General features: G+C 33.7%; 4 protein-coding genes across 5 annotated transcripts; 2 read left to right on the forward strand and 2 right to left on the reverse strand.

The window, feature by feature from the left end:
• Positions 1-13,462: 13,462 nt before the first annotated feature.
• Positions 13,463-17,769, forward strand: LOC139839567 (protein ACTIVITY OF BC1 COMPLEX KINASE 3, chloroplastic-like). Its single transcript, XM_071829662.1, has 6 exons — positions 13,463-13,916; positions 14,230-14,457; positions 14,549-14,884; positions 15,433-16,175; positions 16,603-16,966; positions 17,364-17,769. The coding sequence occupies exons 1-6, from the start codon at positions 13,590-13,592 to the stop codon at positions 17,490-17,492; spliced, it is 2,127 nt and encodes a 708-aa protein (XP_071685763.1). The 5' UTR covers positions 13,463-13,589; the 3' UTR covers positions 17,493-17,769.
• A 3,500-nt stretch (positions 17,770-21,269) lies between these two features.
• LOC139840086 (uncharacterized protein At1g76660-like) lies at positions 21,270-24,450 on the forward strand. Of its 2 annotated transcripts, none has more exons than XM_071830305.1 (3): positions 21,270-21,774; positions 22,515-23,550; positions 24,095-24,450. In XM_071830305.1, the coding sequence occupies exons 1-3, from the start codon at positions 21,697-21,699 to the stop codon at positions 24,259-24,261; spliced, it is 1,281 nt and encodes a 426-aa protein (XP_071686406.1). In that variant the 5' UTR covers positions 21,270-21,696; the 3' UTR covers positions 24,262-24,450. The 2 variants fall into 2 exon arrangements, with proteins under 2 accessions (XP_071686406.1, XP_071686407.1); XM_071830306.1 differs by having other exon boundaries at positions 21,272-21,765.
• An 857-nt stretch (positions 24,451-25,307) lies between these two features.
• Positions 25,308-28,743, reverse strand: LOC139839757 (uncharacterized). The gene has a single exon (XM_071829907.1). The coding sequence runs from the start codon at positions 28,576-28,578 to the stop codon at positions 25,513-25,515; it is 3,066 nt and encodes a 1,021-aa protein (XP_071686008.1). The 5' UTR covers positions 28,579-28,743; the 3' UTR covers positions 25,308-25,512.
• Positions 28,744-44,253: 15,510 nt separating this feature from the next.
• Positions 44,254-47,422, reverse strand: LOC139840627 (uncharacterized). The gene is made up of 10 exons (XM_071830883.1): positions 47,348-47,422; positions 46,932-47,004; positions 46,649-46,798; positions 46,097-46,402; positions 45,591-45,982; positions 45,409-45,508; positions 45,200-45,253; positions 45,012-45,098; positions 44,763-44,882; positions 44,254-44,678 (listed from the first exon to the last, which is right to left on the reverse strand). Exons 1-10 carry the CDS (start codon positions 47,386-47,388, stop codon positions 44,361-44,363), a joined length of 1,641 nt encoding a protein of 546 aa, XP_071686984.1. The 5' UTR covers positions 47,389-47,422; the 3' UTR covers positions 44,254-44,360.
• Positions 47,423-72,089: the final 24,667 nt, after the last annotated feature.

A 72,089-nucleotide genomic window follows, 5' to 3' on the forward strand; every position in this document is an offset into this window, starting at 1 on the left:
AATTAATATCTATAATCAATAACAATAACAACAACAACAACAACAACAACAACAACAACAACAACAATAATAATAATAATAATAATAATAATAATAATAATAATAACAAGGAAATAATAAAAATACAATAGCTACCTCAAATGTAAGCCTTTCTAAAAAAATTGTCGCAGGCGGGACTCGAACCCGCGACCTCTCACTCACCCGCACCAACTCTTTACCATCCCTTTGATCCCTCTAATCTGTTTTAAGGTCCTACACTATATTATATAACCCGATATATTTCAGTTCACTTTCTTCTTCATTGAAATTTCCAATCGAAACAAGGACACATCAGAATTCATAACTGGAACTATAATAATAACAGAGTAATATCATTTGATTATTTTTAATTGAAAATGAAAATAAAAAAAAAAAAATTATTACAGCTTATCTGCTGTCGCGAGTTTTTAAAAAAAAAAAATTTATTTTCAATTTTTAGATCGTTTTAGAGGATTGTTATAACATGAATTGTGTTACAAATGGTTCATGAAAACTTTACGAATCCTTAATTTTAACAGAAACGATTTCCACAACTTCAATTTGATTCAAGAACACAGGTTTGACTTTTTGTAAAAAATACTTTGACTTCGAAATTCTCAATCAATAACATGAATTGAAACCTCAAATTTTGCAGATAGTTTACACATCCGATTCCTAACAAAACTGTATTTTTAGTTTTTAAAATGTATTCTGAATTCGAGCTTTTCAAATTTTGAGTTCAAGAACATAAACTCAAATTTTTGATTATGAAATTAAGATTGTTTTAGATAATAATTCCTACATGAAATATGTTCTAAATGATACTTGGAAACTTTCTGGATCATTAATTAAACTTAAAACATAAAGAGAAGTTCGAATTTTACCATGAACGATTTGGTTGACTTTTTAAATATGAACTTTGACTCGAAAATTCTTGATTGTTTCTTTGAATTAGCTTTTGTAACTTTGAAGAAAGTTTCAAGCAATGAATTAGAACGTTTCTGCATTTCCACTTTCCTTCAATTCGTTTCGAATCAAATCAGAGGTTTAATGGGTTTGAAGAATAAAATAAAAAAAAAATGTCTGATGTTATTTCCAAGTTTCTGTTTTTTTGATTTCATATATTGACAGATGATTCATATTCATTGAATGGTTTATACGAAATTAATAATTGAACAAGTTGGTTGTGGGGTTACTAAAAGACTAATGGTTCCTTGATCAAAAGAAGAAAAGGCAGAAAAAATAAAAATGGTAGGGATGTATATAATCACGGGTATCTATATATTTACTTTATATTGTATATTAATAATTTAATATTAATAAATAATAATAATAATTATAATTATATTAATAATATTACTAATGATATTAATAATAGAATTAATAATAATATCAAATAATAACCATCTTTAAGATAATACTAATACTAATAATAATAAAAATGTTAATAATGTTAAACAAAACAAAAAAATGTATTAGTTTCTAATAATAAGGATGATCATATTTGAACTTATAAAATATATAAAAAAAAATACTAATACTATTAATAGAATTAATTATATCATTAATGATATAATATCAAATGATAAAGTGTGATGGAAAATATTAATATGATAATACTAATAATAAAGATAATGGAAATTTTAGTAAGAAAACAAGTTTAAGTAATATTAATGATAATAAAAAAAATGATACTAATCATATTGATACTAATAATAATGCTAATTATAATATTATTAATAGCTCTTCCCAATAACAATATTAATATTAATCAATATGATTTTACTACTAGTTATAATAGTATTAATATTATTAATGTTAATAATAATATTAATAACAATAATATATATCAATTCTCATTTCTTTTTATATAATAATAATATTAATACTGATATTAGTATTTATTTTACATAATTAATTTTAAATGTTTTAAATTTTAAAATTTCAAATTATTATAGATACTTACGTTATATATATATATATATATATATATATATATATATATATATATATATATATATATATATATATATATATATGTTATTTACTAATAATTGTTCGTGAATCATTGGGCATAGTCAAAGGTCAAATGATTTCATAAAAATAGTTTAAAATTTCTAGAGACTCAACTTTACAAACTTTGCTTATCGTGTCGGCAACATATTAAGATTAAGTTTAAATTTGGTCAAAAATCCTCGGGTCATCACAGTACCTACCCGTTAAAGAAATTTCGTCCCGAAATTTGAGTGAGGTCGTCATGGCTAATAATAAATATGTTTTCCTGACGAATATGAGCTGATAAATAGAGGTTTATCATTATTGAATAATACAGATAAAATAATTCGATTATTCGAGAAGCACGAATGAAGCTATCACAAAAGAGTGAAATGAATAAACGAAGTTTCATTTTAATTTTTGACGTTGTCTTGGTTGAATTCCGGAATTCAAGGGATATAAAGAAAATCTTCGAAATCTAAAAGATTTGATTCTTCGATAAATGAGGAAGTTAGGATCTCTTTAATTAAATGCGATGATCTGCCTTAATTGCTCTGTCTGATATTTCCACTATAAATTTAAATTTTCCATTCCATTAGTTTCCACCACTTCTATACCTTCTTTCTCAGTTCATATATTTAAAAGATTATAATAATGCTTAATCCGGTTCTAATCCTTGTTCTTATTCTGACTATCGCAATGATCATTCTTCTTTTCCAACTCCCACCGGAAGAATCTGTTTATTTCTACTATGGTCTAGGGATTATTGTATTTATAATTCTCCCGTGTCTTTATATTGCTATACGCACTGATATCCACAGTTTGTAATTTCGGTGGTGTTGTTGGGCTTTATATTTTTCTTATATATCGGAGCTTCATGCTCTTGTTTTCTCTTCCCGATTTTAAATCAAGCGAATAATGGTCCAGAATTTGTAGATATAGAGTTCTAAATGATTATAATGTTCTAAGCAGGGTGGAACGTGATAGCACGATTTGATTTTTAAATTTATCAAAAATACAGATGATAGAACTATCAAGAATATATTCTTCTTGATATGTTCGGAGGTTATGTAGAATGAAAGAGTTAGGTAACATGACACATGATGATGGTATAATCTACTGTGAACCATCATCAGGTTTCATTAGGAACTCAGCATGACTTATTGTAATATAATCACGTTGATCAAGTGTCATTATATTATACTAACTCATGCATCAGTTCCCAACACTACTTCCAAAAACATTCATATTTTAAGCTCGAAAGTTTACAGAATATAGAAACTAACAGTTTCTATATGATGTAACATTGATAGCACGAATAGATTATTGATTTCAGATAAGAATAATTATGAAAATATCTTCAGAAATATGGAGGATATTTATAATGAAAGATACGATGATATCTTGGAATTTCTAATATCGATGGATGATGAAGCAGATTTATCCGTAAGGGTTTAGATTCGGAAGCGAGGTATTCGCTAAATATTTCATCAGAAACGGAATCATTTGGATTCTTTGAAGTCAAACTTATTCTTTGTGATTTGTTCACGGCTTCCTTCATAGTTTCGCATAATCCGCTTTTTGATACTAAATTTTCCATTGAATGTTTTCAACATAATGATACACAGGACGCACGAAGAGGTATATAATTTCGGACGAGAATATTTATGAAATTATCCTCAGAAATATCGAAGATATTGATGATGATATTTTGGAATTTCTAAGTTCGATGGTTGATGGAGAAAGATTTTTCCGCAAGATTTTAACATGACTTCGGAGCAAGATATTCTCTAAAGATTTCAACGGATCTAGATTTATCTGGGTTCTATGAATTTAGGGTATGTTACTTGTATTTCTCCTTGGTTTCCTTTACGGTTAGCTCATCCGTTTTCCAGTTCCAACTTTTCTGAGCTTTTCCAACATACTAATCTTTATCATCAAACTTTCGATGATTATGGTCGTTTACGGTTATCTATGGTTTCTGCTGCTTCATTCAGCTTTTTCAACATTCAGAGTATTGATTTGTGACCGAGTGCTTTTCAGAATTTTAGAATGGGAGACCATAGTTCTAAGAGATAAATGTTATATGGATACATATAACTGTTGATGTGAAAACGTTGCGAGACTCACAATACAGATTTGCTGATTTCCGGTAATTGGTATGGCAATTCTTGTTACAAGATGCGGATGAGTATGATGAGACTTCAATGGATAAATATAGGAATTTGTCGGAGAGATTTAAACCAAGGAGCGACGAGGTTGCTGGTACGTCTGCTGGTAATATGGTGGAATATAAAAGAATTCTCCGGTATCAAAAGGGTAATCGTATAAATCAGGATTTATAGTAAGGCTACTTCGAATGAAAAGTCGAAGTTGACCTGCTGGAGCTGTGACAAAATTGGCTACTTTGAAAAGGGATCGCAAAGTTATTTTTGTTAATAAATGCCAAAGGATCTGACGCGGCTACGTGTTAAACTTTTACTCAATTGCCGAGAGTTTCTTAGGTGCATAACTATATGCATAAATCTTTTCTTCCGTAGATGAAGTGCGGTTGATTCATCTTATCGATTGAGGTGTTTTCAAGAATCATGAAAGGTTTGAACGCAGATTGTAATCGTCAAGATACTAATGAAGTTTAGAATGAAATCAAGTGGCAAACTTGAAGATTTTTTTTTTTTTTAGTTTCATATATTATAATCAATATTTTAATTCATTTTAATTGTCCAATGTTGATAGTCCTCAGTTGATAGTCCACAATTAGCAGTGTACAAATAATAATTCATATATAGTTTACTATATAATATTCGAATTAATTAATACGTATCGTGACCCGTATTTGTCTCAGACTCGATCACAACTCAAAGTATATATATTATTGTAGAATCAACCTCAACCCTGTATAGAGAACTCGATCATTACTGCATATAGAGTGTCTATGGTGATTCCAAATAATATATATAGATGCGTCGATATGATATGTCAAAACCTTGTATACGTGTCCCGACATTTAAAGTGTGTAAAATAAATAACAGGAATTAAATAACGATAAATAAAGTGCGTAAACTAAATAACAGAAATTAAATGACAATAAATAAATTTGCGAGAATATAAATTGCGATAAAATAAATTGCGATGATTAAATTGCGATAAATAAAATGTAATACGGAATTAACAGTTAGCTAGGAACAGTTAGTTAGGATTTTGTTAGCGTGGTTTCTTAATAAAATTTAATATTGTTAATTAGTCTGTTTCTAATCAATTTTTATTGTGTACATTATTTCTTCATTATGCCACTTGTTGGATTCTGATAGGTTAAAATCCAAATATGAAATTGAATTTGAATGAAAATAGTTATTCCTTGGTGAACGGATACGTATCTCGGTGGTTGTAAATAGGATAGTGAATAACTGTTGAATCAGATTCGAAGAATATACAGTGTAACTTATTAATGTGAAATTTAAATATTCCTCGGGTATTACCTACCCGTTAAAATATTTTCACCATTAACAGTTTGTACAAAAGAATTTTTAATTACAATCTTTTTGAAAACATATATACATATATATTTTCTTCAGATGAAATTAAGGATTTAATGAGTCAATATGATATTAAACTCATTTGATTTATCGTTAGAACAAGAATATATAATCTCTAAAACATTTAGAGATTACTTAATCGTCATGAAGAACGAAGATAATCGATGTAGAACGATACTTAGAACGATGATTATACTCGAGGTACATAATGAGATGTTGAGGCATGGATTGTTGATGGTACTGGTGCTGTTACTGATGGTACTGTTGGTGCCGGTGATGTTGCTGAAGCTGGTACATTTTGTACCATATTCTCCAGATTGATTACTCGAGAGCGAAGTTCGTTGACTTCTCCTATTATTCCAAGATGATTGTTGGTCGGAACGAGCAGATGAATAAGGTTTAGAATTTTAGATAGTATATAATCGTGACGAGCTACCCTAGAAATGAGGCTGAAGATGGTGTTTCGAATAGGTTCGCCGGTAAGTGTTTCAGGTTCTTCGTCAAGAGGTGGATTCGGTTGACGGAAGGGATCACCTTCTTCTTGTCCCCAATGATTAAGTAGACTACGAACCCATCAAATGATTTGGTTGATTCATTCTGGTGACTCTGCTTTCGGAGCTTAGTTGAAACTCCATATCGGAATAGTTATCGGAACCCTAAGAATTCGAATTGGTTGAGGGATTCATCTCGTACGATCAGATGAAGGATTTTCGATAAGAAATAGATTATATGATGTAGATTAGTACTCTGCAATACATAATTTACATATGCATATATAATACTAAAATCCCATAAGTTACGGAGGAATCTACAGAAAATGTCAGGCAAAGTTTACAATAACAGATACGCTAAGATATGAATTTTGTCTATACACTATTCATGCAGTCAATGCAGTAAAACGTGTCTAAACTAAGAATGATAAGCAAGTGATTTTTCTAAGAATGATAAGCAGGTAATTTTTGACACAAAATGATAAGCAAAACTTTTGACATGCAGACACGGTCGAAGTCCAAACTCACTAATGCATCCTAACGACTTATCAGTTAGACACACTAATGCAGACATGGTTCGCTAAGACCACCGCTCTGATACCAACTGAAAGGACCCGTCCTAATCCATCCGGATGAAGTCTGTATCGATTATAAACGATTCACAATAGTTGATTACATCGCGAGGTACTTGACCTCTATATGATACATTTTACAAACATTGTATTCGTTTTTGAAAAGACAATATTTCATTACATCAAAATTTGACGGCATGCATACCATTTCGTAATATATATAACTATAATTGACTTAATAATAATCTTGATAAACTCAATGACTCGAATGCAACGTCTTTTGAAATATATCATGAATGACTTCAAGTAATATCTCTAAAATGAGCAAATGCACAGCGGAAGATTTCTTTCGTACCTGAGAATAAACATGCTTTAAAGTATCAACCAAAAGGTTGGTGAGTTCATTAGTTTATCATAAATAATCATTTCATAATTTTAATAGACCACAAGATTTCATATTTCCATTTCTCATAAACATACGTCCCATACATAGAGACAAAAATCATTCATATGGATTGAACACCTGGTAACCGACATTCACAATTTGTATATAAGAATATCCCCATCATTCCGGGATCCTCCTTCGGACATGATATAAATTTCGAAGTACTAAAGCATCCGGTACTTTGGATGGGACTTGTTGGGCCCGATAGATCTATCTTTAGAGTTCGCATCAATTAGGGTGTCTGTTCCCTAATTCTTAGATTACCAGACTTAATAAAAAGGGCATATTCGATTAGATAATCCAACCATAGAATGTAGTTTCGATTACTTGTGTCTATTTCGTAAAACATTTATAAAAGCAGCGCATGTATTCTCAGTCCCAAAAATATATATTGCAAAAGCATTTAAAAAGGGAGTAAATGAAACTCACGATACTGTATTTTGTAGTAAAAATACATATGACGACTTTGAACAACTGAACAATGCAGGGTTGGCCTCGAATTCACGAACCTATATCATTTGTATATATATTAATACACAAATCATAATCGAACAATTTTATATTTTATCTTTAATTATATATTATACTTAATTAGTTTGTGCATATATTCAGATTGTTTAATATTATATATATTTAGTTATATTAATATATCTATATATATATTGGTTAGCATTATATAAAAAGATATCATTAGTTTGTTATATATAAGTATTTATATAACTATTGTTATTATGTTAGCTAAGTAGATATATAAACTATTAATATAATTATAATATATGTATTAAGTATATTTAAGATACAAAATAGTTATTTGTAACAAAATGATAGTTTTGATAATAATGATTTACTGATAATAATAACTTTTTTAATATTGATAATACTAATAATAATAATGATATTGTTAAATTTGATACTAATACTAACATTAATGATAATAATATTTATATCCACGATTTCTACGTTTATAATATTGACAATATTTTTAAAACTTGTATATTGGTAGTCATAATACTCATAACCCTCGTGTTTAATTTACAAACTAATGACTATGATTTCTTTTACATTAATTTTGTAATCCTAATCCTAATTTTCATGTATTCATATAATTATTAACATAGTAATAATACTGATAATAATATTATTAATTACAAAATGATACAAGTGTTAATTTTTAATGAAACTAATAATTAATTTTTCCTTTTTATTGTTTTCATAGAAATAATAGTAATCATATTCATAGTAACAATAATAATACTAATACTAATAACAATCAAGTTCATAATGATAATAATTAATATCTATAATCAATAACAATAACAACAAGAACAACAACAACAACAACAACAACAACAACAACAACAATAATAATAATAATAATAATAATAATAATAATAATAATAATAATAATAATAATAATAATAATAATAACAAGGAAATAATAAAAATACAATAGCTACCTCAAATGTAAGCCTTTCTAAAAAAATTGTCGCAGGCGGGACTCGAACCCGCGACCTCTCGCTCACCCGCACCAACTCTTTACCATCCCTTTGATCCCTCTAATCTGTTTTAAGGTCCTACACTATATTATATAACCCGGTATATTTCAGTTCACTTTCTTCTTCATTGAAATTTCCAATCGAAACAAGGACACATCAGAATTCAAAACTGGAACTATAATAATAACAGAGTAATATCATTTGATTATTTTTAATTGAAAATGAAAAAGAAAATAAAAAAAATAAAAAAAAAATTTTTTATTACAGCCTATCTGCTGTCGCGAGTTTTTTTTTAAAAAAAAAAATTATTTTCAATTTTTAGATCGTTTTAGAGGATTGTTATAACATGAATTGTGTTACAAATGGTTCATGAAAACTTTACGAATCCTTAATTTTAACAGAAACGATTTCCACAACTTCAATTTGATTCAAGAACACAGGTTTGACTTTTTGTAAAAAATACTTTGACTTCGAAATTCTCAATCAATAACATGAATTGAAACCTCAAATTTTGCAGATAGTTTACACATCCGATTCCTAACAAAACTGTATTTTTAGTTTTTAAAATTTATTCTGAATTCGAGCTTTTCAAATTTTGAGTTCAAGAACATAAACTCAAATTTTTGATTATGAAATTAAGATTGTTTTAGATAATAATTCCTACATGAAATATGTTCTAAATGATACTTGGAAACTTTCTGGATCATTAATTAAACTTAAAACATAAAGAGAAGTTCGAATTTTACCATGAACGATTTGGTTGACTTTTTAAATATGAACTTTGACTCGAAAATTCTTGATTGTTTCTTTGAATTAGCTTTTGTAACTTTGAAGAAAGTTTCAAGCAATGAATTAGAACGTTTCTGCATTTCCACTTTCCTTCAATTCGTTTCGAATCAAATCAGAGGTTTAATGGGTTTGAAGAATAAAATAAAATAAAAAAAAATGTCTGATGTTATTTCCAAGTTTTTGTTTTTTTTTGATTTCATATATTGACAGATGATTCATATTCATTGAATGGTTTATACGAAATTAATAATTGAACAAGTTGGTTGTGGGGTTACTAAAAGACTAATGGTTCCTTGATCAAAAGAAGAAAAGGCAGAAAAAAATAAAAATGGTAGGGATGTATATAATCACGAGTATCTATATATTTACTTTATATTGTATATTAATAATTTAATATTAATAAATAATAATAATAATTATAATTATATTAATAATATTACTAATGATATTAATAATAGAATTAATAATAATATCAAATAATAACCATCTTTAAGATAATACTAATACTAATAATAATAAAAATGTTAATAATGTTAAACAAAACAAAAAAATGTATTAGTTTCTAATAATAAGGATGATCATATTTGAACTTATAAAATATAAAAAAAAAATACTAATACTATTAATAGAATTAATTATATCATTAATGATATAATATCAAATAATAAAGTGTGATGGAAAATATTAATATGATAATACTAATAATAAAGATAATGGAAATTTTAGTAAGAAAACAAGTTTAAGTAATATTAATGATAATAAAAAAAAATGATACTAATCATATTGATACTAATAATAATGCTAATTATAATATTATTAATAGCTCTTCCCAATAACAATATTAATATTAATCAATATGATTTTACTACTAGTTATAATAGTATTAATATTATTAATGTTAATAATAATATTAATAACAATAATATATATCAATTCTCATTTCTTTTTATATAATAATAATATTAATACTGATATTAGTATTTATTTTACATAATTAATTTTAAATGTTTTAAATTTTAAAATTTCAAATTATTATAGATACTTACGTTTATATATATATATATATATATATATATATATATATATATATATATATATATATATATATATATATATATATATATATATATATATATATATATATATATATATATATATATATATATATATAATTGTTATTTACTAATAATTGTTCGTGAATCATCGGGCATAGTCAAAGGTCAAATGATTTCATAAAAATAGTTTAAAATTTCTAGAGACTCAACTTTACAAACTTTGCTTATCGTGTCGGCAACATATTAAGATTAAGTTTAAATTTGGTCAAAAATCCTCGGGTCATCACAAATTAAGCTTAAATGAAGGTTCCTTAGAAGAGGGCTATATAAGGAACCTAAGTAGTCCTAATTAGATAGCCATTGCATTGTAACCGAGTTCTAGAAGCTGTGGAATGTAATTTTACCGATTCTCTCTCATACCGAGTCTTCTTCCTATATATCGAATCTCACTCTATCTTATCTTTTCTCTTAATCTCAACATGATCTGACCTATCATGGAACATGCAACTTCGACACCCGTTAAAAACATATTTAGACTTGAAATACTAAACATATTATACACCGTTTAAAATTTTGTCGCGAATACTTTCAATCCCCATTATTAGTTTTCATCCAAACTTAACTGTTTTTAACTTACGGGCCCACAAAGTAGGCCCGAGAGTCATTTTGACACTTTACCTAAAATGACACTAAATTTAGTTAATGACCCAAATTCTTATCCGCTGTACCCGGGTGACCCACAATCATTCCGCAACTTTAAAATGACTTTATAAACCTGTTGGCAATTTCAAATTACAAAAACAATGTAAACGGGTCGAAATGGACAATTATGACCCAAATGGATTATAATCTTCCACTTTAACCAATATAAGTTACAAGGCTCGTTTCCAAAAACAAACAAAACCTGCCGATATACTTTACATAACATGGTACACGTAATACAATCTTTAAGAGGATTCTATAAACTAGAAACATAAAAGAAATTCGATGACATATACCTGGAAAACCCATTGTTAGGCATTTTATCGAACGGCTGTTCTTCCACTTTAAATTGTTCTACTTTAAATTGTTCTGCTTATATATGAACAAATAAAGCCATAGACATCAGAAAATAAATGTGCAATAAGTTGAAGACAAAATAAGCATATGCTAAAGTATACAACAGTTTTTCCTTCCAAATACTCGGATAACCTAAATGTCTTGGCTTCAACGTGTGCTATTAGTTGACAATCCTTGTCAAAACATATTGATTGGCACAATTGGTTGCACCTCTCCACAATCATTTGTATATGATCAAAATTAACTAGCCTCATTAGGTTACTACCTTAGCATCCTAGTTTGGTTAGTATTGTGTTTTCATATTATGGTGATGTAATATTTTCGTGAATAGACAATGGGGTGTGAATGTTTTTGCATGCCCTTGTTTTGTACAGTGAGTTTTAAAGTTTAGTAAATATACTTATTTGACTTTTTTAAAAAAAATGATTCTAGTAATTCTTTCTGGAAAATGATTTTTTAGCCTACCTTTTTGGCCTACCTTTTAACCTACCCAATCAAAAACAAGACAAATGTCATATTCCTTTTAAATACTCTATTAATTTAATACCATTTACACCACTTGTATTGTTTATAACTAGAAAAAGTACGGACCGCGCGTTGCTGCGGTTGTATTTGGGTACCTGTTTGTAGTATCACACGATTTATGTACAAAATGTGTACGTATGTTTACTACTTATTACATACATAATGTTGTACATTTAAAGATTTTAAAAACACGATATTTTAAAAAATGATATTTCTGAAAGTAACATTCTTTTCGCTCATTTTCTCTTTTCTATTTCTATCAAATCATATATTATCATCATGTGTATTTTGGTGTTTTCTTTAACTCTCTCCACAGAAAACATATATACCTAATGGCATGCGCGTTGCGTTCTTTACAAACTCATAAACTTACCGCTTGCTTTAGATATCCACTTGATATAATTAGTTGAATACAAAATGTTTCCCTTTAAAAAAAAAAGAAGCTCCGTTTTGAATGTAGTTAGTTGCGTTTTGTTCGTAAAATTATTTCGAGTTAAACGGTGATGACGGAAAAACGCAACTCGCGGAGGGGGAAAAGATAAATCCCATTAAAAAATTGGGTGAATTTTATTTGTTGATTATTATATTAAATTATAAAGTTATATTTTAACCCCTTAAATTACTCTTCATACGTATGTGTAATCCCTAAATAATTACAACATATACCCCTTAAGTCTGTATGATTTGACATTTTCTTCCCTTGGTCAAAACGGGTTACACATGTGTGTGATACGACCAAAATTTTCATTTCCCTTGGTCAAAACGGGTTACACATGTGTGTGATACGACCAAAATTTTCATTGCTGTTAGTAAATATTGAAATTGGGTATGCTAAAAAGGTGGTAAAAAAATCATTTTCCATTCTTTATACTATATTTTTCTTGTTATAGTTCTAACCTTTTTGACTACCACAATATTTCGTTATCTTAGTAAGTGAAACATTTAACCAACCCATGTGACATAGTATAGTTAATGGGAAACGATTTTGTAGATTACTTAAATTCATATGTTGATTAATATATGTCTAATTCGCATAAAAATTTATTCGTAAATAGACACAAATGTTAACACATTTTTTGTTATTTAATTTTTCTCCAAATGTAAGAGTATTTACATTTTTATATGTTTTTACGATGATTTTTTTAGCAACATTTAAAATATATGTATGATGTATGATATGTATGTATGATGTATGATGTATGAAACAAAATATAAATTTACGTGACTTATAAGAACATTTTCAAACATGATTAGTTTACAAGCACAAAATGATATATTTGAGCAAACTATTACTTTAAAATGTATGTATATCGTAGGATCTCTTTCCAATTGTATCTCTATTTTTATACAAAAGAATGCGACTATCGGGTAAACACGTATACCATATGAAACCACGAAACACCCCCTTCCATTTATATCCAATTATTAAAATTATTTAAATTTAAATTATTATATGTTTCATTTTCATACGACGATACTAGTCTGCAATTTCAACCAATTAAATCAGACACACACACCAAATTTGATTTCCGATTACTACCACCAAACAAACCATCACCAGTCCACCACCACCACCGTGAATAATACTAGTAACATTTAACAGTAATAATGAGTACAGTAACCCTAAATCCAGCTTCAACTACATCTCCCTACGTTCTCTACCGTAACAAACCACCGTCAACCACCACCGGACGTAAATGTCGGAACAGATTCAGACCGAAACCCTTATTCGCTGCCTTGGTTGAGGAAACTAGACCACGTGTTTTACCTCCGATTAATCAGCAATCAATTTCTTCTTCTTCTATAGTTCCGTCGTCTATGAGAAACAGAGCTGATGATTTACAAGCTGAATCTAAAGCATTGGCCCGCGCTATTAATGTCTCTGCTTATAGTCCAGAATTACTTAAATATAAATATGCAAATCGTCCGTTTAAGGTACTGTTAACATATTTGATGCTTAATTAAATTATTGTGCAAGTTGTGATTACAATTTTAATAATTGATTTGTAAATATAGACGGTTATTGATTGATGCTGATGAAGTTAGTGTGCAATTTATTGTTGTCTATGCTGTACCTAGAAAAACAGTGGTAATTAGACTAATATATAAGTTTGTTGATAAGATATATTACGGAGTATTAATGCTATAGATACTAATTTTGGTTTGTATGCGAGAAATTTAGCTATTAATGCATCTGTTTTTTTTTTTTTTACTTCTGATTGAGGTGTTGTTGTGGAGTGAAACATAGGTATTACAGAGGACTTTGCAAATTCTTGTTGGATTGGGCTCATTCGGATTGAAATTATGGATAGACCAGTTGCAAGGACAACTGGAACAGAATCAGAGATCAAGAGCTATTGAGTTGAGGGAGACTTTCACTAGGTTAGGTCCTACTTTTGTTAAAATTGGTCAGGGACTATCTACTAGACCCGATCTTTGTCCACCTGCATTCCTTGAAGAACTCACTGAACTCCAGGTAATAATATATCATTTGATTTTTATCTCAAACATGAAATGCAGAGGCATTTGGTTTTATGCTTGACGCTGTATACATGATGATTAAACAGGATGCATTACCAACATTTCCAGATGCAGAGGCATTTGCATGCATTGAAAGAGAACTTGGGATTCCACTTGATACCATCTACTCATCAATCTCATCATCTCCAATTGCTGCAGCCAGTTTGGGTCAAGTTTATAAAGCCCAGCTCAAGTATTCTGAACAATATGTTGCTGTGAAGGTGCAAAGGCCTGGTATCGAGGAAGCTATTGGGCTAGACTTTTACCTTATAAGGGGTCTAGGCTTCTTTATAAATAAATATGTTGATGTAGTTACCAGTGATGTTGTTGCTTTGATCGACGAATTCGCACGCAGAGTTTATCAAGAGTTGAACTATGTTCAGGTTGGTTTTCCTTACCAGGTTCACAAATAGTGCATACTTTTTAAATTTATTTTTTTAAGCGGTGTTTGAATGTTTGTCTTTGGATAATCCTGGTTGAAGGAGACAGTGTATGGTTATGCATTTGCTGTTTAAAGCTGTGATAATCATTTGATCAGTTATTATAAAAGAGTTTGGCAAAAATGTTAATGTCTGATTAGTTAATAAGTAAATACGTACAATGATCATCAAAAAGGGGGTACATCTTGTGTATAGCAGCAAATTTCTCTTGAATTTGGTTAAAGATTTTGTTAGGTGATTATATTTTGCCTTTCTGATTATCTGTTCTGATGTAAGCTTGTAGTTAGTACTAAAGAAATCATAGTTTTGTTGATTGTCTAATCACTTAATAATCAGATAACCAATAACACACCTAAAAACCAACTTTTCGGGTCCAGATCAGATTGTAGGCACAATCAATAATGATTTAACTAGTTTTAAAACGCAAATCTGAAAACGGGATAGTATAGGTTTATATGGGTTTGAATGTTAATTTTGACAGGTGTGTGCAGGAGGGACAAAATGCAAGAAGATTCAAAAAGTTATACGCCGACAAAGCAGAAGTACTCGTCCCCGACATCTTCTGGGACTACACAAGTGCAAAAGTATTAACTATGGAATGGGTTGAAGGAGTCAAACTCAACGAACAAGCCCTAATCGAAGGTCAAGGGTTAAAAGTCTTGGACCTGGTCAACACAGGTATTCAATGCAGTCTTAGACAGTTACTAGAATACGGTTACTTTCACGCAGATCCTCATCCTGGTAATCTATTAGCAACACCCGATGGTAAACTTGCTTTTCTTGATTTTGGTATGATGAGTGAAACACCCGAAGAAGCACGATCTGCAATAATTGGTCATGTTGTTCATATGGTTAATCGGGATTATGAAGCAATGGCACGCGATTATTATGCTTTGGATTTTTTGTCGCCTGATGTTGATGTGACCCCAATTGTACCGGCACTTAGAAACTTTTTTGATGATGCGTTGAATTCGACTGTTAGTGAGTTGAATTTTAAAACGATTGTGGATGGACTTGGTGCTGTGTTGTATCAGTACCCGTTTAATGTCCCGGCTTATTATGCATTGATACTTAGGTCACTTACTGTTCTAGAAGGTTTAGCACTTTATGCCGATCCTAATTTTAAGGTTCTAGCAGCTTCTTATCCGTATTTTGCGAAAAGATTGCTCACGGATCCAAATCCGTACCTAAGAGATGCCCTTATTGAGCTACTATTCAAGGATGGAAAATTCAGGTGCTTTTTTCTTACAAAGTTTTGTTATTAGAAGAACAGAAGTTGCAAAATGGGTAGATTGTTCGGGTCTTCTAACAAGTTGTACAAGGTTGAAATTGGTCATTGTATGGGTCAAAATGGGTTGTGTCTAGTCAAGTGGACCCATACGCAATTTGTTCATTACTAAATAATATATTATAAATCTGAATAATCTATTTCTTAAAATAAACTGTCTTACCGGACTCTAATTAGTTGTGTATGACATCAACTGATTTGACCCATTCAGCCCATTTGACGCTACCATTTTTAGCTTTGTTATTTCTTTTGACCCGTTTGAGATAAACAGAACCCAAGTTCTGTTTATAGGTAACTGGTTCAAGATTACCATCTCCATATGCTATTGACCATTGTCATCTAAATCTAAATGCTGAATGCTGTTTTCCAACAGATGGAACAGACTCGAAAACCTGCTTGTGCAGGGGAAACAGGATAGAGATTTTTCTGCAAAAGAAGCGTTACAACCCGTTTTGAAACTATTATTGGGTCCCGATGGTGAGGAGCTGAGGACGTTAGTTATTAAGGAGGCTATCCGGGTAACTGAAGCAATCACTATTGGAACCATGATCGATACATACAATTTAATTCCGGGGCCTTTGAAGACATTTTTTCCCAATGTGAACGGAATCGGTATGCCCATGACGGATGCTGAGTTGGCGAGCATGATGGAGCTTAGAGAACAAGTTTTAAGGATATGGGGGCTTTTACGGTCGTCAGATAATATTGACCCTACTATCCTACAACCAATTCTACAGGTAAGAATCTAAGAACTTAAGGCATGCCAAATATTGTCTTATCTGATTAGTTTCTAAAATAGCCATGTTTGTTCTACTGTCTACGGGCCCGGTAATTCGAAATACTTTTTGTTTTAATTTCTTGAACCATTAATTAAATAGTTATTGTCTTAATAAAGACTACATTACCTAGATCAAACATAACATAAATTGACCCATTTGGCTGTTTTTGTAAGTTTCTGTATATGGGTTGAATTTACCACCTCCACTGACATTATCCTTGCAACTATAATTATGCTTTTGAAAAACACCTTCAATGTGAAATACCAAGAGATAATTGTTTTTTTTTTTTTTTTTTTTTTTGCTTGCTTGATGGTGTCATAGTGTGTGAGCTGATGAGATGATTTAATATGATCAGGTACTTCAAGAACCCGAGGCACGAAATCTTGGAGGTCGAGTATTTGGTGGAATAACACAGCGTCTTGCTGCACGAATGCTGCAACAAGTTCTTCGCTCACCTACAACCGCTCGCCCAACAACTTCGTAGGAGATTCAACATAGGTAAATCTGTATGAGGATGATCAATATATTATAAATTTAATGTCCGGTTATTATATTCTTTGAAACTGTGGATAATAGATAATAGATATAGATTCAATAGATAATAGATGTAATGGAAAAGTTATACTGTTATAGTTTGATTGCAAGTTGGGGACATTCATGAAAGATAACCATTTATACAAATGAGTTGTACCTCATATGACATTTTGGGCATTGCCCTCCTAAATGGTTCTCCGGATAATAAACTAGGAACTTTTATTTTATTTGAAGTTTATGTAAAATGGCCTTGCAGGTCAAACACAAATTAACTAATTAGTACTTCTTGTCATGGCTAATAAGCAATCCTTTTGTTGTCACTTCATCGCCATATTAGTCTCAACATATTAAACTCATAACTAAACACTACTTATGATAACTAAACCTCTTAACATTTTAAAAAACAATGTTTTTATATTTATTTTATGAAATGCAAATTCACACACTCAAGACAAAACTTTTCACAAATATATACAAATGTCCACTCCTAGAAATGAACCTACAACCACGTACTTGGAGGAGTTAACTCAATACCTCTAGGTTGCCCTTTATTAACGTTTTACATTCAGTGTATACAAACACTAAAACACAAGTTAGAGCCTTCTTTGATGGCGTCACTATACCCCTCAGTCTCTTTCTAGCTTTCAATCTATATAAAACATAGTTAGCAGGGGTTCCTTAACGACAAGGGCTATTTTGTATTTCCGCTCTCTCATTCTCGAAATAATTTAAAACTAGTAGACCCACTTGTTTTTACAAACATCTACCATATGTATAACTAAAACTCCCATGGCTTCGCTATGGAGTATTGGTTCCTACGGTACCATCTTCATGATGGAGAAGTTAAGGCGAATACCTTAAAGTAAACTTTAAAAAATAGGGAGTATAAAAATAAAAGTATAGGTTTACATGAAATTGCACCGCAGTTATTTAAATATTGTGAATGATCACTATGTAAAATTTTTGACAAAATTGCTTAAATAGTCCGCTTATTATCACTTTTTCGCTCATTAGGGCTAAGGATATTGTTGGGAATATATAATGACTCTAAAGACTAATTTTGCAGTTATAAATTGAGAGGGTTGAAATGAGTAAAAAAGTAATAACAAGGGGACTTTTTAAGCAATTTTGTCAATTTTTTTCTTGCAAATCAAAATTGCTTTCCTTGAACATACTCATATACTCATCTTTTCTCGGTTTAACTTTTAAATCCCAACTGCATATTGCGAATTGTTTTCTATATGTTACTTATGAGCACTGTTGTAAATCTCCCGAGATCTCATTTTTAGAAGGCAACCGAGACTAGATGTTCATCTCCCGAGATTTCTCGGTCAACGGGGACAAACTTAGTCAAAGCCACGATTTCTCGGATTTTCTTGCTAATTTGTAAGATTTTCATGTAAAATTCGTAATTTCTAAGATTTTCTCGCTCAATTCTCGGATATTTTTGTAAAATCTCGTAAAAACGTATATAAATATACATATATTTATGTTTTTATGTATATTTTTATCTGAAAAAACTATAAAGTCAACGTAAGTCAACGTCCGAGATCTCCCCGAGATTATTCCGAGATGCCGAGATCCGAATTCTCCAACCTTGCTTATGAGGTGTTTGAATTCGCCTTTTTTTAAAAAGTTTTCATTTTTATCGGTCATAAAAGAAATCAAAAAAGAAAAAAACATACCAAAAGATTCGAAGAAGGATAATGAGTGAAAATCTGCCCCAACAAGTCCTCGACCGTTGCGAAGCCTGAATTTAATGCTCTGATGTTGAAAGGCAAGAGGCCATGAATCGAACCTGATCGAAACAATGTCGTCGACGGACAAACTTTCCCAGAACGTCGACTGCAAACGAAGGATAGACAGGCCCCGGTTCCAAGGGTTGAGGATGATTATTAATATTAATTGATTATCACATTTTAAAAATGAATTTACTCTAGAGTGTTTGCCGGAGACTTTGAAGAATCAATTATCTACATTTTAGAAGCTTTAAAACGTGATATACCCTTAAAATTAAAATATACTTTTACTTTTGTCACGTTTACTAATACAGTTAAAACTAATTTACCAATCAATTTAAAAAATTGACTATTAGATTACTACATCATCAAATATCATAATTAAATCCGAACATTATTAATATAGAATACATTTTTTTTTCAACTAAATATTTAATTTTAATCATCTAGATTACAAAAACATTTTCTAAACTCAAATTCAAACATAATTTTAGGATACATTTGATAAAACTGAATGGTTTAATGTTGAATGGTTCATAAATTGAACGATTCAAAGTCTCCTAATAACTTGGTTGTAAATGAAAATAACTAGTAAAAGGCCCAGGCCTGCTTTGCTAGGCCAAATTTTCGGGTTGGGTCATATATAAAAAAAAAGGGATGATGGGCTAGACAAAAAAAAAAAAAAAAAATGTTTAGCCTGAGATTTGAACCTGCATCCCCATGCAGCTGTAACATAGGGCAAACCACTCGGGTAACGTTGCACTTCTGTATTTTGATGGAATAGGGCAAACCACTCAAGTAACGTTGCACTTCTGTATTTTGATGGAATACAAAGTAAATATCCACTGAATTGCCCGATTTTAAAAAGCAACCACTGTAGCCACTATTCATTGGTTTTTACCCTTGTTTTTGAGGTTTATTACAATGCGGTCCTAATTAAACAGCGGCTATTGTGGGATTCTTGATTGAATATATACAAGTGGTAGGTTAGCCGCGCGGTGCCGCGGCGCGCTAATAAAAAATTAAAAGGTCCGAAAACGCTAATAAACATTAAAAGGTCCGAAAAAACAGTTGTAAATATTCAAACTCATGACCTTGAGGAAACGATTGCAAGACACTAACTATCCGAGCATATATCCATTTGTTGTAATGGTTGAAAACCGTTTGTATTAATTTACTCAAAAAGGTGTTAAAAAGTAAAAAATAAAAACACATATATTGCAAGATTGGAACTCACGAACTACATAAGGAGTGAATGAGACTAACCACTCAACCATACACGCATTTCTTATTATGAGTGAAAATAATTTATAATTATCTGCTTAAAACAGTGTAAGAAAGTCAAAAAGTTCACAACTTTACCCCTCTATTTGGATTTAATTACCAATCTGGAATAATTAAACAATACCGATTTAATTTTTTCTATTTGAATATATGTATAATATAATATGTTTGTTAATCATTTTGAAAGAACGATATTAATTGAGCAAAATCAACTTATAAACGTGTTAAATGCATTATAAATCAATATACACGTTTGTTAAGTGCTTTAAATATGATTTGAGGAGTATTACAGATAATTTAGAGCTTTATGATTAATAAAATGTTTCAACTTCAAATAATATATTATTAAATGTTAGATCATTCAACGTAATATTTCGAAACAAACACACTAAATACATAATCGTTCATGATTTTTAGCGTTTAAAGTTCAAAATTAAGAGGTAAAGAAACCCGGTCCAATTTCCGTCGTTTCTATTTTTCTAAACAAAAAAAAGGCACAATTATTTGACACGCGCGAATACACAATATACAGTGTTTGTTCTCATCTCCTTTTGAGGCCAAATAAAACCAAAGCCTGTTCTCATCTCTTTTTCTACTTTCTTTTCTCATTTGTAGTATAACCATTACTCATACTCAAATAAAAATTAAATTAAAATTAAATTTAAGAAAAAGTAATAATAAAAATTTACAAAAGGATCACAACAAACAATTACAGTGGCAACCCTTTAATTCATCTTTGATCATTCCCATTTTACTTGTACTTTTTTTTTTTTTTTTCTTCTTCTCAAAACCCTAGACCTCATTGGGTCCCCAAAAGTTGATAAAGTAATCAAAAGCAAGCAGCATCACATCCATCCCTAATAATCTTCTTTAGTACCCATTTCCCAATTTCCTAATTTTTTTATTAATAAATCTTTCATCTTTTTTACCAAATCTATAACCTGTCAGCTTCTGCTCCTCAGCTCAAATACTATGTTGTAACCACACTCACTCACACATACATATACATACACATTTGCACCCAAGTATTCAGTCATCATTCATCAACTGGATGTAAATCCTTTTTTTATTTTTTAATTTAAAATCTAGGTTAAAAAGGGTTTCATTTGATCGATTGATTTATTAGCTGAAATGGCTTCAGAGCAGAACAGATTTCTGCTGCAACATCAGCAACAGCATCAACAACCACCTTCTTCCCGGGTAAATTTTGTAAACCCTAGATCCTTACCTCATTTTTAGTTATGTTAACGTTAATCTAATTATGCTGAATTAATCATGTACTTGTTCAGATCTGTTTATATTAATTACTGTTTGTAATGTACTCTATACTCAATTATATTGTACTACCATTAATTATCTTCTTTCAGATCTACATTCTGTTTGATGATACTTTTATAAAATTTTTAAAAAGTTATAGATCTGTTGCTTCTGTCTTAGAACTACTTAATTTTTACTGTACAGATACTTTGTAGCTCAAGAAATTAAAAATTGCAATCTAACCCCCAAAACAGGAGTATATGCTAAAAACGCATGAGTTGTTTGATCAGTATATTGAAAGTGAAAATCATCTGAAACCCCATTCTAGGTTGACTATAGGGGTCAAACAGTCAATAATTGGAAGCTGGGTTCAAATTATGGAGTTACCTATTTAGGATGCCTATTCCAGTATTGTATTCTTGTCTTAATTTTAAGTCTAATTTATTATATTTAATAATGGAAGGTCTTATGTAACACTTGTATTGCAATAATACCTAACTAACAAGTATATTATTATGTTATCTATAATTACTTGAATAACTGGTTACCTTTTCATTGGAGGGCGATATTGTTCCAAATAAATTCATGTTGCTTTATACGTTGTAGGCTTTATCTTCTTGCTGACTAAGTTCAAATTCAAGAATATATAAATAAATAAATAATAATGACGTTTTTGTTCAATCGTGTTGCAGCGAAAAAGATGGGGAGGCTGTTTAAGTGGCTTATCTTGTTTTGGGTTGCAAAAAGGTGGAAAACGAGTGGTCCCCGCATCTCGTATGCCCGAAACCAACGCAACCGCAAACCAACAAAATGCGATTCAATCTACCGGTTTAACCAATCAGAACAACTCGGTTCATCCGTCACTATTAGCTCCACCATCTTCACCCGCATCCTTCACCAATTCCGCCTTACAATCAACCGCCCAATCACCAAACTGTTTCTTATCTGCAAACTCTCCGGGCCCGTCTAACACAATGTTTGCAACCGGGCCCTACGCTCACGAGACCCAACTCGTGTCCCCACCCGTCTTCTCAACCTTCACCACCGAACCATCAACCGCACCTCTTACACCACCACCCGAGTTAGCCCATTTGACGACACCCTCATCACCCGATGTCCCGTATGCACAGTTTTTATCTTCTAATTTGAATCTTAAAGGTCATAAGAATAATTATATGAACGCAAATGACCTTCAAGCAACGTATTCTTTATACCCGGGTAGCCCGGCTAGTACGCTTAGGTCACCGATATCACGAACATCTGGTGAACCCGAAAGAGATTTCAGCCCGCAATGGAATCCTTCACCACCTTTTCAAGAAAAAGGATCGGATGCCAAGTTACCGCAAGATGCTAACTTTTTTTGTCCCAAGACGTTTGCGCAATATTATTTGGATCAATCTTCGTTTGCTCAATCGGGTGGTAGGTTAAGTGTTTCTAAAGAATCGGATGTTTATTCCAACGGGGTTCAAAGTAGGCAGAGTAAAGCGTGTAAACAAGATATCGAGGAATTAGATGCTTATCGAGCGTCTTTTGGGTTTAGTGCTGATGAAATTGTTACGACGGCTCATTATGTAGAGATTTCTGATGTTATGGATGAATCGTTTTCGATGATGCCGTCTGGGTCTAATAAGATTCACGAGGACAAAAACGTACCAAGTCTTGTTATTAATGAACGGCCGAGCCCAAAAAGTTGCAGGAGTGGGCCAAGTTCGTGTGATGCTTTAAAAGGTGAATAACATTATCCAGCTGTTTATGCAAAATTAATACCTACAAGAATTTGAATCCATCTGGGTTGAGTTTGTTATTTAAAAAGGTGGCAACTTTTCGACCCATTTACTTGGGAATGGGGTTGATTCAGGTTATATATGATATCTGATGGGTCAAACAAGCAAATAAAAAAGGAATAATTATGTCACAAACGAGTCAAACGGATAAGTTCACTCTGTTTGAAAGTCATCTAAAATACCTTACGCGTAAAACCTCAGTTTTGTTTTTTTCTTCTGAAAACTGTTCGTGGTTAATTTACTTGAGTTTGTGTTGAACATAAATTGTTTATTAAAAAATTGTGATTCTTTTGCAAGAAGTTTTTTTGCATGAGCCCAACTGGTTAACCCGTGCCAAAAACCTAGTGGTTTTAATTTGTTTTCCAAACCTGCCTGCCCCGCTCATTTTGATCTGTTTCCAAATCTTTGTGTTTGTGAAGCAAAAACGCTTACTTTCAGTTTCCAGGATGTTTAATTGATATAGAAATTTTTTTGGGTGGTGAATTTAGATGTTAGAGAACCTTGTTTAACGGATGATGAAGACATATTTTCAAAGATGGGTGGTTCTTCAAGAATGAATGGAAAATATCATCATGGGTCGAATTCAGATGCAGAGATCGAGTACAGAAGAGGGAGAAGTTTGAGAGAGAGCAGAGGAAACTTGAAATGGCCATGAAAAAATTGCACAGTTGGTTTCTGTATGTATGTATGTATTTATATTAATCTGCTTGCTTGCTCTATCTATTTCTGATCCTTGCTTAAGAAAGAAAGCACCAATGGATGCTTGTGTTGTCTATTGTTATATGATGATGTTTTTACCTTTTTATTCATGTAACTATTATGAATTATGATATTATATTATGTATGTATCTAGTAAATGTCCATTTGGTTAAACAAATGAGATGGAAGTATGACTATTTTGTTGAATTACCCGCAAAGGAGTCTCATCTTGTAAATAATATTTTATTTTGTATTTATAATTGGTATGAAGCATGATGTAGCTTCAAAGGCCTCAGCAGTACACTACACTACCCATTCGACAAGTTTCTTTTCTTTATTTCTTTTTTGTTTTCTTTTAAATATACATAAGGTTCAAAAAATAAAATATTGATAACCTAAATACTATCAGGGGGATCATATTGTACGGCATATAGGGTGAAAACGAGTCAAGCTATCTGCAAGTTGCTTGAGCGCTGGATTCATTAAAAACACGAATCAAGTTATTCACAAGTCATTTGAGCTTGATTCATTAAAAACACGATTTGAGGTGAAGCTTACTAGTTTGAATAAACAAGTTCGGTTACTAAAACGACATTGTCAAAAGCCAAAATGAGACGAAATTGAGCTCTATGAACTTGAACAATCCAAAAGTTGAAGAAATTCAACTCCACTCGTTCACACTCGTAGGCGTAGAAGATAGTAAACACAATTAACTTTATTTTAATCAATCCTTGATTTTTAGGATCTTGAACCCTGGTTCGGTTCTTAAACCTGGGTGGCCGTCAATCTTGTTTATGTAAACATTAGGCCTAGAAATGGCCAGGCCAGGTTAGGTTCTTTGGGAATGGATTTGGCCAAAACTTAGACCAATCCACTGCTTTAGCTCATTTGTCCAACTCCACGTTAAATGTTCAAATCATCAGCATAATACAGAATATCAGGATCTTGAATATCCGTGTTCTAAAAAAATTGCATTTAACATAGCTTGGTTGTAAAACCGATTTTAAGATGATAACAGTAAAAACATGATTTTCAGACGAAACAGTAAAAACAAGGTATAGACAAATCCAGAACAGACCCGAATCCTTCTATATATTTCATGCACAGTAAGATAACTGGTAAAATGGAAACTCCAACAAAAATTGAAAATCATGCACAGTAGCCACCGTCTATTTATGTGCTAATGCAAAACTGAACCAAAGAAATATTAAACCTTGCGAGCCAGCGTCCTCTGTTTTGTAGCATGTTGCACCACTTTTTCCTCAACTGGGAGACCCTTACGTCTTCTAACTCCATCAATCAGTTTCCTTGCTGTATTCTGTAAAACACTCGAACCATCTCCAAATTCTTCTTTTTCTTCTTCAGTTTTCGGTACAAAAAACGGATCTTCATCAAGTGCTTCCCAGTGACTAAGAACAAGAAGAGCACTCGAAGCCCCAGAAGTCCATCTTCTTAATTCATCAGCAAAACCAAAACTTTCAGCAACTGGCACATAAGCATGTACCGTAAACAATGGTGACCCTTCCTGCATTTCTTCCTTCAAGATTCTCGCACGTCTACGGGCCAACACAGCGTACATAGGACCTAAATACTCTGTTGGTGTATTCAGTTCACAAAAATACATTCCTTCAACTATTCTAGGGTTCTTTTGAAGTACAGCTGCTTTACATGCTTCTTTAACAGCTGTCATAACCTGCCCTGAAAACACCCCGTATTGATCAGTTTGTGCTTGCTGATGAATAGCTTCTGACTCACTAACAAAGGGTAAAATAGAAGCTTCAACAACAAAAGCTAGACCCCACATGGGTTCATCACATAACGGGCCAGATGCAGTGGCTACTTGGAACCCTGATAATACACTGCTCCTGAGACTCTCAGCTTCTTCATTCAACGATCGGGTTTCACCACTTGTTACCAAGTCATCATTTTTCATCTCATCTGAAAAACCCAATCTTTCAGAAACATACGGGGAACTTGTTATAAAAACAGAAGAAGAATCTGAGTCTTTTGTAGTTATATCTGGAAGAAGAAGCATGTTCGGACCAACTTGTCTGGGCCCCAATGCCCAAATTCTCTTTAAAAGATTTTTCCACATAAGTTTATATTTTTCCTTATCTTTATCTGCATTATTAATGTCTGCAACTTCACTTTCTATGGCATCCCATATGCGCTTTCTTAGCGATTCAACTGGATGTACATCGTCTTGACCACCTGAGCTAGATTTAATAATGGCTTTACCAGCTATGATATTTTCAAGAAGATCAGAACATTCATCTAGTAACTTAGTAAGTGCGTCAGGAAGTTTCAAAACGCGTACACGAACGATACACCTACCATTTGGTGTTGTTCTTTCAATAAAGTTAGAATTTCCAGTTAAAGTTTTCAACTTTTCAAAAGGATTTAACGTTTCCCCTTCAATGGTTTCTCTAAATGAAACAAGAGGTGGTGAAACTTCCAGATTTACCTTTGCAAACCTATCTTTCAAGTCTTTAATACATCTTTCCAAATGAACTTCACCTGCAGCAGCTAACACGTGTTCCCCTCTAGCAGAAACACTAACCTCTACAAACGGGTCGGCCCGGTTCAAAAGCCTAAGCCCTTTCATAAGTGCAGCCATGTCAACTGGATCAGACGGTTCTATAGCCACTTTTAGAGTTGGTGACACCTGGAAAGTCATACTTGAAAATGGCCAGCAGTTTTTTGTCGATGAAAGAGTTGCACTTTTAAGTATATGTTGACCCAACCCTCTAATGGCAACAATATTTCCAGCCCGAGCAGTAGCAACTGGTTTTAATCCTTGGCCCATCATCAGATACAAAGAATTCAATTCAGTTTCTTGAATATGCTTCTGCATTGAATCTCCCGTTTTAAGGGGATCATACAAAGCTGAAAGCACAAAAACCTTCTGACCCGCATGAAGAACCCCACTAAAAATCCTCGCAAATGCAAGAAAACACTCTTCGCTATCTCCACTTCCGCTTTCTTCTGCATAGTTGTTCAAAATATCGCCATTTACATCTCTTTGAGGTAGCATTTTTATAGGAACTGCAAACATTTTAGATACAAAAGCCACACATGGTGATTCAGGATTTGAATCACAAGCCTCGACAGATTTCCGTACGAGCTCAGCCTCAGCAAGCACATCAGGGTTACCACAATCATTATCTATTAGTTCTCTTTTAGGGAGCAAACGTGACACCCGAAACGACTGTGCAGTAATAGGGTCTGGCATATGCTTAACCACCATAGACAATATAGCATCTGATAAAGGAAGCCACCTGCTCATTATAGATTGTAGAACAGCTTTTGGATCCCTATTTTGTAGTTCACGAGCAGGTACAGACAAATTAAATGACTTAACCAATTTTTCAAGGATTCCTTTATCTCCATTTGTATCCAAAACTGCATTGTATACCTGCCATAGTGGGTCGAGGACAAACTGCACGAACATAGGTCGAGCCTTACTTCCAGCAGCCAATCCCTTCTTACCCACAATCATTTTCGTTTTTGAAATAAAGTATCGAGGGCCCCACAACGCCTTCTGCAAAGTAGTGGAACTAGCCCCAAGTCTAGAAGCATAAAACTCGGCGAATTCACTAATACCAAACCCCCACCCATCCAACGCACAAACAAACACAACGTTTCCCTTTTGTGGTTGAAACGTATCTTCTTCATCATCCTCTATAAACTCCTGATTCTCATCACCCAATTCACCAGTCGGCCCAGCAAGTATCGAATCAACATCTGATAAATACTTTTCTGACTTATACGCGCTAACAATCCCATTAACCTCATGAACAATCCTCTGTAACCTATTGTACGCCTCCATAGGACTCATCTTCAATTCAACAATCAGCCTATCAATCTTATTCAAAACTAAACAAGGTGTAAGCTTTTCAATCCACGCCTGACGCAAAACCGCATGTGTTTGTATATGAACACCTTCAACAGCATCCACTAAAACCAAACCACCATCACTTAACCGTGAAGCAGTTGAAACCTCACTACAAAAATCCATATGCCCCGGTGAATCGATTAGGTTAATCGAATGACCTTTATATTCTAAAGCAATAGACGAACTTTTCATAGTTATCGCTCGTCGTTGTTCTTCATCTAAGTAATCCATAAACCTAAGTCTACCAGCTTGTTTTGGATGTAAAACACCACCGCCAGATGATGCAATTAGGTGATCAGCAAGTGTTGTTTTGCCATGATCAACATGTGCTAATATACATATGTTTCGTATGCACTTACAATCATACGATTCATCCATTGATATTGATATAAATCTATATATTATGTATGTAATGTAATAATGAATTGACAACAGCAGTATTTGATATCTACAAAAGGAATAACAGAACTGCAATGTAATTAGGGTTATGCAAGGTTCCGATTTGTTACCTGATTTGATGAGATAACAGGTGAAGATTGCTTGCGAAAAGAGACTCGAAGAACAAAATTAGGGTTTTGAAATTTGAAGAACGGCTTAATGAAACTCGATAGCTGGTCTATGCTAAATCTTAAATATATTGGGCTTTTTTAGGTCAGCGTGATATCCAAAAATTATCAACGGATTTTATATGTAACCTTAAGCCTTAACAACTTACGAGTGATACCTAAAAATTTCAAAGTGTTATAATTCAGTAGGCTTATAACTACCTTTAGTGGTTTGATTCTTGATGTTATAATTCAGTAGGCTTATAACTACCTTTAGTGATTTGATTCTTGATTTAGAATACTAATAATGAAGTGTAAGAACAAAGATGATAATGGAGAGAAAGAAAGAAACACTTTGTAAGTGTGAGAAATGGTGCAAGTTTAATGCTTGCATTCATGAGTATTTATAGCCTAAAATCTCAATATAAAAATACATACTTTGTGTACCAAAATTGACTATATGTATACACCAAAATTGACTATCCATATCTATATTATTATTATTATTATAACACTCCCCCTTGGATAGCAATTTTATTTTGTTGAAGATCAACTATAAATTACTGCCTCGTTAAAAACCTTGCTAAAGAAAACCCAGTGGGAAAAAACTTTAGCTAAGGGAAAAAGAGTGCAGCATGGAGTTGACTCCCCCTCAAGTAGACATCGCTTCAGCTGTTACATCTTTTGAACATGTCTCATGCCAATGTTATGAACGTGTGTTCTGAAAATAGCAGTTGGAAGTGCTTTCGTGAAAAGATCAGCAGAGTTTTTGCTAGATTGCACATATCTCATTTCAATCTGGTTGTCCTTAATGAGATTTTGACTGTATGAGAAGAATCTAGGTGGTATGTGTTTTGTTCGGTCACTTTTGATATACCCTTCTTTCATCTGTGCTATGCAAGCTGCATTATCTTCATAGATAGTTGTTGGACTTTTATCGCGTTCTAGTCCACAAGAATCAGTAATGAGTTGTGTCATTGATCTCAACCAAAAACATTCTCGAGTAGCTTCATGTAATGCAATCACTTCGGCATGATTTGACGATGTAGCAACAAGTGTTTGTTTTTGAGAACGCCATGATATTGCAGTACCTCCATTTAGGAATACATATCCAGTTTGAGATTTAGCTTTATGTGGATCAGATAAATAACCTGCATCTGCATAACCAACCAAATCTTGTTTTGATTCGTTAGAATAAAATAATCCTAAATCAGTAGTTCCTCGAAGGTATCGAAATATGTGTTTGATCCCATTCCAGTGTCTTTTGGTAGGAGCAGAGCTGAACCTTGCCAACAAATTAACTGCAAAAGAAATGTCAGGTCTTGTACAATTTGTAAGATACATAAGAGCTCCAATTGCACTAAGATATGGTACTTCTGGTCCAAGAATGTCTTCTTGATCTTCACATGGACGAAATGGATCAGCTTCAACATTGAGTGATCTAACAACCATAGGAGTACTTAATGGTTTTGCCTTGTCCATATTGAAACGTTTCAAAATCTTTTCAGTATATGTTGTTTGATGTACAAGTAAACCATTAGGCATATGCTCAATTTGTAAACCAAGGCAATACTTGGTTTTTCCGAGATCTTTCATTTCAAATTCTTTCTTTAGAAGTTGAATGGCTTCATGGATCTCTTTATTTGTACCTATGATGTTAAGATCATCAACATAAACAGCTATGATCACATATCCGGATGTTGTTTTCTTAATGAAAACACAAGGGCAAGTAAGATTATTTGTATACCCTTTGCTTATCAAGTAATCACTTAATCGGTTATACCACATACGTCCCGATTGTTTTAACCCATATAAAGATCTTTGTAATTTAATCGAATACATTTCTTTGGGTTTTGCATTTGATGCTTCTGGTACCTTAAATCCTTCAGGTATCTTCATATATATATCACTATCAAGTGATCCATATAGATAAGCAGTCACAACATCCATGAGATGCATTTCTAAATTTTTAGAAACTGCCAGACTGATTAAGTACCTAAAAGTAATTGCATCCATAACAGGAGAATAAGTTTCTTCATAATCAATTCCCGGTCTTTGAGAAAAACCTTGAGCTACAAGTCTAGCTTTATACCTTGTAACTTCATTTTTCTCATTTCTTTTTCGGACAAAAATCCATCTGTATCCTACAGGTTTCACATCTTTAGGAGTGAGAATGATGGATCCGAAAACTTTTCTTTTATTGAGTGATTCTAATTCAGCTCGTATTGCTTCTTTCCATTGAGCCCAATCATGTCTATTTTGACATTCAACCATAGATGTTGGTTCTGGATCATCATCATTATTCATGATGTCATATGCAACATTAAATGAAAATTTCTCATCAAGATTTTTCATTTCATTTCGGTTCTATAATATTTTTGAATATGCATAATTGATTGCAATTTCTGTATTGACATCATCAATCTCCTCTGCAGTAGGAGTACTGATTTGTGGTTCTTCTTGAACACTTTCTTTTACTTCATTATCAGCTGATTTTCTTTTTCGAGGATTTTTATCCTTTGAACCGATTGGTCTTCCACGTTTCTGACGTGGCAAAGATTCATGAGTGACGTTATTGCCAGCTTTTGGAATTTCAATTCGAGCTGGAGTATTTACTGCTGGTATATATGATTTTGTCACCGTTTTTGTATCTGTAAATGCATCAGGCAATTGATTTGCAAGTTCTTGTATATGCATTATCTTTTGAACTTCTGTCTCGCATTCTTTTGTGCGAGGATCAAGATACTTTAATTGAGGTTCACACCATGAAACATCATTTTCTTTATTTTTCATTTCTCCCCCTAATCTAGGGAACAATGTTTCATTAAAATGACAATCAGCAAAACGTGCTGTAAAAACGTCACCTGTCATAGGTTCAATATACCTTAATATTGAAGATGTTTCATATCCAACATATATTCCCAACCTCCTTTGAGGACCCATTTTTGTACGTTGTGGTGTCGCAATTGGAACATACACTGCACAACCAAATGTTCTAAGATGGGAAATATTTGGCTCTTGACCAAAAGCAAGTTGTAGGGGGGAATATTTATGACTTGCACTTGGTCTGATGCGAATCAATGCAGCAGCATGTAAAATTGCATGACCCCATATAGATACAGGGAGTTTTGTTCTCATTATCAATGGTCTAGCGATTAACTGTAAACGTTTAATCAATGACTCGGCTAAACCATTTTGTGTATGCACATGAGCAACAGAATGTTCAACAACAATTCCTATAGACATGCAATAGTCATTAAATGCTTGAGATGTAAATTCACCAGCATTATCAAGTCTCACCCTTTTAATGGTGTAATCAGGAAAATGAGCTCTCAATTTAATAATTTGGGCAAGAAATTTTGCAAATGCCACATTACGGCTTGATAACAGACAAACATGAGACCATCTGCTAGATGCGTCTATTAGAACCATGAAATATCTAAATGGTCCACATGGTGGATGAATTGGTCCACATATATCACCTTGAATTCTTTCAAGAAACATTGGTGATTCTTTCTCAACCTTAAGTGGTGAGGGTCTAGTTATCAATTTTCCAAGAGAGCAAGATGTACATGGAACCATTGTATCATGATGGATTTTTCTATCCTTTAGTGGATGTCCATGAGTACATTCAATAATCCTTTTCATCATTGTTGATCCTGGATGGCCTAATCTGTTATGCCATAAACTGAATACACCAGGATCAATATATTTTTCGTTAACTACCATATGTATTTCTGGTACATTTATATGTGTATAATGTAATCCAGAACTAAGTCTTGGCAGTTTTTCAACCACATGACTCTTGTCAGTGATACTTAAATATTTCTCATTTTCTGTTGTCACTGACTGATAATCATACCCGTTAAGGTATATGTCGGAGAAACTCAATAAATTTCTGCTTGACTTGGGAGAAAATAAGGCATCATTTATTAAAAATTTTGTACCATTTGGTAGTATGAAATTTGCCTTTCCTATCCCTTTTATCAAGTTAGCAGGTCCTGATATTGTATGTATAGTTCCTTCCGTTGGTTTTAGATCAATAAAATATTTCTCGGATTTAAGTATAGTGTGTGTAGTTCCACTGTCTGCTATACAGAGATCTCCACCACTTGATTGATGTTGTATTCCAGCAAAATTCATATTGAACTTCATATATAAGAAATAAATAGTGAGTACATTAATATTACACAATATTTTAAACGCAAATAGATAGTACTGAAACATTTAGCAAACATAATGACAAAGACAGACGATATTAAATCGTTTATTTTTCAAAAGACACACAACTTAAACATTCAAGAAATCTTCATATAAATCAGATGGTTTCTCAGTGACTGTTGGATCAATATTATCCACAAAATTTACTTCCTTTTCTTTACCTTTCAGCGAATCCTGATACATCTTAACAAGATGTTTAGATGTTCGGCAAGTATTAGCCCAGTGGCCCATTCTACCACATCTGTAGCAAGATTCTTCAGAATTTTTAGAAGAATTTTCTTCAACATCTTGTTTAATGGGCTTGTTTTGTGGTTGATATTTATATTTTCGTGGATTACTATTTCTTTGACCACCACGGCCACGACCACGACCACGTCCACGCCCATTACCATTACCATAAGGATGGTTTCTACCATAGTTATGGCTTTTGGCATGATGATGGTGATGGTTATTATAACCACGACCTTGCCCGCGTCCTTGTCCCTGTTTATAATTATTTGCAGTATTTGCTTCAGGGATTGCAAGTGTACCAGTAGGACGGGATTGCTGATTTTTCATTAATAGCTCATCATTTTGCTCTGCAACTAAGAGATATGAATTAAGTTCAGGATATGTTTTGAACTTTAGCATTCTTAAATTTCTTTGCACTGTGATGTTTGCAGCATTCATTGTGGAGAAAGTTTTCTCCATCATGTCTGCATCACTAATTTCATGTCCACAGAATTTAAGTTGTGAACATGTATTATACAGAGCTGAGCTGTATTCATTTACTTTCTTAAAGTCTTGGAACCTTAATGTTCTCCATTGTTCCATTGCAGCTGGAAGTAAAATTTCTCTTTGATTATTGAATCTGCTTTTGAGACCTTCCCATAAAACATGGGGATCTTCTACAGTCACATAATTATTTTGTAAGCATTCATCAATATGTTGATGAATAAAGCAACATGCCGTAGCTTGTTCTTTTTCAGAACAAGTGTTGTTTTCATTTATGGTTTCAAGAATGCCCATTGATTTAAGATGCATTTTTACTTTTATAACCCATGGCATGTAGTTGTTTCCAGTTGATTCTAAAGGAGTAAATTTAAGCTTTTCCAGATTCGACATTTTCTATTATCAAAAATTAAAACAAACATCATGATAAATTAGAGTCAATTTATATTCATAAGTATATAAACATTAAACATAAATTTAATATAACATAAATGATAAGTAGGTGACAGTGTCGACCATGTGTAAGCAATCATAAATAAATGTTATATAACAAAAATATAAATATTAGTAAACATAAATGAAAATTTGGCGACAGTGTCGACCATATATTTTTTCAGGTGGTATAACCGACCTATATCATTCTGGTGGTATAACCGACCATATATCATTTTGGTGGTATAACCGACCATATATCATTTTGGTGGTATAACCGACCATATATCATTTTGGTGGCAGAGCCAACCATATTTAGTATTAAGATTATCGTGCTGATAACGTGTTATAATTCAGTAGGCTTATAACTACCTTTAGTGGTTTGATTCTTGATGTTATAATTCAGTAGGCTTATAACTACCTTTAGTGATTTGATTCTTGATTTAGAATACTAATAATGAAGTGTAAGAACAAAGATGATAATGGAGAGAAAGAAAGAAACACTTTGTAAGTGTGAGAAATGGTGCAAGTTTAATGCTTGCATTCATGAGTATTTATAGCCTAAAATCTCAATATAAAAATACATACTTTGTGTACCAAAATTGACTATATGTATACACCAAAATTGACTATCCATATCTATATTATTATTATTATTATAACACAAAGTAATTTGTTTGTGGGAATTGGAAATATTTTAATTTATTATTGGATTTTTTTCTCATAAAACAATACCTACCTTAAATTTAAAAATAGAAGATGTTAACAAGAACAACGAAAACACTAAAGCATGTCGTTAAGATGTATAAAAACTTGTACAATTCAATAACTGACACTTTAAAGTCAAACGTAATCGCTAAGTACAAATTTTTTATGTATCTAGTCGTTAGCAAATTCCTAATAACAATAACACAAACCTACTTCTGACTAACTATACATAGTCTATTGTATATTTGTACGTCACAACTGATCTTGACCTTATTACACAATCATAACCAATGACCAATTACAACAACAAACATAGAAAAACTTATGTAAATGAAACTAGCACCGAATGATTGATAAACAACTATTGAGCAATCTAAGAACATGAAACATGCCAATTCATATTCACGGAGTCCTAACGACACCAACCTGACGTTCAACCGCAACGAAGACTGAAAGCCGACAAACTCACCGCTGTTGAATAATGAAACCCGTAGGTTATAATGTTTTATTGACCGGTATTTATAGACACTACATAATGTAACATCCCGCCTTTTTTCGTTTACTTTCCGTATAACTATTTCAAAGTCCGTTATATATTTATAACATCTCCCGTTGATACGCGTTTAAATTATCTTGTTTAGGTAATTCACGCACCCACAACCGAACTCGAGGGACTATTTTCGCCAACTGAGCAAAGATGTGACTAGATGGACTAGTCACACCCACCTCCTTTCATTTTCCATTTTCATTTTTCATTTTCTTTCATACTTCCACATTTTTCTCTAATTCTCCATTACAAAGATTCATCATCTAAATCAAATCTAGCAAGCTTCAATTCAAACAAATTACATATTTGGAATCCTTGCAACTTCCTCTTCGATTCCATACCGATTACATCTCATTTGGGTAACTTTCTAAAATCACTAGATTTTGTGTTCTTGATGTTTTTAACTTATAAAGTTGTTAATTAGTGTCTATGGCTCAAGTCTAACATGAATATGTGATTTATATGTTCGATCTTGTTATTTTAAACAACTAGCATGAACATGAACTTTGGTGTGTTTGATTTAGTGATTTTGTTGCTTGAATGTTGTTTAATGTTATAAATGCATGTATTAAATGTGTTCCTAACATCACTAGCTTCAATTTGATGTGTAGGTTGCTTTAGAAAACTTCATAAACTCGATTAGTGGTTTTGATGATGTTGGTTAGGGTTTGATAGATTTAAATGTGAACATTTAATGTATTGAATGCTATGAATTGTTGTTGGTAAGTAGTTAGTTGTATTGTATGCTTGATTACCTACAAAACGGCGTGTTATATGTATGCATTAAATGCCCGAATCAAGAATGTGCATTGATGAACTTGAACATTAATGATGAGCATTTATTTGATCATTTAATTTGGAAACTCGATATTTGCAAATGATGTTTTTGATTGATGAAACGTGTTTAGTTGTGTTCCTCGTCAAATTACCTTTCCAATGATATAAGATACGTATTCTAAGTGTTTACGGTTTGTGATTTGTGCTAATTTGAAGATTGAATTTTGACTTGAACAATTGAAACTGACCAGGCACCAGACCACGTTAAATGTCGCGGCGCGACATTTGCTGTGTTTGGGTTCTGACCTACATGGTCAAAATTCGAAAAATGTTTGCTATGCTACGCACCTCCGATTCACATGTAATTTGTTCTAACATGCTTATATATGAATAAAAACCTCAGAAAAATAGTTCGGGACCCGACCCGAACGTGTTGACTTTTTCGTTGACTTTGACCAACCAAAGTTGACTTTTAATCAAACTTAACCAAATGTTTGTGCAATCATTCTAACATGCTTTTATACTTGTATCTTGCATGAAACGTGACAATTTGACTCACATGCTTTAGTAATCGAGTCGTAACGAGCCATAGGACTAATTGAACACTTTGACCGACCGTGTTTACCGATATTGATACAACCTATTTGTTTAGGTCAAGACTAGCATTTGTTCTTGCACACGTTTACTTGTTGAAGTATCTTTACATACGTGCACTCAAGGTGAGATCATAGTCCCACTTTTACTCTTTTGAACTTACATTTGGGATGAGAAAACATAAACGTTTCTTTTTACTAAGTGAACACGAGTACAGGAAAACAAACATTCTACATACGAGTTTGAACAAAAATCCTCAATTCGATTATCATTAGTTACACTTGCCGGGTGTAAGCGAGAACTTATGTTATATGGCCATATGGGTTTGACAAACCCTCATTCAAACGGTTCGCTACCATTTACGAATGGAATATATTTTCGAGAAACAGTGTATGTTCTAACACTATTGTGATGGGTTTCTATGGAAGGAATGTTAAGCATTGATAATTTGGTGCTCGTGAATATTAACTTTTGGAATGTATTACTATTATATCAATGTTACAAATCTTGTGGTTCACTTGTACTTACTTACTTAAACCTATGATTTCACCAACGTTTTCGTTGACAGATTTCTATGTTTTTCTCAGGTCCTTGAACGTTTTGTGATACATGCTTCCGCTCATTTCTTTTGATACTTGCTTGGATGTCGAGTATACATGCATACGTGGAGCGTCTTTTGGCTACTTTCAAATTGTGTCACATATGTTTCATTTGTACTTTAAACTTTGTAACGTAACTAGTTGTCGAACTACTTTGTAAACCTTGAAACATCTATACTTTTGAAATGAATGCGACATACTTTTGGTCAAACGTTGTTTTAAAGACTTATGACCACGTAACGGGACCTAAGTAGACGGCGCCGTCAAATGACGATTTTGTCGGGTCGCTACACATAAAAACCCTAAACCCACAAACGAGCCGGGCTATGCTAAATGGGCTAACCATAATCTTTAGGGGGCGTTTCAAAGCCCATGAAATCCCATGTTTGGTTAGAGGATTTGGTTGGAGGGATTTGCATTTCAAATCCCATGAAATCCCATAGATGAAGGATTTGAAACTCCTTTGTACATATGAGGGATTTGAAATCCCATGTTCTAAGATTCTACGTTTACGATTTACGTTTCGCGTTCACGTTTCGTATAACGACCCTCATTTTTTCATCTATATTTTCTTCCGTATAATTTAAAATGCCCGAAAAAAAAAGATTAAGTATTAATGAATGGTCGTTATATATATATATATATATATACGAAACTAACAAACGTTAAACGGATAAATATTATTCAACAAAGTACATCTATAAGTTTATATTATATAACGAAACCTAAACTTATCAAGTAATTTATATAATGTATACTTAAAATAAATAAGTTTACAACATATAAATTCATATCAAGTAACATAAGTTTATTAGTTAAATTTATAAACTTTATACTTGACAAAGTTATATATACATATATATTTATATATAACTAAAAAGTATATACATATTTATAAGATGTAAAGTTTATGTAAATATTTTACCACTTACAAAAACTAATCTATACAATGATATCTTTTATAAAAATGAAGGTTATAGTCATTGTAAAAAAAATATATATATATATATATATATATATATATATATATATATATATATATATATATATATATATATATATGTATATATATATATATATATATATAAAAAAAGTTACTGTAGCGCCGAATAGTAAACAAAAAAAAAATTAATACTTTTTGCTTTTTATTTTTTTAATTTTATTCTAGATCTAGATCTAGCTTTATAAAAACACTTTTCTTTATTTAATACAAATTATGGGCGGATACAATTATTAATATTTTTATTTTTATTTTATTTTTCTTTTTATTTCTTTTATACATTTTTTTTATACCAAGTTTTCACCTATAAATACTAGCCATTTCTTTCAAAATCCTTTACACCTCAAAAATTAATTCTCACTTGAAGATCATACTCTCAAACCTCTGCAAAAATTATTTTTGTAAGTTCTCTATATTATTTTTATAGTTTTTATTTAGTTGTTATCATATTTTTGTGCTAGTTTTATGTTAAATACCAAATAAATACGAAATTAATTATAATAAATAATGTAAATACATGATAATTAGTATTAAGTATCCTAATGACTATAAAAATTATTTTTATGAATTATACATTCGAATTTATATTTATTAAAAATCAAAAACTGACTTTTTTTATATTCGGTATATATAGATAATGAAGAAATAAATAGTAAACAATTTTATATATTATGTTTTATAATTTTCACTTGTTCCTTAGGTCATAAAAGTAATTATAAAAATTTATGTTTGATTTATTTGTCATTTTAAATAATTAATTTGTATTTTCTTCTACTTTTGCTACAGTACCGGAAAATCTGTTTTAAAAAGAAAAATAGAATTTAATGATATAACATGTTTATGACTACAATAATCAATGGAAATTACTTAGGAACTAATAAGAAAGTTATAAAAATTATTTTTATAATTAATAATTATATATTTCTATTTAATTCCGAATTTAAACTAAAAACAATACAAAAGTTGAATTAAATAGTTAAACTATTAATATAAATGTACAAATAATTTTTCTAAGCTTAATACACTATATTAAGCATACGAAAATTTTAGATGAATTAATTGAGTTGATATAATAATTATTACTTTATAAACTTTGATTTATCTTGAACCGAAAAAGAAATTAGAAATAAATACTTTTACACCATAACAAAAATTTAAAAATTTTTCTTAAGTTTATTTTGATCAGTAGAACCTAAGAAAAATATAAAATGTGTTGTTAAACTTGTTTATCTATTTATTTGTATTTGAGCTATAAAAAAAATTTAATATTTAATACATAAAACTTAATATTTATGTATAGAAAATTTTTATAATATTTTATACATGTCACTTACTGTTATGAAATCAATAAAATACTTGTTAGCATTTTTAGATAATTATTGGTACTTATATTGACATAAAATTTAAAATTAAACTATACATATTTTAACATATAAGATAAATATATATATATATATATATATATATATATATATATATATATATATATATATATATATATATATATATATATATATATATATATATATATATATATATATACATACATATATATACATACATATTAACTTGATATTAATACATACCCATTCATAAAACACAATTTCTATGTATAACACTTGTTTACCTACTTAAATATATCCTACTTATTATTAGGATTTAAAAACCAAACAATCTTAATAACGATAATACAATCGAACTTAAGTAAATACTTATTGTATAAAGTATTTAAAGTGTTGTATTCCTATACGCACCTAAAAACGTATTGGAACGGTATATTAGATGGGTATAGATCTTGATCTTTCTCGAGTGGATGGACGCTCGAAAGTCTAGGCGGAGAGTTTGGATTACCGAGTTAAAGGATCCTGTGGCTCAGAAACCTATGACCTGAAAAGGCCATTTTAAATTGAAAGTGTTAGATTGGAAGCTTGTCTAGTATGAAAAGCCTTTCCAAAACGATAAACCTTCTTTAAACTTACTATAAAAGAAAATACTTACACTTATCATAATACGGGCAAAACATCTAAACTATTCTCAACTTATTCTTAGGTTGACTTATTCCGTGCTTCGATCATCCATACTTCCTCTTTAAGGATTACTTTATCTCATCGAATTACTAAGGTGACTTTCATAGCCCCACTCTTATTGCTATAGCACTTTTTATACTTACTGGGGTGAGACACATGCTGCTTTTATACTTTAAACAACTTAGACACAAGTACGAACCTAAACTGTACTATGACTAGCTTATGCTACTAAGACCCTACAGTGATATTTTTTAATTGCTTTCAGGATAAGGCATTCTTAATTATTGGGGGTAGGCCTATCGGGAGTAACGTCCCCGATACATTTGACCGCGATGTCTTTGTATTACTTAATAATGATTTAAACATGGTGATAAGGTACTGCCAACTTATCATCGGGGCAACAAAACAAACGTTTAGTCTAAAATATCACGAATCAGTACTACTTTTGGATCTGCGTGATCTACTTTTATAACAAATCTTGTGGTCTAAAAACAAACGGTCAAACATATTTGTTAAACCTATGAATTTCACTCAACCTTTTTGGTTGACACTTTTAGCATGTTTGTCTCAGGTACTGAATGATCAGGACCTCTATATCTACTGCTTATGTGATGACTTACTTGGCTAGGATCAAGACTTATCGCATATTTACTTTTCTGCATTTGAACAATTTATAATTCTTGTAACGACATTATTAATTCTTCCGCTGCGTTTATTCAAATACAATTTGATTTTATTCATATAGTTATTGTTCTCATTTTATAATATGTTGGTATGTATTATGATATTGAATCACATTTCGCCCAGGCCCTAACTGGGGGTGTGATATTTCGGGTTCGCTTTCTGGGGCTACCTTCCAGGTTCGCTTTTCGGGTTCGATTTTCGGGTTCACGTTTCGGGTTCGCTTTTCGGGCTCGAGTTTCAGGATCATGTTTCGCATTCGCATTTTGGGTTCGCGTTTCGGGTTCATGTTATGGGTTCGCGTTTCGGGTTTGCGTTTCGTGTTCCATTTTGGGTTCGCATTTCGGTTTCGGTTTCGGGTTCGCGTATCACGGTCACTTTCCGTTTTGGATTCACGTTTCGATTCGGGTTTGCGTTTTGCGATCACATTCCGTTTCGGGTTCGCATTACAAATTATGAGATTTGAAAATCTCGAACCAAACAGAAGATAGGATTTCAAATCCTATGGGATTTCAAATCCCATGGGATTTTAAATCCTGGGAATTGAAATCCTTGAACCAAACGCCCCCTTAGTCTAACACTCCCTCGCAGTCCGAACGGCGAAATCGCGAAAGTTTGGACTGGAAGAAAAACGCTAACAAATAAACAAAATAAACAAAAGTAACTTTTTTTCTTAATGTGACACTAAATGTACTGACATCCGCTGATTTGGTTGCGTCTTGCTTGACTGTGTTTCCTTTTCCGTAACGTTTTTTTATACGTCGTGACTTGCTTTGCCTAAGGATTGAGCAGGACTTGGGCAGAGAACTTTGTCATCGATAACAATCTTCATTAATGCTGCAAATATATATATTTTTTTGACTATATTTTTTTTCCGGGATTTGAAACTTAGTCACGCTAGGCGGCTCATCGCCACGCTGATTAGGGTTCGCATAAGGTTAACTTGAATAAAAAATAATATAAACTAAATAAGAAATAGATAAAAACGAAACGGAAAATATTATAGGTATGAGACGGTGGGTTTTACGATGGTTGCATGAGATGGGCATGCTAATTTGCCACATCATGATAATAATAGAAGAGATTAAAATCAAAAGGTTGAACTTTTTTTCTTTAAAAGTATACAGCCGCTCGACTTTTAGTAGTAAAGAGACGGAAGCTATTAGTTTTTTTTTTTTTTTTTTTTTTTTTTTTTTTTTTTTTTTCTCCAGTAAAGAATGAGGATACTAGACTATAGAGAAAAAGGTTAGAAGAAGAGAACAAGATAGCGGCAGTATGGAGGTTGACGGGCGGCACTATAGAGGCGACTCGTGACGGCCGCTAGTCAAGCTAGGCTATGCTAAATGGGCTAACCATAATCTTTAGTCTAACAACAGCAAAACTCATCCAAATCCGATTAAGAAATCACACAAACGACACTCAATAAACCATGTACACAACCACACTCTTAAACTAATAGATAATAGTGAATCGAAATAAAATTCGAGCAATAATTCGTTGTTGTCACTGACAACTAAACAAAGTAAATATATGTCGACCCATCCTTTAAACCCCAAACCGCCAGCATCTTATAATATTAGGAACCCCTAAGAGATATTCAAGATGAGAGTAGTGATCAGCCGAAACAGCAGCAAGACTGGAGCAAGCCATCGAAGAATAAGTGCATGTGAGGAAAAAGCGATGAACGGTAATGGAGAACAGTTAATATACTATATTGTAGTACTATATAATAAAAATAGATTGATGTAACTTGGATAAATAGTATTTTGGTCATAAAAACAATACTCTTTTGAACGCAAACGACATTACTTAGGTCCCTATTAGTATATTAGTATATATAGATCATAATACTAAGTTAAGCTTTTGAGATTCACTTTCACATGTATATGGTAAACTTAAACTACATATGAAAGACCATCCTCAACCATTACACAATTTTTTTTCAAGACGGATTGTCACATCAGTACCACGTCTGTATCTTCTCAAACTTCCTTTCATGACAGAACGAGGACTGAATCACTCATTTTTTCTTAAAACAATTTGAACCAACTATATTAATTATATAAACTAAATGTAAATGTATAAATATTAAAGGTATATGTACCAAAAGATAATAAAGTTTCTTCGTCAAAAATGCCTAAAAATCACGAGATTCATCACGAAGACATGAGGGCGGGCGAGGAAATATTAAGGTCGGATGCGTGCCATCGGTCAACTAGGAGAACGTGTTGAAGAAGTCCATGAGGGCAATACGAAACATCATATAGAAGCAAATACGTTTTCCAAAAAACGTCCTCAACCAAAGATACAAAGATGAATCTGGTGAGGCTCGTACATAAAGAGCGATACAACGAACTAACTATCTATAACCGAGCCTCACGTAACGGAATCTTACCCGAAATCGAGCAAACAAACAACACAACGGACAATCAATCTCGACCTAAACAACATCAACTAAAAAAAAAAAAAACGAAACACGGACGTAACATAAAAAAACAGATCAAATTGAGCTACCAACACGACTGTCATCTTGAGATTCCATGAATTTGATCAACGTTATTGTTTATTAGACATTTACGTTAATACTTAACTTGGCAGAGATCTAATCTAATTGTATTATACTCAAAATCTTAAAGCATACACTTGTATACACTAACCAGGGGCGGATCTACTTTAGGTCCAGTGGTTGCACGGGACATCACTGGAATACACGATGTAGTGGATTTTTTTTTTTTTTTTTTTTTTTGCTTTTTAACTAGTGACACCAGTGGATAGTGTACATTTTTTTTGAGTGACATCATTGAAATAAGACATCTAGTAGAAATTTTTTTGAGGTTTCAACATGTGACACCAATGGACTAACAATCCTAGATCCGCCACTGACACGAACACCATGGTGTAGCCAAATACTCACTCAATACTTAATATGGTTCTCACAATGTATGTTAAGCCGCACACCATAGTGCACGTCACAATACTAGAGTGTGGTGGTTATCAGGGGCGGATTTGGACATGTGCTAAGTATGCCATCGCACAGGGCCCGTAATTCACGAAACATCTGAGCAAAATATACTTGCACCGAGGCCTTAACCGGCTTCAATTTTTACATCTAGGTTATTTCACTCAACATTGTGGTACAAAAAGTAACTCCCCCACAATAAAAGTAAACAATATCCACATGATCTACATCCAGACAAATGTACACCCTTAATCCAGTATTCAAAATCCTCAAAACAACTCTATACACTCTAAAACTTTAAAAAGAAATTAATACTTAATCAACCTTCACAAATGCACAAAAGAAAGAAAAATTTTAAATCAAACAGATAGTCTTCCTTCGACTTTGTCTAGTTGAATAACATATCGAAATATACAACTTTGGGACAACCAGTATACGTACTTCTCGGGTTTACCTTTAATGCATGCTTTCAACGCCTTCTGTTGATGTTCCGATAAACACGAATTAACTATCTCCAAAAGTCCTATCATAGTCAATGCTAGATCTTTGGCAAAGTAGTACAAGATTTTCGGCAGGTATATTCTTTTTTCGTTGTTGACGTACACTGTTGATTGTATGAACTCTTCTTTAGCCAACCTCAGATCTTGAAAAATGTTCTTCGCATTGTAGATACGAACCTACGTTGAAATATTTATCAATGTTCATAGGTGTAAGGGAAACGGGTCAAATGTGCAGAGAGTAAATCATGAGTAATTGCATACCGCGGGATCAGAGAAGGCCCCTAACGAAAGGGCAAAATGGACCAATGGCTCTGGGTATTCAATGGCGTAAATATGTTTACTGGCATCTGTTTTTAACTTCCTCCCTATAGATAACAGTGACTGGAGCCACCGAGTTCAAGTTATGTTAGTTGAGATAACTATTTCCTTTTGTGGGACCCACAAAAGAGAACGTACAACAGTAAAAAATGGAGAATGTTATAGACGGTTAGAGATAGATTAGATACAAACCGGTGCTTTAAAGTGTGATTTGATTCCTAGTATAGAGATTTGGATGACATATGCATTGATGGAGTGTCCCCCGATGTTATAAGTTGCCTGAGATAGGTACGACAAAACCAAAAAACGTATATTAGGATGAAAATATATCATTCAATGAACGTACGAAAATAGAAAGAAAAAATCCAGCAATGTTCTACCTTCAAAAGTGAATTGCTTTTCGTGCTGTTTTGTGTCCCGTATGCTAAATATGCCTGCAAGAATTAAGCATATAACCTTATTTTCAACAAGAGCAAGATAATTGATGGATTATTCTACTAATACATAATTTAAATCCAACCCTTTAATATAAATAAGTAATCGGTTGAGAATGCAACCGTTATAGACTATAGAGACTAAAAGAACGTACATGCATCACCAAAGCATTATGGATGTTAATCCAAAACGCAAGCTTTTGTTCTCGTTTCATTTTCGTAGGGTCAACATTCTCAAGTCTCTTTACCAGTGCTCTACATCAATTGATTGTTATAAGTAATAAGAACCAGAAAACGGTGATGATGAAGAACGCGCAAATCTTGATAACTGAAGTACCTGAATTTTTTTAGTATCCTTGAAGCATAACTGAATCCATCATCATCCACACTTATTTTCAAAACCTCTATCATCTCTGCATAGGGCCCTGTTTTTTCTTTTAAACTTTTCTGTTTAGTGTCCCACGTAGCTTCGTCATTGCAATAAGGACTCCACGTATCTGAAACTTTTCTAGTAAAATTTGTACCCGATGAGGACATGGATGTGGCAGATGAAACCAACGGTCCAGATCGTGACTGATTTTGGTCCCCAAGCTTGCAGTAAATAGAAGAAATACATCGAATTATGTCTTCAGAGAGTCTATCGGGCCCGTCAAGAATAGCATTCTCCGTACATGGAATATCAAGGTGATCCCCGAGACTACGATGACTAAAATGAGCAATTTTTCGATCCTGCAATTTGTAAAGAAAATTTTACTAACATAAAAGTACTTAATATTTAATACTTAGTAATACAAGCCATTTCATCTATAGCTGATTATCTGATATTATTGTAATGCAACTTACTTTTATATGTGATGACTTTGGTATTGGAGGAGTAATTTGTTGACTAAAATTCACAGTTTCCTCGTGCATAGGAGAAAGTTGAGCAGGATAATCACTTAACCGTGCATCAGAGTTGACTTTAGAGTATGCCTGATCAGCAACAGGTTGTAATTCTAATTGTAACATGTGCTCTATAGTGGAGTCGAAGGTTTGTATACTATGAACATGTGGCTGAAAAACTGTTCGGTACAGTGAAAGTATATATCTTTCCAAATGAAGTATTTCCGTTTCAAGAGACGCGATCTCTCTCACTAATTCCAAAGATGACTGTACATAAATTAGCCAAACAGAAAATTAGATACGTAAAACATATGGTGGTTGGCGTCTAGATATCCTCACAAAAGGGTCAAAAAAGGTCACCGGACCCCAGTTAGGCCGTGTAAATCTAAGTAAAAATAATCGTTCTTTCAGGTAACTTAAATACGACATCTCGTAAGAATATTTTCAGAGCCGAACTACATACCTACGTTGGTAAGTATTATAAAAAAAAAAACGAATTGTGAGAAAAATAACCTTTGAATTAGGTGTACCATTTGAAGTGTTAGAAGAAAATGAAGCAGAAAATGGAGTCATCTCTGTTTCTGACCCACTCCAAGATTGATCACGCAATATATTCTCCAATTTCAAATCATGTGTCAATGATTTTGTTAATTTGTCTATCTCCTGGTAAAAGTATGCAAATTCTATATTGTATCAATTGAAATAAATAAATAAACATAATTCAAGTTTTGATAGATATATATATGTGTGTGTATATTTAGATAGATACAGAGAGAGAGAGATAGAGAAAAGTAACTGGTGTGAAATTGTAGGAACGTCTATCGAGGACACCACCGCCATGATCATGTTTGCTAATCTTCCCATTAATGCTACAAAAATAATAATAGTAATAAAAAAGAATCAAAGTTGGTAAGAAAACCATTTGAGACGAGTACTCTGCTTATCCCTTTACAGATAAGCCAAATTAATGCAGTACTTAATCATTAATCATGTGTAACAAACACAATAAGCAGTTTTTTGCAATACAGTTATAATTCTGGTAACATTGAAAAGGTAAATAATATAATCATAATCCCATAACTCCATAGAAGCAATTTCAAATTGAATATAAGACAGTTTTTAGGTATCAATCTGAGAGCAATGGTATAGATACAGATGAATATAATTAGATATGATGATAATAATAATAAGGTAAATGTAAATGAAAGTAACCTGCATTGAGAAATATCATCATGATCATCACACTTGAACATCTTCTAGTTTCTTTTTTTTCTTAGGTCAACAGTCAACACCGACAGTTTATGATGAAGGTGATTAAGTAACTAGTGGTGATATGTATTGTTATTGTTAGTTATGAAGAAAAGGAATGAATGAGGCTGAAATTTTTTGCGTGAGTTTGAGTGTAGGAGTAATCATTTAAGAACAGAGAGAAACAAAGGCTTCACTACTTTCAATACCTTTGAGTTGAGGTAAAGGGCAAATTAAGAGATAAAAAACGACAAATATATAAATTTATTTGACGAACCCTACATCCATAAATACGTACGTAGTGGGGGTACGTATCATCTAATTATTAACAAAGATTTTAGTTTGGGACGGTAGAAGTAAAAATTCAACAACCATAGAGATGAAGTTAAAAGAAAATGTTACGGAGTACTTTCTTTTATGGGGGAAAATAGACGAGCTAATCGAGAGCTATTCGAGCTCGGCTCGTTAAAATCTTGATTCAAGACGTGTCTAAACGAACTCAAGTTCGAGCTTAAACTTATTTTGAATGTCGTTTAGTAAACGTGCTCGAGCCCGAGCTTAAATTTATTTTGAAAGTCGTTTAGTAAAATTAACGAGCCCGAACCTGAGCTTCATATCTCGAGTTCACACAAACTCGCGAGCCTAAACGAGCTTTTCATTTATAACACCGAATATTATTATTTTTAAAAATATAATATATAATTATATTATATTATATATTAATTACTATTATATCAATAATATTTAAAAGAATAATATTAAATTATATTATATGTGGATAAAAATTAAAAAATAATAAATATGAAACACACCAAAATTAAATAACATAAAGAAAAATATGAATATGTAATTAACGAGTCGAGCTCGAGCTGAGCTCTGTAAAATATAAAACGAGCCGGGCTAGAGCTTAAAATATTGGGCTCAAGCAGAGTTCGAGCTCTATGAAATTCAAACGAGCCGAGCTCGCGCTCGAGGTCGACTCGACTCGTTTACACCCCTACTTTGTTTATCTTAAATTGATTTTTCTTTACTGTAAAATTTAAAAGGGTGTTAAATGTATATGTTCATTAAAGTTTTACAATAATAAATTTATTAAATTTTTAATTAAAATTATATTATATTTATATACTAACTGAGGATGCATTCCATTTATATAGTACCGAATTTCAACGCCAACGTGGGGAATGACTTTTTTTTTTTTTTTACAATAATTAAAAAACAAGATGACGTATTTTCATTTCTTCAATAACTAATAAAAAAGGGTAGTAAAATAAAGAAGAGTCAAGCATGCAACCCAAAAAACAAAATATATATAGGATTAAATGATCAGATATTTATTGTATTGTTTTAGGCTAACTAACATCATAAGTCATAACTAACAAAACAAACCGAGAAATGGTCAAAAAAAAAAAAAAAAAAAAAAAGACAGCCGATCTCCCCATAGTAGTTAAACAACTATCTTATTTTTAATTTGATTTGATTTTCTTTTTCTCTTTTATATGATGAAAAAAATGTTATAAGATTTGCAAAAAATCTAAACAATTTTTCTATTAACCCTTAATTAGGTTTTAGAAGTTGATTAAAATCCTCAAGTAGCCGTGTTACGTTTGTTTTGTATAAGGCTGTGGTATAAGCCATGTAGTTGTGATCTTTGTGCTGTGATTTTTATTTGGTTGTGCTTGCTGCTTTTAAGCAAGCTGATACTTTCATTGTATATATTATTTTTCAACTAGAAAGTGCTAAATACATGATCCGTTACAAGATAAATGACGGCGATCTTGTAAGGATATTGAATAGTTTTTGTTTCGTTGTACGTACTTGACTTCACAAAGTAAAGTAAGCGAAATTGAAACAATTGAATATGGGAATAATGGTTTATTCCTTTTCTCTTTAATTACTTCTAATGGAAAACTAGTAATTAAAGGCTTGATTGAATTTGTTTCCAATCGAATATGTGTAAAATATTGTAAGGAAATTAAACATAGAATGATTTGGGGAATAATAGCTCTATGCCTTTTATTTCTCTCTGATTACGTATAAGTAAAAAGAGGCATGTCCCCTCTCTCAATTACATTTACATATTTATAATAAATCAATAAACATAATTGAGGCAATCTCCACAATCCCTAAATTAAGATTATGGGCAATGTGAGCAATTATAGGCCAAAGAATTAGTCTGTGACTCCAAACAGCTCCCTAAAATTTCGGAGACGGGTATTGACCGGATCATTCCTCCTCTTCTCCGGCGAGTCTCAACTCCTGTTGAGACTAGAATGGTAACCCTGGAAAACGTGCCTTAGCGACGTCCTCCGACAACCATTTTGCTGCACCAACGCTTGTAGAAGTTATTTTTGGTTCCACAATTGTGTCTTCTGGTAACACATGTTTTTGCTCAGTCACCAAACTCTTAACCGCTGACAAAGTTTCATTAAACTCCTCATCGTGCATGGTTGGTTCAAATAACTTGAGCTTAATAACATTAACGACAGAGTACAAATCCATATAAGAGGGTAAGTCGAGTTGGTAGGCATTATCACTAATTGGTTTAAGGATACAAAACAGACCATAACGAATCGGTTTTAATTTCTTGCCCTTATGTAACCAAAACAGATCACCAACATGAAAATTCCCTTGTACTCCGTGAAGATCATGACATCCTTTGTACTTTGGTTGAGAACGTTGCAATAACCTTGTAGCCTTTACCAAATATTTCAAGCCTTTTTTGTTAGTTGTAGAGGAATTAAAAGTAAACTCCATGTCAAAAAGGCCTTGAGGAAGGAACCCAAAACGAACTTCAGCGGGTGCTTTATTTATTGAGCTTTGCACGGTGTGATTGATGACTTGGACAGGTGGTAAGCGGTCTGTCTCACTGACTAGATTCGAGTATCTACGTCCAAACTCACTTCTTTCGTCAGTAGCATTACTACAAGTGAGGGAAAAAGTGGATACATTGGCGTCTTCCTTAGTATGGCGATGCAACAATAGTACAAAACATTTTGTTGTGGTAACCAACTTCCTTATCTGACCAGCTGTGACCAGATCAACACCATGTGACATTTTGTGATTTTTGACAATGAACAATCTGCCATCTTTTTCCAACTGATACTTTTACTCACGGCGATAATAGATAGCATTTCGTTCCCACAAATATGGACTACCAAATATAACTTGACAAATGTCCAGTGGAACAACTTCACAAGTCACTTCATCAATATATTTATTAGTTATAGCGAAGCGAAACTTACATTGACGAGTAACTTGTGTGTCTGTGTCCTTCTGAATCCAACCCAACACATATGGTCGTGAGTGTGGAGTGGTTTCTAGGCCCAATCGTTGTACGAGGCTAGCTGAAATGAGATTCTTTTGACTACCCGTATCAATGATCGCACCAATAAGTTCCTGCTTTACTTGGATACGTAAGGTGAACAATTCTTCCTTCTTATTGGATTTAATGTTCTTCCTGGTCGACCTATCATGTGGCTTTGCCATTAAAGCAAAACTTTTATCGACTTCATTAACCGTACCCAACTCCACAGCCCCATTCGCCATTGTACGTATAACCTTCTCTTTCGACCATTTCTTTGGCTTCAAAGCTGGGTTGGCCTTCCAACATATGTCTTTTGTATGACCAGCAACGTTACAATGCTCACAGTGCCAGGTGGATGTAGTGGGAGACTTATTTTTTGACTTCTGATGATCTTGCTTAACAGTTGTACTGTTTGATCCGCCACCCTTGCTCCGGTCATCTTGTTGATACGCTCCTCCTTTATTTTTTTGTTCTATCGCCATTCCAATACTACTAGCATTTGAGATGTTAGTTATGGTGTGTAAACGCAGCTCATTTCGAATCTGCCGTATCAACCCAGCGATGTATTTTGTGAAGGTTTCTTCACTGTCAATGGAAATGCCCAAAGATACAGCGAGCCTCCTAAACTCGGTGGTATATTCTTGTACAAGTTGTTCGTTTTATTGCCGCAAATTATGCCAACGCGTCCAACGATCTTGAGAATACCCCATTGGATAAAATTCTCGATGTAGTAATCGAGTAAATTCTGTCCACCTAACTTCTTCATCAGTTAGCGTTTTTAGATAGGCATTCCACCATGCCAACGTATGACCCGTCAGTTTTAGCCTCGCGAAAGACACTTTCTCGACGCTCTTAAAACCGTAGAGGGTGAAGTAAGTCTCGAGTTGATCGATCCATGAATCTAACTTCTTGGCGTCTACGATTCCATCGTATGTAGGGATATCGATCCTAGCTTCAACCTTGAAGGGTCTGTTTACATCCCGTCTTCTCAATGTGTTAGACTCATATCCTTGATCGTCCTCTGTATCTGACTATTCTGCTGAATCCTCTCCGTTTCTTGCCTTCACAGGTGTTGCGCGGGCCTTTGGTATTGCTTGAGTTTGTATCCATGACAATACAGACTCTAATTGTGTGGCTAAACGATCTACATTGGCTGACAAGTCTTTTGTACTCGACTCTTCTCCTCCAGCCATTGTCGTTGTTGCCTTGCGGTGTCTCTTTAATTCCAACAAAGGTTCACCGGTAGTTTGATATGCGGATTTTGTTTTCACCATACACAGGGAGGAACAAATGGCTCTGGATACCACTTGATCCGTTACAAGATAAATGACTCGGCGATCTTGTAAGGATATTGAATAGTTTTTGTTTCGTTGTACGTACTTGACTTCACAAAGTAAAGTAAGCGAAATTGAAACAGTTGAATATGGGAATAATGGTTTATTCTTTTTCTCTTTAATTACTTCTAATGGAAAACTATTAATTAAAGGCTTGATTGAATTTGTTCCCAATCGAATATGTGTAAAATATTGTAAGGAAATTAAACACATAATGATTTGGGGAATAATAGCTCTATGGCTTTTATTTCTCTCTGATTACATATAAGTAAAAAGAGGCATGTCCCCTCTCTCAATTACATTTACATATTTATAATAAATCAATAAACATAATTGAGGCAATCTCCACAATCCCTAAATTAAGATTATGGGCAACGTGAGCAATTATGGGCCAAAGAATTAGTCTGTGACTCCAAACATCTCCCTAAAATCTCAGAGACGGATATTAACCGGATCAATACACGAGCCTACGAAGTGAATATAGCAATTTCTCCTTTTCAACCGATTTCAAGTCAGTTATGGGGGCCAATCTTCTTGTCAGAGATGTGGCAATTGCAGGAATTCTTACTATAATGATTCAGACTCCATAGATTCTGACGATTACCCTAGTGAGAATGATGATGAGGAAATACCTAAGGATGATGATGAGTTCAGTCTATTTAATGAAGTCTTAAGAAGTGATGAAGAAGACGATGCTGATGACTCCATGCTTTCCGGTGATTCAAAGGGTTCAGGTCAAAAGGTCTCAGATGAGATGAATTCTACGGCCGGTTCTCAGGCACGTACCATCGAAGATGAACAGTCAGGGAATTTTGGAACTTGTGTGAACAATAATGATGATGAGGTGGTTATTGAAACGCTCGAGGAGATTACTGGAGAAAATATTACTTCCAAGAATAAAATTAATGATGTAGGAAACCCTAGAGGGGATGCGTGCAATCTGAATGACCAATCAGGTGATGGGCCAATTAAAGAAGATAGGGTCAAGTGTGTGCCAAATGAGTTTGGACCTGCATCTTTGCCAAACATAGGGCCCAGTCAAGTTAACGCTCGTGAATTGGGTAATAATAATGAATCGGATGGATCTAATAAAACTGTTCATGATGACGGATATGAAGATATAGTCGAAAAGTCCAATGGGCCACAAGGTGGAGAGATGGGCTGTAAGGAGAAAAAGGCCAGGATTGCCAAACCACCAAAAGTAAAAGGAAAAAGGATTATTTCAAACTCTGATAACATAGGGTATTCATCTTCTGTTTCCGATACCAATAATGTCCGTAGAGCTTCGAGTAGAGGTACAGCAGAGGTTTCATATTGTAGCGATTGTTATCTGATTGCTATGACTAATTGTCGGAAATCTTCATGAATTATGAGATTTAAAAATAGGTTCAGGTGCGAATCAAATTGTGGTAAAGGTGAGGCTTTCAATTGTAGAACATGTGGTAAGAGAGGAAATAGAAAAGGTAAAAAATCAAAAGGAGATAAACCTCCTTAAAGAAATCGAGCGAGGGAAATACGAAATCACTCAATAGCGAGGAAGTGAAAAAGTACGGTGAATAAATTGGATTGAGGTGGTCTACCTCAATTCCTAAGTAAGTGTTCATTGTGAAATGTCCCGTTCTTATTGATTAAAAACGTTCCATATTAATTGATTTCGTTGCGAGGTTTTGACCTCTATATGAGACGTTTTTCAAAGACTGCATTCATTTTAAAACAAACCATAACCTTTATTTCATTAATAAAGGGTTAAAAAGCTTTACGTAGATTATCAAATAATGATAATCTAAAATATCCTGTTTACACACGACCATTACATAATGGTTTACAATACAAATATGTTACAACAAAATAAGTTTCTTGAATGCAGTTTTTACACAATATCATACAAGCATGGACTCCAAATCTCGTCCTTATTTAAGTATGCGACAGCGGAAGCTCTTAATAATCACCTGAGAATAAACATGCTTAAAACGTCAACAAAAATGTTGGTGAGTTATAAGTTTAACCTATATATATCAAATCATAATAATAGACCACAAGATTTCATATTTCAATACACATCCCATACATAGAGATAAAAATCATTCATATGGTGAACACCTGGTAACCGACATTAACAAGATGCATATATAAGAATATCCCCATCATTCCGGGACACCCTTCGGATATGATATAAATTTCGAAGTACTAAAGCATCCGGTACTTTGGATGGGGTTTGTTAGGCCCAATAGATCTATCTTTAGGATTCGCGTCAATTAAGGTGTCTGTTCCTTAATTCTTAGATTACCAGACTTAATAAAAAGGGGCATATTCGATTTCGATAATTCAACCATAGAATGTAGTTTCACGTACTTGTGTCTATTTTGTAAATCATTTATAAAACCTGCATGTATTCTCATCCCAAAAATATTAGATTTTAAAAGTGGGACTATAACTCACTTTCACAGATTTTTACTTCGTCGGGAAGTAAGACTTGGCCACTGGTTGATTCACGAACCTATAACAATATATACATATATATCAAAGTATGTTCAAAATATATTTACAACACTTTTAATATATTTTGATGTTTTAAGTTTATTAAGTCAGCTGTCCTCGTTAGTAACCTACAACTAGTTGTCCACAGTTAGATGTACAGAAATAAATCGATAAATATTATCTTGAATCAATCCACGACCCAGTGTATACGTATCTCAGTATTGATCACAACTCAAACTATATATATTTTGGAATCAACCTCAACCCTGTATAGCTAACTCCAACATTCACATATAGAGTGTCTATGGTTGTTCCGAAATATATATAGATGTGTCGACATGATAGGTCGAAACATTGTATACGTGTCTATGGTATCTCAAGATTACATAATATACAATACAAGTTGATTAAGTTATGGTTGGAATAGATTTGTTACCAATTTTCACGTAGCTAAAATGAGAAAAATTATCCAATCTTGTTTTACCCATAACTTCTTCATTTTAAATCCGTTTTGAGTGAATCAAATTGCTATGGTTTCATATTGAACTCTATTTTATGAATCTAAACAGAAAAAGTATAGGTTTATAGTCAGAAAAATAATTTACAAGTCGATTTTGTAAAGGTAGTCATTTTAGTCGAAAGAACGACGTCTAGATGACCATTTTAGAAAACATACTTCCACTTTGAGTTTAACCATAATTTTTGGATATAGTTTCATGTTCATAATAAAAATCATTTTCTCAGAATAACAACTTTTAAATCAAAGTTTATCATAGTTTTTAATTAACTAACCCAAAACAGCCCGCGGTGTTACTACGACGGCGTAAATCTGGTTTTACGGTGTTTTTCGTGTTTCCATGTTTTAAATCATTAAGTTAGCATATCATATAGATATAGAACATGTGTTTAGTTGATTTTAAAAGTCAAGTTAGAAGGATTAACTTTTGTTTGCGAACAAGTTTAGAATTAACTAAACTATGTTCTAGTGATTACAAGTTTAAACCTTCGAATAAGATAGCTTTATATATATGAATCGAATGATGTTATGAACATCATTACTACCTTAAGTTCCTTGGATAAACCTACTGGAAAATAGAAAAATGGATCTAGCTTCAACGGATCCTTGGATGGCTCGAAGTTCTTGAAGCAGAATCATGACACGAAAACAAGTTCAAGTAAGATCATCACTTGAAATAAGATTGTTATAGTTATAGAAATTGAACCAAAGTTTGAATATGATTATTACCTTGTATTAGAATTATAACCTACTGTAAGAAACAAAGATTTCTTGAGGTTGGATGATCACCTTACAAGATTGGAAGTGAGCTAGCAAACTTGAAAGTATTCTTGATTTTATGTAACTAGAACTTGTAGAATATATGAAGAACACTTAGAACTTGAAGATAGAACTTGAGAGAGATCAATTAGATGAAGAAAATTGAAGAATGAAAGTGTTTGTAGGTGTTTTTGGTCGTTGGTGTATGGATTAGATATAAAGGATATGTAATTTTGTTTTCATGTAAATAAGTCATGAATGATTACTCATATTTTTGTAATTTTATGAGATATTTCATGCTAGTTGCCAAATGATGGTTCCCACATGTGTTAGGTGACTCACATGGGCTGCTAAGAGCTGATCGTTGGAGTGTATATACCAATAGTACATACATCTAAAAGCTGTGTATTATACGAGTACGAATACGGGTGTATACGAGTAGAATTGTTGATGAAACTGAACGAGGATGTAATTGTAAGTATTTTTGTTAAGTAGAAGTATTTTGATAAGTGTATTGAAGTCTTTCAAAAGTGTATAAATACATATTAAAAAAACTACATGTATATACTGTAACACCCTAGGCAAATCCCACATCGCCCACGAACATGAGTAATCATGGGATTATAAGGTAATACTCACGCTTAAATGACACAACGCGTTTTGGGACCACATGCAGAGCAGATGTGCGAGTACGCTGTAGTTAAGCGTGCTCGGGTGAGAGCACTACCAGGATGGGTGACCTCCTGGGAAAGTGCTTCTCGTGTGTGGTCGCCAAGAAAAAGCCTTGCGCCTGCGGGCAAAGCGGACAATATTGTGGTCATGTTAAGCTGGGGTGTTACAGAATGGTATCAGAGCCACTCATGTGCCGTTGGGGGTGGTGGGGCAAACCTCATCGAGGACGATGAGTCCCTAAGGGGGGGTGAATGTAACACCCTAGGCAAATCCCACATCGCCCACGAACATGAGTGATCATGGGATTATAAGGTAATACTCACGCTTAAATGACAACGCGTTTTGGGACCACATGCAGAGCAGATGTGCGAGTACGCTGCAGTTAAGCGTGCTCGGGCGAGAGCACTACCAGGATGGGTGACCTCCTGGGAAAGTGCTTCTCGTGTGTGGTCGCCAAGAAAAAGCCGTGCGCCTGCGGGTAAAGCGGACAATATTGTGGTCATGTTAAGCTGGGGTGTTACATATACATTTTAATTGAGTCGTTAAGTCATCGTTAATCGTTACATGTAAGTGTTGTTTTGAAACCTTTAGGTTAACGATCTTGTTAAATGTTGTTAACCCAATGTTTATAATATCAAATGAGATTTTAAATTATTATATTATCATGATATTATCATGTATGAATATCTCTTAATATGATATATATACATTAAATGTCTTTACAACGATAATCGTTACATATATGTCTCGTTTAAAAATCATTAAGTTAGTAGTCTTGTTTTTACATATGTAGTTCATTGTTAATATACTTAATGATATGTTTACTTATCATAGTATCATGTTAAATATATATATATATATCCATATATATGTCATCATATAGTTTTTACAAGTTTTAACGTTCGTGAATCACCGGTCAACTTGGGTGGTCAATTGTCTATATGAAATATATTTCAATTAATCAAGTCTTAACAAGTTTGATTGCTTAACATGTTGGAAACATTTAATCATGTAAATATCAATCTCAATTAATATATATAAACATGGAAAAGTTCGGGTCACTACAGTACCTACCCGTTAAATAAATTTCGTCCTGAAATTTAAAGCTGTTGAAGGTGTTGACGAATCTTCTGGAAATAGATGCAGGTATTTCTTCTTCATCTGATCTTTACGCTCCCAGGTGAACTCGGGTCCTCTACGAGCATTCCATCGAACCTTAACAATTGGTATCTTGTTTTGCTTAAGTCTTTTAACCTCACGATCCATTATTTCGACGGGTTCTTCGATGAATTGAAGTTTTTCGTTGATTTGGATTTCATCTAACGGAATAGTGAGATCTTCTTTAGCAAAACATTTCTTCAAATTCGAGACGTGAAAAGTGTTATGTACAGCCGCGAGTTGTTGAGGTAACTCAAGTCGGTAAGCTACTGGTCCGACACGATCAATAATCTTAAATGGTCCAATATACCTTGGATTTAATTTCCCTCGTTTACCAAATCGAACAACGCCTTTCCAAGGTGCAACTTTAAGCATGACCATCTCCCCAATTTCAAATTCTATATCTTTTCTTTTAATGTCAGCGTAGCTCTTTTGTCGACTTTGGGCGGTTTTCAACCGTTGTTGAATTTGGATGATCTTCTCGGTAGTTTCTTGTATAATCTCCGGACCCGTAATCTGTCTATCCCCCACTTCACTCCAACAAATCGGAGACCTGCACTTTCTACCATAAAGTTCTTCAAACGGCGCCATCTCAATGCTTGAATGGTAGCTGTTGTTGTAGGAAAATTCTGCTAACGGCAGATGTCGATCCCAACTATTTCCGAAATCAATAACACGTGCTCGTAGCATGTCTTCAAGCGTTTGTATCGTCCTTTCGCTCTGCCCATCAGTTTGTGGATGATAGGCAGTACTCATGTCTAGACGAGTGAAATGTCCCGTTCTTATTGATTAAAAACGTTCCATATTAATTGATTTCGTTGCGAGGTTTTGACCTCTATATGAGACGTTTTTCAAAGACTGCATTCATTTTAAAACAAACCATAACCTTTATTTCATCAATAAAGGTTTAAAAAGCTTTACGTAGATTATCAAATAATGATAATCTAAAATATCATGTCTACACACGACCATTACATAATGGTTTACAATACAAATATGTTACAACAAAATAAGTTTCTTGAATGCAGTTTTTACACAATATCATACAAGCATGGACTCCAAATCTCGTCCTTATTTAAGTATGCGACAGCGGAAGCTCTTAATAATCACCTGAGAATAAACATGCTTAAAACGTCAACAAAAATGTTGGTGAGTTATAGGTTTAGCCTATATATATCAAATCATAATAATAGACCACAAGATTTCATATTTCAATACACATCCCATACATAGAGATAAAAATCATTCATATGGTGAACACCTGGTAACCGACAATAACAAGATGCATATATAAGAATATCCCCATCATTCCGGGACACCCTTCGGATATGATATAAATTTCGAAGTACTAAAGCATCCGGTTCTTTGGATGGGGTTTGTTAGGCCCAATAGATCTATCTTTAGGATTCGCGTCAATTAGGGTGTCTGTTCCCTAATTCTTAGATTACCAGACTTAATAAAAAGGGGCATATTCGATTTCGATAATTCAACCATAGAATGTAGTTTCACGTACTTGTGTCTACTTTGTAAATCATTTTATAAAATCTGCATGTATTCTCATCCCAAAAATATTAGATTTTAAAAGTGGGACTATAACTCACTTTCACAGATTTTTACTTCGTCGGGAAGTAAGACTTGGCCACTGGTTGATTCACGAACCTATAACAATATATACATATATATCAAAGTATGTTCAAAATATATTTACAACACTTTTAATATATTTTGATGTTTTAAGTTTATTAAGTCAGCTGTCCTCGTTAGTAACCTACAACTAGTTGTCCACAGTTAGATGTACAGAAATAAATCGATAAATATTATCTTGAATCAATCCACGACCCAGTGTATACGTATCTCAGTATTGATCACAACTCAAACTATATATATTTTGGAATCAACCTCAACCCTGTATAGCTAACTCCAACATTCACATATAGAGTGTCTATGGTTGTTCCGAAATATATATAGATGTGTCGACATGATAGGTCGAAACATTGTATACGTGTCTATGGTATCTCAAGATTACATAATATATAATACAAGTTGATTAAGTTATGGTTGGAATAGATTTGTTACCAATTTTCACGTAGCTAAAATGAGAAAAATTATCCAATCTTGTTTTACCCATAACTTCTTCATTTTAAATCCGTTTTGAGTGAATCAAATTGCTATGGTTTCATATTGAACTCTATTTTATGAATCTAAACAAAAAAAGTATAGGTTTCTAGTCGGAAAAATAAGTTACAAGTCGTTTTTGTAAAGGTAGTCATTTCAGTCGAAAGAACGACGTCTAGATGACCATTTTAGAAAACATACTTCCACTTTGAGTTTAACCATAATTTTTGGATATAGTTTCATGTTCATAATAAAAATCATTAAGTTAGTAGTCTTGTTTTTACATATGTAGTTCATTGTTAATATAATTAATGATATGTTTACTTATCATAATATCATGTTAACTATATATATAACCATATATATGTCATCATATAGTTTTTTTACAAGTTTTAACGTTCGTGAATCACCGGTCAACTTGGGTGGTCAATTGTCTATATGAAACCTATTTCAATTAATCAAGTCTTAACAAGTTTGATTGCTTAACATGTTGGAAACATTTAATCATGTAAACATCAATCTCAATTAATATATATAAACATGGAAAAGTTCGGGTCACTACAGTACCTACCCGTTAAATAAATTTCGTCCCGAAATTTTAAGCTGTTGAAGGTGTTGACGAATCTTCTGGAAATAGATGCGGGTATTTCTTCTTTATCTGATCTTCACGCTCCCAGGTGAACTCAGGTCCTCTACGATCATTCCATCGAACCTTAACAATTGGTATCTTGTTTTGCTTAAGTCTTTTAACCTCACGATCCATTATTTCGACGGGTTCTTCGATGAATTGGAGTTTTTCGTTGATTTGGATTTCATCTAACGGAATAGTGAGATCTTCTTTAGCAAAACATTTCTTCAAATTCGAGACGTGGAAAGTGTTATGTACAGCCGCGAGTTGTTGAGGTAACTCAAGTCGGTAAGCTACTGGTCCGACACGATCAATAATCTTGAATGGTCCAATATACCTTGGATTTAATTTCCCTCGTTTACCAAATCGAACAACGCCTTTCCAAGGTGAAACTTTAAGCATGACCATCTCTCCAATTTCAAATTCTATATCTTTTCTTTTAATGTCAGCGTAGCTCTTTTGTCGACTTTGGGCGGTTTTCAACCGTTGTTGAATTTGGATGATCTTCTCGGTAGTTTCTTGTATAATCTCCGGACCCGTAATCTGTCTATCCCCCACCTCACTCCAACAAATCGGAGACCTGCACTTTCTACCATAAAGTGCTTCAAACGGCGCCATCTCAATGCTTGAATGGTAGCTGTTGTTGTAGGAAAATTCTGCTAACGGTAGATGTCGATCCCAACTGTTTCCGAAATCAATAACACATGCTCGTAGCATGTCTTCAAGCGTTTGTATCGTCCTTTCGCTCTGCCCATCAGTTTGTGGATGATAGGCAGTACTCATGTCTAGACGAGTTCCTAATGCTTGCTGTAATGTCTGCCAGAATCTTGAAATAAATCTGCCATCCCTATCAGAGATAATAGAGATTGGTATTCCATGTCTGGAGACGACTTCCTTCAAATACAGTCGTGCTAACTTCTCCATCTTGTCATCTTCTCTTATTGGTAGGAAGTGTGCTGATTTGGTGAGACGATCAACTATTACCCAAATAGTATCAAAACCACTTGCAGTCCTTGGCAATTTAGTGATGAAATCCATGGTAATGTTTTCCCATTTCCATTCCGGGATTTCGGGTTGTTGAAGTAGACCTGATGGTTTCTGATGCTCAGCTTTGACCTTAGAACACGTCAAACATTCTCCTACGTATTTAGCAACATCGGCTTTCATACCCGGCCACCAAAAATGTTTCTTGAGATCCTTGTACATCTTCCCCGTTCCAGGATGTATTGAGTATCTGGTTTTATGAGCTTCTCTAAGTACCATTTCTCTCATATCTCCAAATTTTGGTACCCAAATCCTTTCAGCTCTATACCGGGTTCCGTCTTCCAGAATATTAAGATGCTTCTCCGATCCTTTGGGTATTTCATCCTTTAAATTTCCCTCTTTTAAAACTCCTTGTTGCGCCTCCTTTATTTGAGTAGTAATGTTATTATGAATCATTATATTCATAGATTTTACTCGAATGGGTTCTCTATCCTTCCTGCTCAAGGCATCGGCTACCACATTTGCCTTCCCCGGGTGGTAACGAATCTCAAAATCGTAATCATTCAATAATTCAATCCACCTACGCTGCCTCATATTCAGTTGTTTCTGATTAAATATGTGTTGAAGACTTTTGTGGTCGGTATATATAATACTTTTGACCCCATATAAGTAGTGCCTCCAAGTCTTTAATGCAAAAACAACCGCGCCTAATTCCAAATCATGCGTCGTATAATTTTGTTCGTGAATCTTCAATTGTCTAGACGCATAAGCAATCACCTTCGTTCGTTGCATTAATACACAACCGAGACCTTGCTTTGATGCGTCACAATAAATCACAAAATCATCATTCCCTTCAGGCAATGACAATATAGGTGCCGTAGTTAGCTTTTTCTTCAATAACTGAAACGCTTTCTCTTGTTCATCATTCCATTCAAATTTCTTCCCTTTATGCGTTAATGCAGTCAAGGGTTTTGCTATTCTGGAAAAGTCTTGGATGAACCTTCTGTAGTAACCAGCTAGTCCTAAAAACTGGCGTATGTGTTTCGGAGTTTTCGGGGTTTCCCACTTTTCAACAGTTTCTATCTTTGCCGGATCCACCTTAATACCTTCTTTGTTCACTATGTGACCGAGGAATTGAACTTCTTCCAACCAAAATGCACACTTTGAAAACTTAGCGTACAATTCTTCCTTCCTCAATACTTCTAACACCTTTCTCAAATGTTCACCGTGTTCTTGGTCATTCTTTGAGTAAATAAGTATGTCATCAATGAAAACAATGACAAACTTGTCAAGGTATGGTCCACACACTCGGTTCATAAGGTCCATGAACACAGCTGGTGCATTAGTTAAACCAAACGGCATGACCATAAACTCGTAATGACCGTAACGTGTTCTGAAAGCAGTCTTTGGAATATCATCTTCTTTCACCCGCATTTGATGATACCCGGAACGTAAGTCAATCTTTGAATAAACAGACGAGCCTTGTAGTTGATCAAATAAGTCGTCGATTCTCGGTAGTGGGTAGCGGTTCTTGATGGTAAGTTTGTTCAACTCTCGGTAGTCGATACACAACCTGAATGTACCATCTTTCTTCTTGACAAACAAAACAGGAGCTCCCCACGGTGATGTGCTTGGTCGAATGAAACCACGCTCTAAAAGTTCTTGTAATTGGCTTTGCAGTTCTTTCATCTCGCTGGGTGCGAGTCTGTAAGGAGCACGAGCTATTGGTGCAGCTCCTGGTACAAGATCTATTTGAAATTCAACGGATCGATGTGGGGGTAATCCCGGTAATTCTTTCGGAAATACATCGGGAAATTCTTTTGCAATGGGAACATCATTGATGCTCTTTTCTTCAGTTTGTACTTTCTCGACGTGTGCTAGAACAGCATAGCAACCTTTTCTTATTAGTTTTTGTGCCTTCAAATTACTAATAAGATGTAGCTTCGTGTTGCCCTTTTCTCCGTACACCATTAAGGGTTTTCCTTTTTCTCGTATAATGCGAATTGCATTTTTGTAACAAACGATCTCCGCTTTCACTTCTTTCAACCAGTCCATACCGATTATCACATCAAAACTCCCTAACTCTACTGGTATCAAATCAATCTTAAATGTTTCGCTAACCAGTTTAATTTCTCGATTCCGACATATATTATCTGCTGAAATTAATTTACCATTTGCTAATTCGAGTAAAAATTTACTATCCAAAGGCGTCAATGGACAACTTAATTTAGCACAAAAATCTCTACTCATATAGCTTCTATCCGCACCCGAATCAAATAAAACGTAAGCAGATTTATTGTTAATAAGAAACGTACCCGTAACAAGCTCCGGGTCTTCCTGTGCCTCTACCGCATTAATATTGAAAACTCTTCCACGGCCTTGTCCATTCGTGTTCTCCTGGTTCGGGCAATTTCTAATAATGTGGCCTGGTTTTCCACATTTATAACAAACTACATTGGCATAACTTGCTCCGACACTACTTGCTCCGCCATTACTCGTTCCGACACCATTTGTTCCTTTCGTTCTATTAACCCCTGGTCCGTAGACCTCACACTTCGCCGCGCTATGACCATTTCTTTTACACTTGTTGCAAAATTTGGTGCAGAACCCCGAGTGATTCTTTTCACACCTTTGGCATAGTTGCTTCTGATTGTTGTTGTTGTTGTTGCGGTTATTATTGTTGTTGGGATGATTGTTGTAGTTGCTGTTGTTGTTGTTGTTGTTGTTGTTGTTGTTGTTGTTGTTGGGCCGTTTGTTGTAGTTGCGATTGATGTTGCGATTGTTGGGATAATTGTTGCGATTATTGTTGTAATTGCTGTTGTTGTTGTATTGGTGATTCTTATCACCGTTTTCCTCCCACTTTCTTTTGACTTGCTTCACATTGGCCTCTTCAGCAGTCTGTTCTTTAATTCTTTCTTCAATCTGGTTCACTAGTTTGTGAGCCATTCTACATGCCTGTTGTATGGAGGCGGGCTCGTGTGAACTTATATCTTCTTGGATTCTTTCCGGTAATCCTTTCACAAACGCGTCAATCTTCTCTTCCTCATCTTCGAATGCTCCCGGACACAATAGGCACAATTCTGTGAATCGTCTTTCGTACGTGGTAATATCAAATCCTTGGGTTCGTAACCCTCTAAGTTCTGTCTTGAGCTTATTGACCTCGGTTCTGGGACGGTACTTCTCGTTCATCAAGTGCTTGAATGCTGACCACGGTAGTGCGTACGCATCATCTTGTCCCACTTGCTCTAGATAGGTATTCCACCATGTTAACGCAGAACCTGTGAAGGTATGCGTAGCGTACTTCACTTTGTCCTCTTCAGTACACTTACTTATGGCAAACACCGATTCAACCTTCTCGGTCCACCGTTTCAATCCGATCGGTCCTTCGGTTCCATCAAATTCCAAAGGTTTGCAGGCAGTGAATTCTTTGTAGGTGCATCCTACACGATTTCCTGTACTGCTAGATCCAAGGTTATTGTTGGTATGTAGCGCAGCCTGTACTGCGGCTATGTTTGAAGCTAGAAAAGTACGGAATTCCTCTTCATTCATATTCACGGTGTGTCGAGTAGTCGGTGCCATTTCCTTCAAAATAGTTAAATGGAACAAGTTAATCATACAGAATATTAAGAGTAGTTAATAGTATTTCGTAGCATAATATGAACTCATTTATAAAAGCTTTTTCTTCATATTAGCGTTTTATAAGTTTAAATTCGGGTAGTACCTACCCGTTAAGTTCATACTTAGTAGCTAATATACAATTCAACTACTACAATTCTATATGAAAAACTGATTATAATAATATTTCGCGTTCAAACTGTTATACAATATTTTACAAACTTACAATACCGCTTATTTTACATAAAGCATGAAATATAGCACACAATAACTTTGATACAAGATAGTTGTGAAGACAATTCTAGCTAGTACACAAGTCGTTCAGCAAAGGCAATAAAGACACGTAATTCATACGTCCAGAAACAAGTCATGCATTCTGGTTTTACTAGGACTACTTCCCATCCTTGGTCTTGTGCAACATAACCGTTATGGCCGTTGATAAGACAGCGTGTTGTAACGTCATCAAAGGGACGAGGGTTACGTAATGTCCAACAGTCCCGTAATAATCTAAAAACCTCATTTCTTACCCCAATTACCGACTCCGTCACTTGTGGAAACGTTTTGTTTAATAGTTGTAGCCCGATGTTCTTGTTCTCACTTTGGTGAGAAGCGAACATTACTAATCCGTAAGCATAACATGCTTCTTTATGTTGCATGTTAGCCGCTTTTTCTAAATCACGAAGTCCAATATTCGGATATATTGAGTCAAAATAATTTCTTAACCCGTTGCGTAAAATAGCATTTGGGTTCCCCGCAATATATGCGTCAAAGTAAACACATCGTAACTTATGGGTTTCCCAATGTGATATCCCCCATCTTTCAAACGAAAGTCTCTTATAAACCAAGACATTCTTGGAACGTTCTTCGAATGTCTTACAAACTGATCTCGCCTTAAATAGTTGTGCCGAAGAATTCTGGCCGACTCTAGACAAGATTTCATCAATCATGTCTCCGGGTAGGTCTCTTAAAATATTGGGTTGTCTATCCATTTTGTGTTTTTAAACTGTAAAATAGACAAGAGTTAGATTCATAAAAAAAATACTTATTAATACAAGCAATTTTTACATATATCATAAAGCATAAGAACACTATATTCCATATATTACACCACACGAATACAACTATCTTATTCCGACTCGCTCGTTTCTTCTTCTTCGGTTTTGGTTCGTTTTGCCAAGTTTCTAGGGATATATGATGTTCCCCTAATACGAGCCGTCGTTGTCCACATTGGTTTAGAAAAACCTGGTGGTTTAGAGGTTCCCGGGTCATTGTTACAACTTAAGGACTTCGGGGGTTGACGATACATATAAAGTTCATCGGGGTTGGAATTAGATTTCTCTATTTTTATGCCCTTTCCCTTATTATTTTCTTTTGCCTTTTTAAATTCAGTTGGGGTAATTTCTATAACATCATCGGAATTCTCGTCGGAATCCGATTCATCGGAGAATTGGTAATCCTCCCAATATTTTGCTTCCTTGGCGGAAACACCATTGACCATAATTAACTTTGGTCGGTTGGTTGAGGATTTTCTTTTACTTAACCGTTTTATTATTTCCCCCACCGGTTCTATTTCTTCATCCGGTTCCGATTCTTCTTCCGGTTCCGATTCTTCTTCCGGTTCCGACTCTTCTTCCGGTTCCTCTTCGGGAACTTGTGAATCAGTCCACAAATCATTCCAATTTACATTTGACTCTTCATTATTATTAGGTGAGTCAATGGGACTTGTTCTAGAGGTAGACATCTATCACATAATATCAAACACGTTAAGAGATTAATATATCACATAATATTCATATGTTAAAAATATATAGTTTCCAACAAAAATGTTAAGCAATCATTTTTAAAGAAAACACGGTCGAAGTCCAGACTCACTAATGCATCCTAACAAACTCGATAAGACACACTAATGCAAATTTTCTGGTTCTCTAAGACCAACGCTCTGATACCAACTGAAATGTCCCGTTCTTATTGATTAAAAACGTTCCATATTAATTGATTTCGTTGCGAGGTTTTGACCTCTATATGAGACGTTTTTCAAAGACTGCATTCATTTTAAAACAAACCATAACCTTTATTTCATCAATAAAGGTTTAAAAAGCTTTACGTAGATTATCAAATAATGATAATCTAAAATATCATGTCTACACACGACCATTACATAATGGTTTACAATACAAATATGTTACAACAAAATAAGTTTCTTGAATGCAGTTTTTACACAATATCATACAAGCATGGACTCCAAATCTCGTCCTTATTTAAGTATGCGACAGCGGAAGCTCTTAATAATCACCTGAGAATAAACATGCTTAAAACGTCAACAAAAATGTTGGTGAGTTATAGGTTTAGCCTATATATATCAAATCATAATAATAGACCACAAGATTTCATATTTCAATACACATCCCATACATAGAGATAAAAATCATTCATATGGTGAACACCTGGTAACCGACAATAACAAGATGCATATATAAGAATATCCCCATCATTCCGGGACACCCTTTGGATATGATATAAATTTCGAAGTACTAAAGCATCCGGTTCTTTGGATGGGGTTTGTTAGGCCCAATAGATCTATCTTTAGGATTCGCGTCAATTAGGGTGTCTGTTCCCTAATTCTTAGATTACCAGACTTAATAAAAAGGGGTATATTCGATTTCGATAATTCAACCATAGAATGTAGTTTCACGTACTTGTGTCTACTTTGTAAATCATTTTATAAAATCTGCATGTATTCTCATCCCAAAAATATTAGATTTTAAAAGTGGGACTATAACTCACTTTCACAGATTTTTACTTCGTCGGGAAGTAAGACTTGGCCACTGGTTGATTCACGAACCTATAACAATATATACATATATATCAAAGTATGTTCAAAATATATTTACAACACTTTTAATATATTTTGATGTTTTAAGTTTATTAAGTCAGCTGTCCTCGTTAGTAACCTACAACTAGTTGTCCACAGTTAGATGTACAGAAATAAATCGATAAATATTATCTTGAATCAATCCACGACCCAGTGTATACGTATCTCAGTATTGATCACAACTCAAACTATATATATTTTGGAATCAACCTCAACCCTGTATAGCTAACTCCAACATTCACATATAGAGTGTCTATGGTTGTTCCGAAATATATATAGATGTGTCGACATGATAGGTCGAAACATTGTATACGTGTCTATGGTATCTCAAGATTACATAATATATAATACAAGTTGATTAAGTTATGGTTGGAATAGATTTGTTACCAATTTTCACGTAGCTAAAATGAGAAAAATTATCCAATCTTGTTTTACCCATAACTTCTTCATTTTAAATCCGTTTTGAGTGAATCAAATTGCTATGGTTTCATATTGAACTCTATTTTATGAATCTAAACAAAAAAAGTATAGGTTTCTAGTCGGAAAAATAAGTTACAAGTCGTTTTTGTAAAGGTAGTCATTTCAGTCGAAAGAACGACGTCTAGATGACCATTTTAGAAAACATACTTCCACTTTGAGTTTAACCATAATTTTTGGATATAGTTTCATGTTCATAATAAAAATCATTAAGTTAGTAGTCTTGTTTTTACATATGTAGTTCATTGTTAATATAATTAATGATATGTTTACTTATCATAATATCATGTTAACTATATATATAACCATATATATGTCATCATATAGTTTTTTTACAAGTTTTAACGTTCGTGAATCACCGGTCAACTTGGGTGGTCAATTGTCTATATGAAACCTATTTCAATTAATCAAGTCTTAACAAGTTTGATTGCTTAACATGTTGGAAACATTTAATCATGTAAACATCAATCTCAATTAATATATATAAACATGGAAAAGTTCGGGTCACTACAACGAGTTCCTAATGCTTGCTGTAATGTCTGCCAGAATCTTGAAATAAATCTGCCATCCCTATCAGAGATAATAGAGATTGGTATTCCATGTCTGGAGACGACTTCCTTCAAATACAGTCGTGCTAACTTCTCCATCTTGTCATCTTCTCTTATTGGCAGGAAGTGTGCTGATTTGGTGAGACGATCAACTATTACCCAAATAGTATCAAAACCACTTGCAGTCCTTGGCAATTTAGTGATGAAATCCATGGTAATGTTTTCCCATTTCCATTCCGGGATTTCGGGTTGTTGAAGTAGACCTGATGGTTTCTGATGCTCAGCTTTGACCTTAGAACACGTCAAACATTCTCCTACGTATTTAGCAACATCGGCTTTCATACCCGGCCACCAAAAATGTTTCTTGAGATCCTTGTACATCTTCCCCGTTCCAGGATGTATTGAGTATCTGGTTTTATGAGCTTCTCTAAGTACCATTTCTCTCATATCTCCAAATTTTGGTACCCAAATCCTTTCAGCCCTATACCGGGTTCCGTCTTCCCGAATATTAAGATGCTTCTCCGATCCTTTGGGTATTTCATCCTTTAAATTTCCCTCTTTTAAAACTCCTTGTTGCGCCTCCTTTATTTGAGTAGTAAGGTTATTATGAATCATTATATTCATAGATTTTACTCGAATGGGTTCTCTGTCCTTCTTGCTCAAGGCATCGGCTACCACATTTGCCTTCCCCGGGTGGTAACGAATCTCAAAGTCGTAATCATTCAATAATTCAATCCACCTACGCTGCTCATATTCAGTTGTTTCTGATTAAATATGTGTTGAAGACTTTTGTGGTCGGTATATATAATACTTTTGACCCCATATAAGTAGTGCCTCCAAGTCTTTAATGCAAAAACAACCGCCCCTAATTCCAAATCATGCGTCGTATAATTTTGTCCGTGAATCTTCAATTGTCTAGACGCATAAGCAATCACCTTCGTTCGTTGCATTAATACACAACCGAGACCTTGCTTTGATGCGTCACAATAAATCACAAAATCATCATTCCCTTCAGGCAATGACAATATAGGTGCCGTAGTTAGCTTTTTCTTCAATAACTGAAACGCTTTCTCTTGTTCATCATTCCATTCAAATTTCTTCCCTTTATGCGTTAATGCAGTCAAGGGTTTTGCTATTCTGAAAAAGTCTTGGATGAACCTTCTGTAGTAACCAGCTAGTCCTAAAAACTGGCGTATGTGTTTCGGAGTTTTCGGGGTTTCCCACTTTTCAACAGTTTCTATCTTTGCCGGATCCACTTTAATACCTTCTTTGTTCACTATGTGACCGAGGAATTGAACTTCTTCCAACCAAAATGCACACTTTGAAAACTTAGCGTACAATTCTTCCTTCCTCAATACTTCTAACACCTTTCTCAAATGTTCACCGTGTTCTTAGTCATTCTTTGATTAAATAAGTATGTCATCAATGAAAACAATGACAAACTTGTCAAGGTATGGTCCACACACTCGGTTCATAAGGTCCATGAACACAGCTGGTGCATTAGTTAAACCAAACGGCATGACCATAAACTCGTAATGACCGTAACGTGTTCTGAAAGCAGTCTTTGGAATATCATCTTCTTTCACCCGCATTTGATGATACCCGGAACGTAAGTCAATCTTTGAATAAACAGACGAGCCTTGTAGTTGATCAAATTAGTCGTCGATTCTCGGTAGTGGGTAGCGGTTCTTGATGGTAAGTTTGTTCAACTCTCGGTAGTCGATACACAACCTGAATGTACCATCTTTCTTCTTGACAAACAAAACAGGAGCTCCCCACGGTGATGTGCTTGGTCGAATGAAACCACGCTCTAAAAGTTCTTGTAATTGGCTTTGGAGTTCTTTCATCTCGCTGGGTGCGAGTCTGTAAGGAGCACGAGCTATTGGTGCAGCTCCTGGTACAAGATCTATTTGAAATTCAACGGATCGATGTGGGGGTAATCCCGGTAATTCTTTCGGAAATACATCGGGAAATTCTTTTGCAATGGGAACATCATTGATGCTCTTTTCTTCAGTTTGTACTTTCTCGACGTGTGCTAGAACAGCATAGCAACCTTTTCTTATTAGTTTTTGTGCCTTCAAATTACTAATAAGATGTAGCTTCGTTTTGCCCTTTTCTCCGTACACCATTAAGGGTTTTCCTTTTTCTCGTATAATGCGAATTGAATTTTTGTAACAAACGATCTCTGCTTTCACTTCTTTCAACCAGTCCATACCGATTATCACATCAAAACTCCCTAACTCTACTGGTATCAAATCAATCTTAAATGTTTCGCTAACCAGTTTAATTTCTCGATTCCGACATATATTATCTGCTGAAATTAATTTACCATTTGCTAATTCGAGTAAAAATTTACTATCCAAAGGCGTCAATGGACAACTTAATTTAGCACAAAAATCTCTACTCATATAGCTTCTATCCGTACCCGAATCAAATAAAACGTAAGCATATTTATTGTCAATAAGAAACGTACCCGTAACAAGCTCCGGGTCTTCCTGTGCCTCTGCCGCATTAATATTGAAAACTCTTACGCGGCCTTGTCCATTCGTGTTCTCCTGGTTCGGGCAATTTCTAATAATGTGGCCCGGTTTTCCACATTTATAACAAACTACATTGGTATAACTTGCTCCGACACTACTTGCTCCGCCATTACTCATTCCGACACCATTTGTTCCTTTCGTTCTATTAACCCCTGGTCCGTAGACCTCACACTTCGCCGCGCTATGACCATTTCTTTTACACTTGTTGCAAAATTTGGTGCAGAACCCCGAGTGATACTTTTCACACCTTTGGCATAGCTGCTTCTGATTGTTGTTGTTGTTGCGGTTATTATTGTTGTTGGGATGATTGTTGTAGTTGCTGTTGTTGTTGTTGTTGTTGTTGTTGTTGTTGTTGTTGTTGTTGTTGTTGTTGTTGTTGTTATTGTTGTTGGGCCGTTTGTTGTAGTTGCGATTGATGTTGCGATTGTTGGGATAATTGTTGCGATTATTGTTGTAATTGCTGTTGTTGTATTGGTGATTCTTATCACCGTTTTCCTCCCACTTTCTTTTGACTTGCTTCACATTGGCCTCTTCAGCAGTCTGTTCTTTAATTCTTTCTTCAATCTAGTTCACTAGTTTGTGAGCCATTCTACATGCCTGTTGTATGGAGGCGGGCTCGTGTGAACTTATATCTTCTTGGATTCTTTCCGGTAATCCTTTCACAAACGCGTCGATCTTCTCTTCCTCATCTTCGAATGCTCC

This window comes from Rutidosis leptorrhynchoides, chromosome 4 (assembly GCF_046630445.1).
Source record: "Rutidosis leptorrhynchoides isolate AG116_Rl617_1_P2 chromosome 4, CSIRO_AGI_Rlap_v1, whole genome shotgun sequence".
In the NCBI taxonomy this organism is placed as follows: domain Eukaryota; kingdom Viridiplantae; phylum Streptophyta; class Magnoliopsida; order Asterales; family Asteraceae; genus Rutidosis; species Rutidosis leptorrhynchoides.

Excerpts from the sequence above, each read along its gene's own strand:
- LOC139839567 (XM_071829662.1), top strand. The coding sequence starts at position 13,590 with ATGAGTACAGTAACCCTAAATCCAGCTTCAACTACATCTCCCTACGTT. Across the intron at positions 13,917-14,229 it reads ATGCAAATCGTCCGTTTAAG|GTATTACAGAGGACTTTGCA; the intron begins GTACTGTTAACA and ends AGTGAAACATAG. Across the intron at positions 14,885-15,432 it reads AAGAGTTGAACTATGTTCAG|GAGGGACAAAATGCAAGAAG; the intron begins GTTGGTTTTCCT and ends AGGTGTGTGCAG.
- LOC139840086 (XM_071830305.1), top strand. The coding sequence starts at position 21,697 with ATGGCTTCAGAGCAGAACAGATTTCTGCTGCAACATCAGCAACAGCAT. Across the intron at positions 21,775-22,514 it reads CTTCTTCCCGGGTAAATTTT|CGAAAAAGATGGGGAGGCTG; the intron begins GTAAACCCTAGA and ends ATCGTGTTGCAG. Across the intron at positions 23,551-24,094 it reads TTCGTGTGATGCTTTAAAAG|ATGTTAGAGAACCTTGTTTA; the intron begins GTGAATAACATT and ends TGGTGAATTTAG.
- LOC139839757 (XM_071829907.1), bottom strand. The coding sequence starts at position 28,578 with ATGGATGAATCGTATGATTGTAAGTGCATACGAAACATATGTATATTA.
- LOC139840627 (XM_071830883.1), bottom strand. The coding sequence starts at position 47,388 with ATGTTCAAGTGTGATGATCATGATGATATTTCTCAATGCAG. Across the intron at positions 45,509-45,590 it reads AGGATACTAAAAAAATTCAG|AGCACTGGTAAAGAGACTTG; the intron begins GTACTTCAGTTA and ends CAATTGATGTAG. Across the intron at positions 44,883-45,011 it reads AATCACACTTTAAAGCACCG|TCACTGTTATCTATAGGGAG; the intron begins GTTTGTATCTAA and ends CGGTGGCTCCAG.